General features: G+C 49.9%; 1 protein-coding gene across 2 annotated transcripts; it reads left to right on the forward strand.

The window, feature by feature from the left end:
* Positions 1–24,831: 24,831 nt before the first annotated feature.
* Positions 24,832–42,092, forward strand: TBC1D21 (TBC1 domain family member 21). Of its 2 annotated transcripts, XM_033109085.1 has the most exons (11): positions 24,832–25,061; positions 34,142–34,249; positions 34,386–34,489; positions 35,717–35,811; positions 36,303–36,413; positions 36,532–36,632; positions 37,542–37,638; positions 38,003–38,103; positions 40,842–40,958; positions 41,597–41,680; positions 42,060–42,092. In XM_033109085.1, the coding sequence occupies exons 1-11, from the start codon at positions 25,002–25,004 to the stop codon at positions 42,090–42,092; spliced, it is 1,011 nt and encodes a 336-aa protein (XP_032964976.1). In that variant the 5' UTR covers positions 24,832–25,001. The 2 variants fall into 2 exon arrangements, with proteins under 2 accessions (XP_032964976.1, XP_032964977.1); XM_033109086.1 differs by lacking the exon at positions 34,142–34,249.
* The last annotated feature ends 25,240 nt before the right edge of the window (positions 42,093–67,332 follow it).

Here is a 67,332-nt window from a genome sequence, read left to right on the forward strand (position 1 = left end):
CAAGGCCCCGAGGTATGACAGAGAAAACAAGCCTCAGTCCCTGAACGGCCACATGGAACAGCCTCTGTACACCTGGGTTGTTCATCTTGAACTGATATTTACCAGGCTGCTCTTTAAAAAGCCACTGATGTATTGCTGGGTGTTTATGTTTCCAAACCCAGCTCTACACTAATCAACACAGCTATCAACTGCTTCCCCCTCCTTAAATATATAGAAGGGAGTGAGGGGGCCCAAGACGGAAAGGACCTGTCCACGGCCACACACCATTCATGGGGCAAGCCAGAGTGAGAATCCAGGTCTCCAGCTCCCAACAGCAACCCGAGCCTCCCTGGTCGAATCTGGGTGTAACTACACCTGTTTTACTTGGTGTGGCTGGCAGAATAATCCCCCAGACCCCCAAACACATCCGTACCCTAATCCCCAGAACATGTGAATATGTTATGTTATATGGAAAAGGGGAATTAAAATTGTAGGTCGAATTAAGGTTGCTGATTAGCTGACCTTAAAATAGGGAGAGTCCGTATTACCCAGGTTGGCACACTGTGAGCACAATGGTCGGCGGGGGAGGCAGGAGTCAGATGAGCCATGTCAGAGTGATAGATTAGAAAGACATCACCAGCGTCGCTGGTCGACGATGGAGGAAGGGGCCGTGAGCCAAGGAATGCAGGCAACCTCGAGACGCTAGAAAAGGGAAGGGAAGTGATTCACCCTTAGAGCCAGCAGAAGGAACACAGCCTGCCAACGCTTTGATTTTAGCCCGGTGAGCCCTGCGCCAGACTTTGGACCTCCAGAAAAAGGTGTGTGGTTTTAAGCCACCAAATGTGTGGTGATTTCTTAGGGCCACTGGAAACCATGATGCTTGGGAACCGTTCTCCGTGTGAAGCGGAGCTGGCCTCCTGTGCCCAGAGCTCCTTGAGCGTGGGAATTTGCCTCCTCATTCTCCCCCACTGCACCCTGCTCAGGGCTGGGTCCTGAGGGAGGAAGAAGAAAGAGAAGGACATGCAGTAAAGTCACGTGGAGGGGCTGTATGGCCCTTCCTGCTTTCCAGAACCAAAGAGAAAAGCCATGTTTGTCACCCTCTAACCACTAACTCCTATAGCTAAGCCCTGACTTCGTCCAGAGATTGAACTTCATTTGGGGTCCAGCCAGAGCTTTCACCCCACTAAGCATTTCAGAGAAAAGGTTGACCCCTAGGGGCAAGACTGGAGTATGGCTGACACAAACTAGCCCTGCTCCCATAGACCAGCTTGTCCTGTTATGTCAAGGCCATTAGGGACTTAGGGAGAGTCTTTGGGGGAAGGGGGACAGAGTAAGGATGAGAGCCAGGCTCCCTCTGGAGGTCTGTGTTTAGTAGTAGATGTGGGGGCAGCTTGTGTACCTGGAAAGGGCACTGGCTCCTGAGAACGGAAGCAGCAAGCCTGACCAGGGGCTCGGGGTGTCTGGAACAGTCTGCTGACCCAGGGGTTCTGCAGTGGAAACAGCAAGTGTCTGCCAGAGGGGAAGATTGATGTGGGATCCTCACTGGCTCTCACAGGCCCCCTCCCCAAAAGGAGCCCATCTCCTGACTGACACTCCTCACAGGAGCTGGCCTGCTTCCACAGTAGATGCAAGCCTCGTCACGTGCTGTCTCCCAGGAAGGTTCCCAGCTCACCATGCTCGGAGCCCTTCAGCCTGCCTTGCTGCCTCCCCTGCCCCCTGGGTCACACTCTCGTCTGTCCTCCCTAACATGAGCTTCCTGAGGACGAAGTCCTGTTTCTTCCAGCAGACAGCACTTGTGTCCCAGCTGGAAGAACTGCAGTGGCCAAGGAGGCCACTGCAGGGTTTGCTGACAGACTATAGGGGGCAGACTGTGCATGAGCCCGGAGCCAAGAAATTAGGAGCAGAAATTAGGAGCCCTGGGATTAGACAGCCTTGCCATGCTCTCCCTGGGTGACCTGAGGCAAGTCCCTTTACCATCACCTGCCGAGGCTATTTCCTCATCTTTAAAATGGGACCATTAATCCATATATGTTCAACCATGGGGATGATTTCTAGGAAGGGCCTTAAAAGTGTCAGGAATTCTTTTCAGCCTTGAAATTAGGAATAGGCATAGGGAGTTGGAGCTGGCACAACAGGTTGAATTTCCCATCCCAGCTGGGCCAGAATGAGGGGAATTATGTCAAACAAAAAGCGTATGCACTAAACCCAATAATCCCATCCAAAAGTGGACTCCTGGGGCTAGAAGGGGATGGGAGCTTGGAGCCAAGGGGAGAGGGAACATTAGGACGTGCTGTCTATCCATCTGATCAAACAGCTCTGGAGGCAAGAACTGCATGGAATGGCCCCTCAGAGTTCGGCATTTGGGGCCAGCGGGCCAGGCAGGGTTCAGACAGGGAAGAACTTAGCCTGTCAATTACTTATACCTTAGTGTGAAACCTGTGACTGGTTTACCCCTCTCCAAGGGGTTTACCTATCAGCCTGAACTCTCCAGACAAATGCATGATTCTGTCCCAGGCATCACAGTGAAAAGAATTGCCATGGAACTCTCAGCTATAAAGTTACCACCTTCAGTGCTCTTTCAGTTTGACTCAGGCATGCCTGGATTCTAGAAATGCTAGCATGGTCTGTCTCTGCTATTCCCACCAGGGTGAGCAGTGAATGATCATGCCAGGGAAGTAGTATGAGGTCTGATGATTAAGTTCACAAACTTTTTGCAACGATGTTGCCAATCTTTTTTGATATCAGAGGGATTATTCATTATGAATTTGTACAACTGGACAAACAGTTAACCAAGTTTACTATTTGGAAGTGCTGAAAAGGCTGCATGAAAAAGTTAGATGAGCTGAACTTTTCGCCAATAATTCATGGCTCTTGCATCACAACAATGCACCAGCTCACACGGCACTGTCTGTGAGGGAGTTTTTAGCCAGTAAACAAATCACTGTATTGGAACACCCTCCCTACTCACCTGATCTGGCCCCCAATGACTTGTTTCTTTACCTGAAGATAAAGGAAATATTGAAAGGAAGACATTTTGATGACATTCAGGACATCAAGGGTAATACGACAACAGCTCTGATGGCCATTCCAGAAAAAGGTTCCAACATTGCTTTGAAGGGTGGACTAGGCGCTGGCGTCGGTGCATAGCTTCCCAAGGGGAGTACTTCGAAGGTGACCATGGTGATATTCAGCAATGAGGTACGTAGTACTTTTTCTAGGAGGAGTTTGTGAACTTAATTGTCCAACCTCATATGTCCCCCACCCCCTGGGCGGTTCAAGCCTTGGACCAGTCCCTACTTGGAGAGGACTCAGCCTTCTGAAAAGTGCAGCAATGACATGTAGTGTCCCTCATACTCCTGACAAGCTTGGGTTCCAAGATTCTGTGTGAGAGGCATGCACACAGGGCCTGTAAAGACCTATTGCCTTTTTCCCAAAGACAGGTGTCCCACAACCCCCCCTGGGTCCCCGACCTGTTTGAAGGACATCACTTTGTAGGGGACACTGACGCTGCAGGTGTACCCTCAGAGCCCACTGTCCAGGCACCCCCGAGAAAGGCCCCGAGGGGCCACCCCTCAGATGACTGTTTGGCACAGTCTTCCGCCAGCCTGCCCTGCTGCAGGCCTGAGAATGAGTCCAGGGGAAAAGGGAACCCCAGCCTGGCCATGCCTCCTTCCCGTGGCCAAACTCCCTAAACTGCAAGGGGCACATTTTTCTTCCTTTAGAACCAGAAGCCAAACTCCCTAAACTGCAAGGGGCATATTTTCCTTCGTTTAGAACCAGAATCCCATTCTGGCATTGTTTGAATGGGTATTCATGCCAGAAAGAGTTGTGGTGCAATGAAGAGAAAAATAGGAAGCAAATAACATTTAGCGTTCCTACCCTGCACTCCGAACTGAGGTGGCACTTTGCAAGCATTTGTTCATTCCTTCAGTCATTAATTCATTCACCGATTACTTCAAAAAACACATAGTGAGCATCCACCACATGTCAGGCCTAGTCCTGCCTTTGAGGAATCTGCTGAATAACAAGTGTTATGAAGTTAATTCATTGCCTCTCGCAAAGTTCTGTGATGAATATATTAATCTTCCCAGTGAATAGACAAGAAAACTGAAGATCAGAGAGGTTAAGCAACAGCTTGTATGTGGCAAAGCTGGGAACAGAACTTGGTTTTCAGTTCTGCTCGTTCTACCCCTTCCTACTGTATGTCTGCTCTCATGTGTAAAATGGGGTGCAGCTCCCTATTTTCAGAGAGATTAGATACAATGTGTGGTAAGCAGCATTGTGACGTGTTCATTCAGCAAGTGGTCCACGATGCAGCGGCTCTTGTGGCTTCAAGTCCCATTTTTTTTCACTTCCTTACGTGGTTGTTGGAGACAGGCTGCCACAGAGCTGGGCTGAGCAGGAGCTGGGGAAGGAGGTAGGCAGTTAAGGGCCTGGGAAAGCCTACGTCTAGTGGGACACAGATATTTATCAGTCTGTCACCAAGTAATAACTGAGCACCAGTTGTGTATCCACAGGATCTGAGAAGGAGATGGAAGACCCCGAAAATACAACCCTCACAGAACTCTCAGTACAGTTGGGGAGGCAAAACAGGTACATGAAACCACATAGGACAGAGGCCTGGCTATGTATTCATAGCATTAGTCCCATAGGGACCCAGATGTGGGCAGAGCTCATCAGGAAGCATCCTGGAGAAGAAAAGCCTCGAGCTGGGCCCTCAAAGGATCTAGATGGGTGAAGAAGAGGCAGCTGATAAGAGGATCTTAAAAGGTCCAGCCAACTAGGTACAATTTTGAAATAACTAGTCTTCAAGATGTTGCAAAAATAGTACAAAAAGGTACCAAGTACCCTACACCCAGCTTCCCCCAAAGGCATGGGGGAATGTGGGGATAACTATAGCAATTTCAAAACTAGGAAGTTGACACTAGCATAATACAATTAACTAGACTACAGACCTTGCTCAGCTTTTACCAGTTTTTCCATGCAGTCATTTTTTGTATGAGTATATACCAAGGTGCCAAAAAAATGTATACACATTTTAAGCGATGTTATCTATGTATTACTTTTCGAAGTTGAATTGAATTACAGTAGCAATGTGTAGTATGACGTTTGCTCAAAAGGTGGCGTTAATCAAATGAATGGTAGCGTCACCATGCGACAGGCAGGGCAGTCAATGAAAATAGTGGAAGTACGGTTGTCGTTCAAGGAGCGCAACACCACTTTGAAGGGGTACCTGAAGTTCGAGAACGTTGTAGAAGTACAACAATGGAGGCATGAGTTTGCAACAGAACCTCCAACAAGCCTAACAAGTGCACGCATTCGTGGTAAGTTTGAGACACGTGGTGCTGTGTGAAGAAATTGAAATGGCATGCACAGTGATACAAGTGGACACTTTGGTCAGCGTTGCTCAAGCAGTAGTTCGCCGTCATCAGAGGTGTCTGGACGCTGATGGTAACCACTTTGAGCACCTCCTGTAATTGCAGAAGTCAAACGTGACTTGTATTCATTTTTTGTTATTGGTATATGTTGAGTATTACAATTTTAATACAGTTTTCCTTTCTTAAAATGTGTATACATTTTTTTGGCGCCCTCTGTATATAGTTCTATAAGTTTATCACATATATAAATCTGTATTACTACCACTACAATCAAGATACAGAATGGTTCCGTTACCAAAGAGGAGCTCCCTCGAGGACACACCTGGAAATCACCCACATTACGCTTTGCCCATAGGCACCAAGGAGGTGGCAGCCCTGTGCTCTGCTCGTCAGACCGGAAAGGTCAGCTTACCCTGTTCTGCTCTGCCCAGTGAAGGCGAGCTGGGGCCTCGGTGTCCAGGGAAGGTGTCCTGGTGTTGGCTGCAGCCCCTATTTCCCAACCCTCTGTGAAGGGGCTCATGTTGCGACTTTCTTGCAGGAGAAATTGAAACTCCGCAGACCTGGTCCTCCCAACGTGAGACTTGGACAAGCACCCTGAGATTCAGCACCACGGACAGATCCAGGGTACCCGGGTTGGTGAATTGGGTTTATAATGGTAAGAGAAAGGTCTGGGTGTCTCTGTGGGTCACCACTTAATTTGGAGATCAACCAATCCTAGGTAAATGCTGACTCCTTCCCCTCACCCCCAAGGTCGTGGAGCAGGGACGTGAGAGGACACTTCAGGAGCGCAGATCCTGCTTGCCTGGCTGCACTCAATTATTCAAGGCTCATCCTGAGACTCTTCTGTTCTGAGGACCTCTCCTTGACTTTCCCACCTTGCTGGCTCCTTTCTCTGAATTCATTTAACTCCAAGAGCTGGCAGAACCACCCAAGACGGCTGGAAGCACACTGTGTGCTGCTCCTTGCCTGTTCCCGCACATGAAGCTGCATCCCCAGCCAGAATGGAATGCTTTGAGACAGGCCAACGTGTCCTTCACTTGTCTCCTGCATTCTCTCCCTATTGTCCTCCCGCCCAGTGTAGCTCCACACAGGACTAGGCACCCAGGGTTTTTCTGGAGGACATGTTATCCGGGTCTGACTCAGCTTTGACTTTCCTTCCAGGATCCCATGCTGGACACCTTTTCTGTGTGGCATTGTTGGCACAGACAGCAGAGGGGGCATATTCAAACTTCAAGTTGCCTTTTGGAACTCCTCAGCCCAGCTTCCTTCCCTTTCTCCCACAATCTGTAAGACGATTGCCCCTAGGAAATCCTCACCCATGGTCTTACTATGCCTGGATGTCTTTGTCTGTCCTGGAATTGGCCTTCCCCAGCTACCTCTCCCACTGGTATCACTGAGACTTGTCGTGGGTGCTGTGCTGTACCACCCAGAGCTCCGCCCCCCAGGACTTATTCTCCCAGCTTTGGGAGGAGGTTGTCTGACAGCTCTCATCTGTCCACGCTCTCTGAGAATTGCCTCAGCTGAAGAAAGCATCCTCGTCCAGGGTCATAACCACTTCCCTAGGCGGTCCATACCCAGTGACTGGTCAGTGACAGGGTGTCAAGGCCCAGCTCCCTCACCCCAACTCAAGACATCTCTGAAGATGTCCAGAACCCCTGTGGAATCAGCTGAAGCTTTGCTGGGACTGTACCGCAGCCCAGCTCCTCCTTCTGCCCAGTCTGTCTTGCTCCCTTCCCTCCCTGACAACCATTAGTCTTAAGACCACTCCCCAAGAAATTTTCTGCATGCTAATCCTCTCAGAGTCTGCTTCCAGAAAAACCTGACCTGTGATAGCTCTAAAGTCTTGGCCCAATTGTATCAGGCTTCCTGCTGACACACTTGTCCACCATCTGACTGCTCAAGCCCTGGCCTACCGAGGCAGAGTGGAGCTGCCCTGCAGATCACTGTCCCCCAAATCTCCTAAAAGACTGCTCACTCTACTTTCTGTGATAGTTCTTAGCTTTGCTTCTAGAAGCAGGCCTTCCCTGATGTTCCCTGGGTCAGCTGGCACAGTAAGATGGGCTTTGAAAGCAAGTAGGTCAGGGTTTGGACCCCAACTCCATCATTAACCAGCGAGGTGACCTTGGACAAGTTACCTATTCCGTTTAAGCTATTGCTCCCATATCTGGAAGCAGAAATGATAACAAAAATATCACAGGTCTGTTGTGAGCATTAAATGATGGAACATAAGGAAAAATATTTAGCACAGTGCCTGGCATGTAAATATGTGCTCAACAAATATTAATTCCCTTCCCTTCTTCTTTTGGGTCTGGTGGTACTTTCCAACTAATTACCAATTAATACTTTAAATTAACCCAGTATTGCGCACTGCAAGGACAGATGTGGTATAAGTCTATAGAAATAGTTTCGAATGTTCCCTATGAGGGAGCAGGGAGGTGAGGTGGTGATTAACTCCATCCTCCCTATATGCCAGTATTGCTTTTCATGCTGTTGGAAAACTCTTGCCATCTAACGAAATTCCTCATGGCATAAGGAATAGCAGGTGTTTTCATTCTATCCTAAGGGGACGTGGGGCCCAGCTAGACCTCCTCTTCCACCTGGCTGGAGCAGAGGCTGTGTTCCCCTAAGACACAGAACCAGTCCTTCTTAAGCAGTAGGGGAATGGGTTGGAAAGTTATTTTATTACCACTGCTTGGGCCACACAACTGGGTGTCGGCATCTGGAAGAGATGACATGAGCAGACAAATCCGCCTGCACAACTACCATCTTGGATTCCCCAAATGTCACCATCGTCCACTCCCCTCCCCCATCTCCCTGCTCCTTCCGCCCAATCTCCAGGGGAGAGGAGAGGACCTGACCTCTCCAGAACTGGCACGACCTCCTAAGAGCAGCACCCGTGGGCTGGGCCGGTGGGCTGGGCCGGATGTGCAGGGCGTGTGGGGAGCCTGGGGCAGGAAGCCACACGCCCAGTACACATTCCAGCTCCAGCTGGGCTTTTTCTGACAACCTTGGCCCAGCACATGCTGTCCTCAGTGACATCCGAGCTGGGCTCAGAGAATGCTGAATTCAGCCCCAATTAAGGGGCCATCTCAGGGCAGGCTGCCGACACCCGCGGCAGAAGCAGCAGCTATTTGGGGACTTGGTGAAGACGCCAGCTTCTCTCTTTCCTTCCCCATCTCTGTTCTGTTTTATTTTTTTCCTCTTTCTCCCTTCTCCATTTTCATTATCTCTAGGTTTTTCTCCCTGAGTATGCATGTCTTTTCATCTCTCCATAACCTTGTCTCTGTGACTATATCTCACTCTAGATCTCTCTTAGCAAACCAATTTGACAAACACACTACTGCCATTGGGCCAGGCCCTGACTGTGCTCTGTGGCAGAAGGCAAGTGCAGGTCCCTGCCTCCAGGAGGCCCAGGTATCTGCCTTTCTCTGGTTCTCCCTCCCGCTCTGCACCCTGCCCAGCCCTGCGCCCCCTGCCCTCCAAGGAGAGGGTCTCATTCCAGGCACCCTCTGACCCACATGCAGTTTCTATGCCCCCAGGTTACCAGTCCTGCCTTTAGAGATTGGCGACTTCTCCCTTTTTCCCTGAGGCTTCCAGTTCCAGCAGCAAAAGGACTGGCATTTTCCAGATGGGTCTGTGGCAGCAAAAAGGCTCCAGATGCCATGCTGACCCACCATCCTGGGCCCAGGGAGACCTTGCCCAGGGCCTGCAGTGTAGGCCACTTTGGTCTCCCGAGGTCAGGCCAGTAGGACAAGCCCCCTTATCAATCAATAGAGTCAGGATTCATAGACCAAAGTCTCTTCTCCAGAGGGCAGGGTCTCATGAAGGGTCCATGGCCAGTGCCATGCTGGGATCATGAAGTTTCCTATCCCATCTTCTCAGCCTTCCAAGTCCTTACGCTGCTCGGCCCAGCTCGCTTCTCTCCTTTCTGACCACCCAGCTCACACCGTCGTCTCCTGCCCCAGCTCCCGGGGCGCTGAGCTCTCCCCGCCCCATCCCCAACCCCTGCACCCATTTGCTGGGTTTAACCTGACCTGTGTTCTTTGACACAAGGTGTGGAATAGGGGTGCTTAATAGGACCCTCCTGTGAACCCTCCGAGGGCCTTCCCCCTCAAACCTTCCCTTGAGGATCTTCTCTGGGTCTTCCCAATATACTAGGACTGGGAGGTATGTGGTCATTTCTTTTGTACATTACTGAATTAATAATTTTTTTTAAAAAATGAACACCTACTATGTGCCAAGCACTATTAGACATTTTCAGATGTACTACCTCATTCTATTCGCAGACCAGCCTTTTGAGGTTTGTTGGCCCCATTCTAGAGTTGAAGGACCTGAAGCCCAAATTGTTTCCCAAAGTCAGATTATAGGAAACCAGGTCTCCTTATTCTGCAGTCAGGGCTTGTTCTGAACCCCAGCTCCTGTCTGTAAATAAAATAAGGAAAGAAAAGACTTCTACAGAGCGTGATTCTTCCCCAAGGAATTCTGAATTTGAGATCCGGGGGCCTCACTGCCCTCAAGAGCAAGATCCAGAGGCGGCCAGATGGCTCAGTTTGTTAGAGCGCGAGCTCTGAGCAACAGGGTTGCCGGTTCAATTCCCACATGGGATGGTGGGCGGCGTCCCCTGCAACTAAGATTGAAAACGGCGACAGGACGTGGAGCTGAGCTGCGCCCTCCACAACTAGATTGAAGGACAGTGATTTGGAGCTGATGGGCCCTGAAGAAACACAATGTTCCCCAATAAAATTTATTTTTTTAAAAAAAGAAGAAGAGCGAGATCCAGCTCTTCAGGAAATACAGGCCCGGTCGCCAGCACACTGAGCCAGACTCGGGCCTGGCGATGACCTGGGCTCTTGGCAGAGGGGAGCTCTTACTCTGGGGCAGGGTGGGCACAGCTAGTGACAGTTCTCAAAAGAAGCCCAGGGGCGAGAGGATGCCCTGGGCGAGGAGGGCCTGCTCCTTCAGCCGATGTCAACCCGAGGCTCAGGGGAGAAGGCACCAAAGGTTCCTAGGTGGCAGGTGGGACTGAGACCTCCACTCCTGGTGGGAAACAGGAGGTCGGTGGCAGGGCCATCTTTAAAGCTCCCCAGGGAAGGGACATGCGGCGTGGGGCCTCCTCAGTGATCAGTCAGTCCCCCTCAGGCCCAGGATGTGAGTGGCGTGTGTGAAGCAGGCTTTGGAACAGGCGGCAGGGGGAGTGCGGGTCTAGGAAGGCGCTTTGATGCTTCCTTTCTTTGGTGGATCCCTCCGCTCTTTGTCAGCAGTGCTGTCATGTCAGGATGTCCAGATGAAGAAGAGGCAGGTGGGGGAGTAAAAGCTGTGCCTGCCAGGCTGTTGGAGAGGAAAGAGCAGCTCTGCCCTGGTGCTGGGGGCTCAGGCTGTGTGGATTCAGGGCCCTGCAGCCTGTCTGCAGCCCGGGCCCAGCCCAGCGGTCCAGAACCCTGACCTCTGGGAACACTGGCTCCCGAGCTGCGCAGGCCCATGTGTCGCTGGCTCTAACCAGCAGACAGTCTCCCAGCATCCGCCCTGCTGACCCTTAGACCGCAGGAGACCCCCACACCCTCAGCTCCAGCCCCCGAACCCCGGACCCAACACACCTCTGCCTTGGGGGCCACATCTCACACGTCCCCCGGTCCTGCAGATTTTAGATAATTTCTCTAATCCAGTCCGTCTTCTTGGTTCCACCAGCTCTGCCCAGTTCAGACCTCCCTCATCTCCCCCTGGATGCTTGTCACATATGATCTGCCAGCCTTAGGTCTGTCCCTCCCACTCCAGGGCCTGCTTTCTAACTCCCTCATCCTTTACTCGACTCCCAAGGAGCAGTGACATGGCCCCTGTCAGCCCCGCTCCCCACCCCCCCACCACGTGCCACGCTGGGCTCAGCCCCATGTGGCCTCGGCCCTTCCTCACACACGCCCTCCACTCTCACCGCTCGCCCTTTGTGCTGCTCCCCCCGCATAGGACAGATTCTCCACGCTGCCTGACATGTGTCCACTCCTGTCCCTCCGCTCAGTTTCTAGACTCCACTCAAGCTTCACCTTCAGAAAGGCTTTCCTGGCTGCCAAGCGAGGCCAGCGCTCTCTTTGTGCCCTGTGTTCTTTGTGTCCTAGTCCCTGCCATGTTGGGTGGTCACTGCTGGCAGGGGTGTCTCCTGGAGAGGCCGGGGGACGTGTGTGACTCCCCTCCGTGCTCCGCAGCCCAGCAGGACGGGTGTGATCAGAAGCAGGCAGCCCCTCACCACTTCCCACCATCTGGTTGAGGCGCAATAGTCACACACCACACACACACACACAGAAACCCACTCACACTCACACCGACACACTCTCGCACGGTCCACCACTCACATGCACACTCACAGTTACAAACACACAGAACTACCTGAGCCTTCGCAGGACCAAGCCTTTGTGGTAAGCTGAGGGTCAAGTCAATGCGCCGGGTTCCCGTGAGCCGGCAGGATCTGAGCTAGGTGCTGGAGGCTGGCTCTGCGCCTATGGAGGGACGTGGTGTGGACCCTTGCGCCAAGGCTGGGTGGAAAATGACTGTGGTGGATGGCCTCGTGGCCCCACCGCTGCACCCCCCCTGTGTCCGTGCTGTGCATGTAAACTGTGTGCTCCCTTCCCCCACCCTGCCCCGCCCCTCACCTCAGGGCCAGCCATGTGACGTGCCTTGGCCAATGGGATGCCAGCGGTCCTGCTTCCAGCTGAGGCTTTCACATTGGAGCCTGCTTCTCGTGCTCTGCCATCTCCATGAGATGAGAACACACCGAGCTAGCCTGCTGGAAGGTGAGAGACTTGTGGAGCAGAGCCAAGCCGTCTTAGCGCCCCCAGCCAAGGCCAGCCAGTAGCAAGCACACCTCCAGAGACAGGAGCCCAACTGAGACCTAGAGAGCCACCCAGCAGAGCCCAGCCTAGATCTCTGACTCACGGAACAGTGTGTTGAATGCTTATTATTTCACATCACTAAATTTGCGGCACTTTGTTACACAGCATTATTGTGACAATACAGTGACTAAGGCCAAAGAGATTGGCCTCTGGAGAGGCAGGCTTATTCACAAGGTGCCCACAGTGGGCTGGCAAATAGGGAGTGAAAAGAGTCCCCCTTCCCATCCATTCCAGACACCTGGGGCTTTGCGAGGCCTCACACACAAACGTCCTGCGTCTTTGCACAGCCCGTCCTCCTCTGGAATGCCGGTCCTCACGTTGTCCTCTTTGAATCCTGTGCACCCTTCAAGGTCAGGTCCTACCCTAGAAACCTTCGTGGACACACAGCCTTACAGCTACCCTAAACCTTTTGGGAAGGAGGTAAGGTAAAGGAAGGAAGGAAAATTCCCTCCCTCCGTCCTTCCCCCTCTCCCCACTGCGGTCGGCCCGTAGCTTTCCTGTGGTACTTCCCCTTTCATAGTTATCAGCCCGTGTTGCTGTGGCACCTCCTGCACAGTAAGTAGATATTACCTGGCCACAGGAGGAGCAGATCTCACGTAGTCCTAGATCTCACAGCCTCAGCACAGGGCCTGGTACCAAGAAGCATCTGGGGAGTGGGCATTGAAGAGAGATGAGTCAACTTCCAGCTATGGATTTTGAAACAGTGTGACGTGATACATTGTAAAAGAGATAGGAAGGAAGGAAGGAAGGAAGGAAGGAAGGAAGGAAGGAAGGAAGGAAGGAAGGAAGGAAAAAAAGGAAGGAAGAAAGAAAGGAAGGAAAGAAGAAAGAAAGAAAGAAAGAAAGAAAGAAAGAAAGAAAGAGAGAGAGAGAGAGAGAGAGAGAGAGAAAGAAAGAAAGAAGAAAGAAAGAAAGAAAAAAGAAAGAAAGAAGAGAAAGAAAGAATAAAAAAGAAAAGCGAAAGAAAGAAAGAAAGAAAGAAAGAGAGAAAGAAAAAGAAAGAAAGAAGGAATCCAAAGATCTATTTTCAGTCTTTACCTTCCTCTGCACCACTTGGCAGAGCCCTGTGCCCCTCTGAGCCTCAGTTTCCCCCGACATATAATGACGGCTTGTGCTGACCGTGTTCCCCACTCCCTGCCAATGGATTTTGAAACAGTGTGAAACAGTGAGCATCTGTGGTTTGCCCATGTGTCCAGCCCTCTGGCTCCCAGCTCTGGCCTGTTCCTACCAACACTCCCCCTTGGCACTGATTTCATGTCAGAGCTTCCCGCCTGCCGGCAGCACTGGCCAAGCTCTTAGGTAGTGGTGGCTGCTGAGATGGCCTGGCTTCCTTTGACTGCCAATGTCCTCCACTTCCTAAACCTGCCGTGGGACTGCTGAGGCTTTGGTGTTGGGACTCATCTCTCCCGAAGACTCTGCTGGGTCCCTGCCCATGTGATAAGGGAGGGCTGGCCTGTCTTCCGGGAATTCTCCCTCTCTCTCTCTCTCTCTCTCTCTCTCTCTCTCTCTCTCTCTCACACACACACACACACACACACACACACACACACACACACACAGAGTCCTCTTCTGGCAGCTTCTGCTGAACCAGTAGGAAAGAATGCTGACTGGCTGTATTTCTCCCCCTAGAGTCAGGTGAGAAGAGGAAACAGAAGGAAAATGGGCCAGGGAAAAATTATCCAGAGAGGAGAAGGCCTTTCCACTCCAGCTTACCGAAAACAAGGATGAGAGGTTTCAGAAGGCAGAGAGCCAGCCTGGCACACGCCTAGAGCTTCCTGGATACGTGCAGGAAGGGAGGCAGGGGCCTCTGAGCTAGAGCTGGCCGGTATCACTGCTTGCTCCAACCTCACCTCCAGGTTCTGTTTTGGAGGTGGGGAAGCTCCAGAGATGCTCAGATCATGTGTCCCCACCAGGATATCAGGAAGGAGCACAGGACAGGATTTCATGGGGTGTCTATGGCCATGGCTGGGGCTGCAGGATGGAGGGCTGTCAAGCCTGCACTCACATCTGCCCTGCCTGCCAGGGCCTCCAAATCCCGTCCATCACAGGCCACGAGGGGCTTACTTGATACAGTCTTCGGCTTTGATTCTGCGCTCTGCTTCCTTCTTGTCTGCCCCCTCTCCAGCATAGAAGGCTTGAAGGAAGCGCCGAAAGGCTGTGGGTGGACGCTCACTCACTGCTCCATTCCCACCCCACCTGCATGAAAGTCAGAGACAGAGACTGAGAGGCTAGGAGTCAGAACCTCAGGTTCTACTCAGGCATTTGCCTTCGGCACCTCTGGGAAGTCCAGCTCTTCTTTTGGACATCTGAATACCTGGTTATCTCTTCTACAGGTAAAATGTAATCAAGCCCATCTGTCAAATAGCCACAGGGATGGGAAAGACCTTCTGAACCCAAGAGGCTGAAAACACAGAGCTCTTTTCATTCTGTGGCCACATAGTGTTTTGGGCCCCAGTGTGCTTTGTGCCTCATTGTGGGAGCTTCATGTCCTTCCTTTGCGGCCTCTTTGCAGCCTACACTTCGAGGGACCTGGCTCTGCCCCTTACCCCGATACCCCACTTCATGTTCTCCCAACCAGCCAGCAGTTTCAGAACGCTCTGGGCCCATCCCAGGACAGGGCGGTTAACATGGGAGGTGAGGGGTTGTGGGCCTTCCCTTCAGAAGCTCCCCACCTGGGGTGTTGACAAGGTGACAGAGCCACCCAGACAATAGTAAAAGAAAGGCCAGAGTAGGACAGACTGTGAGCTTAGACTCTCCCCTCCAGGAAGGGGGCTGGAGAAGCCCAGAGGGCTTCCTAGAGGAAGGGAGGGCTTGAGTTGACCTTAAAGGAGGCAGAAGCAGCTGCAGTGAGCACGGGCAGCCTGGAGGCAGGACAACAAAACTGAACTCCAGGGGAGCTTCTCATGCCTGTCCCAGGCCTAAGGAACAGACCCCCGTACATAGAAATCCAGCAGCCGGGGAGCCAATGGCGGCTGCAGGGGGGTTTGAGCAGAGGCAGGATGGTACTGGTGCCCCAGGATTGCCCCTTCTACTCCTGCCACAGCAGCTTTTGCTCCGAAGGAGGGAGCAGGCTGATGAATGCATGACCCAGAACACAACCCTGTGAGTGGCTACCTGCTTTTGCCCAATAGTGGAGGCCAATTACCAGCCCTCAGAAGCTCAAGACATCCAAATTCCTATCAGGGTCGAAAAGGCCAGAGAATCCTGCACTGTCGTCAGACCTCCTGGTCCGCCAGGGCAAACCCAGCTCACTCACATCCCATCTGAGCCACGGAGTCTGGTAGGGGCATAATGGGGACTGTCACACCCAATCTAGAGATGAGTAAACAGTCTGAGGGAGAAGGGGTCTGACCTAAGTGTAAAGGCCCAGAACTGGACCCTGGGCCTCCTGCTCCTCAGGTGAGTCAGGCGAGACAAGCTAACCAGATAACGCGGGCCAGGGTAGATAACTGGATTACCGGGGGCAAACAACCCATTTCGGAATGGAGCTTACACTGTGGAGATGCAAGGAAACCATGATGTGTGTAAGGCTGACCCAGGCGAGGCGTGGGGCCTGGTGGAGGCCTCAGGTCCTGCCTCTGAGGGAATTAGCTTCAGCTCCACGTCAGGAGGTAGGGTCTCTTTTATTCCCATTTTATTGATGAGGAAACTGAGTCTGAGAGAAGCAAAGTAATTTGCCAATCTGTCTCCAAACACCTGTATCGTCTACGCTCCCCACGGATTTCAGATTGAAAGAAAGACATTTTTGCAGCAGTAGGAGAGGCCTGAACGTGACATGGCTCTTGGCAGGAGGTAAACCCCCTGCCAATGAGGCATTTTTGTTCTGTGACAGGGCAAGGTTGTGTACTTAAAAATACTATGTATAGCCATATTTTTAAAATTAATATTCAATTGAGTACGGACACACATTTAAAGACATAGCTTTTCCTAAGGATTAAGTTCCACTTACCAGTCTTATTGTTCCATAAATATAATAAGAACAACACCTTCACTTTTTCTTCAATTAAAGTTTGATAAGCTCAAGTTGAAAAAACTGAACTCCCTTAAACAATAAGTGCCATTTACAACTTAATTAAATTTGCTGAAACAGTTTCAACTATACTTGAACATTTAATATATTTGATTTTCCTAAGTACCTTAAATGTCTAATTAAACAAAGACTTTGCTTCGTGTACTTGAAAATTGTTGTAAGCCTAATAAATTAAATGTATAAATATAGTGACTTTCAAATTCTCTTAAATACTGCAATATTGTTTGCAAAATTAGTCAAATTCTCCCATATCTTTCAACCTCAGATTACATGTCTGCCGGCTTCTGGTTACAGCTAAGATGGAGTAACCACACTTCACCCTGTCTCTCCCACCGATTACAAATAAAAATCTGGAAACAGACACATACAGTGCTGTCTGAAGACTCTGAAAAATAAATAATTGCAGGTGGATTGAGGAGGAAAACAAACACTCAAAGAATGATCAATAAGGCAGTGAGTTTTCTGGGTTTTTTCCTTACCATTGGACTCTAGAGGGCCTGAATCCCAGAACTGTGCAATGAGCACAAACAGAAAAAACTCCAAGAGAAACCGTCTCTCTTTGGCTAGAGGACTGGGGACAGGGTCCCTGCAGCACAGAGTGTGGCGGGGGATGGGGAAGAGAGAATCTCAGTGTTTTCCCTTTTACTCTCTAGGGTTGCTGCCGACCATGAAGCTTTACCCTGCAGTACTGGTAGCACAGGACCTATAACTCAGAGAGAAAACACTTCTCTCTGGCTGCAGGAACTGAGAAAAGGGGGGTCGTGGGGGAATGGGGAGAAATTCTGTTAATTTTCTCTCTTTTTTCTCACTGCTTCATCCTGAAGGTGGATGCAGCAGAGGAAATGAGTGATAATATGAGGAGGTGAAAAACCCAGGTTTCTAGCCCGAGGACCAGGAAAGGGGCCTCTGGGCACCAGAGTGGGAGGGCAATCATGGACAGCTGGAGAGGACTCCCTAAATCTGTGTATGAAGCCCTGGACTCACCCTTGGACTGTGAGTGGGTAGAACTGACCCAAAGCAGAAAGCAAGTTGGCACCTGTGGTCTGAAACAAATAAGGTTGATTGCATAATATTCAAACTGCCCCAAATTACTCCATATACAAAGAACCAGGAAAATCTCAACTCCTTTCTCTCTCTCTCTCTCTCTCTCTCTCTTTCTCTCTCTCTCTCTGTATGTGTGTGTGTGTGTGTGTGTGTGTGTATATATATATATATATATATATATACATATATACATATATACATATATACATATATATATATATATATATATATATATATATATATATATAGCAAATGCTGGCCTCAAGGTGATCCAGAGGATGGATTGGTCACACAAAGACATTAAAGCAGCTATTATAATTATAGCCCGTGAAATAAGGCAGACTGATCTTGATGTGAATGGAAAGACAGAAATTCTCAGGAAAGAAAGAAAACTATTAAAAACAGATGGAAATTTGGTGTCGCTGGCAATAAAAGATTTAAAAAAGCATAGAGTTTCAGGGACTTATAAGACAATATCAAAAGATCTAACATTCACGTCATCGGAGTCACAGAGCGAGAGGGGAAAAAGTTTGGTGCAGAAAAAAACAATTGAAGAAATCATGGCTGAAAACTTCCAAATTTGGTGAAAAGACATAAATGTATAGGTTCAGGAAGCTCACTAATCACCCCTCAAATAAAAAGGAGAAACTCAAAGAAAACCTGAAATACATCTTAATCAAAACCTTACTGAAAACCAAAGATAAAGAAAAACTTTTTCAAAAACAGCCAGAGGGAAACAATACATTACAGATGGGGGACAGCAGTGAAAATGACTGCAGATTTCTCATCAGGAACCATGGAGTCCAGAAGACAGTGGTGCTGAATGAAACATTGTCAACACAGAATTCTCTATCTAGGGAAAACATACTGGGGGCGCCAAAACAATGTGTACACATGACTTGTATTCATCTTTTGTTACCGGTACAAATTGAGCATTACAATTTTAATACAGTTTTTTCCTTTCTTAAAATGTGTATACATTTCTTTGGCACTCTCTGCATATTTTTAAGGCAAAAGAAAGACATTTTTAGATGAAGAAAAACAAAGAGAATTCATCGACAGTATGCCAGCTCTAAAATTAATGCTAGAGGAAGTTCTTGAGAAAGAGAAATGATACCCGAAAGAAACAGAACTTTAGGAAGAGAAGAAGAGAAACTAAGATGATACTGTCTGGATGAATATAATAGATTCTTTTCTCCCTCCGGAGCACTTTCAAATGTACATTTAAAAGCAGAGCCCCTCCCTCCTTTTCCACAGAGGTTATCGTCAGTCTTTTTGGGGTGAATTGGCAGCTCCAGAGGGAGGCACATGCCTCCTCTATCAGACCGGGGACTGTCTGGAGACAAAGCACGTGACCCCCTAAGAATGGGAGTTTCCCAAGGGTTAAGTAGCTTGTGGCTCTGGACAAGTTACTTAAGCTCTCCAGGCCTCATTTTCTCATCTGCACAATGGGGATGATATCAGTGCCCACAGACTGGGCCATGACCTTGGCCTGAGCTCCTGGAGGAAAGGCTGGCGGGGAATTGGAAGCCCTGGCTCCTGGTGGCTGCTGTGGGACCCTGGCTGGGATGGGGCGGGTCTTTCTAGTTCGTAGTAAGACTTCAGCATGAGGAGTGGGTCCTGCCTCCAGGGAGCTGGGAGGGGCAGGTTAGGGCACATAAAACATCCTTGGCAGAGACTTTGATCAGCAGCCATGGCAGGGATGGCGTCTGTTCTCTTTGAAGCAGCAGAGATCAATCCTCCTTCTTATCTCAGCCTTTCTGTGCCGTGGCATTACGTGCTGCTGCTGCTGCCGCCGCTGCTACGCTCTGAAAAGACTGGAGTAGAATGCTCACCCAGGCCTGCCCACCACCCCCACTTCCTGTTCACTCCCAGGAGGAGGACGATGAGCAGAACCCCCCACTTTCTGGCCTTCCCCTGGCTGGACCCCAGAAGGGAGGGGAAGGAAAAAGAACGCCCGTGTCCCCAAAAGTATGAGCTTCCACAGCTCACTTTCGCAAAGGTCCTCCCTCACCTAGACATTTCCCCTCTTTTCTTCAAAGCCTGGCTTTAAAACATCATTTTTTGCTGAGACTAAAGATACTGGGCCAGGAGGCATTCTGGATTCTATTTACAGGTCAGCCTTTGATTTGTTGTGTGACCTTAATCAAGTTACTGCCCCTCTCTGGAGCTTAATTTCTCCGACCTACGAAGTAGACTGGCTGTAAATGTTTTTTCAGGGCTCGATTGAAAGCTCTGCGATGAAGACCAGCCCGTGGCCAGGGTCAGGCTCCATGTGGGTTCCGGTCGTAGCATGGTCTTTCTCAGGTCCTGTCACAGACTGGCCCCCGTCACCTGCATGGCTCCGAGTTCTTGGCCATATGTCCTTCTACACAATCCTGTTAGTGGAAAGAGCTGCTTTGCCAGAGGAGCAGCGTCCTGAGGGAGTGAGCTGTGCCTATGAGGGGTAGGGAGAAACCTATGACAGCACTGTCCCCGGCTTGCTCAAGGATGGCAGAAAGCGGGGAAGCTTGCAGCGTGGCCCCGCCCCCGCCCCCGCCCCCGCCCCCACAAGGCTCGGGGAAGAGGAAAACTGGAGAGAGGAGCAGGGCTGGGGGGAGGAATGGCCTGCACCGTCGCCAAGGGGTTGCATGCTTATGACCACATAGGTTAGGGCTTCAGATTAGAGTCAGGGGCCCATTCTGACCTGGACACAGGTGCAGCCCCTGCCTGGCTGGGAAAGTGAAAGAGTTGTAGTGAAAAGAAGTAAGGTCCTCCACGCATGTCCTGTCCCCTGGGCAGGTCCCAAGGACAGAGCAGAGGCTGCAGGAGCGCTGCTCTTCCAAGCGGGACCCATGAGCTGACCCTACTTCCTTCTGAGAATCCCAGAGATGAGCTCCTGTATTTGATCTCCAGAACAATCCTGGGCCACAGCCAGCACTCTCAGCGTCTCCCAGCGTCTGGAGAACAGAATAGGTCCAGAAGAGGGAAAGAACAGGGAACCAGGTGGGAAAGAAATATTTCTGGTCTCCTGCTTCTGCCAGGTGCTGAAGTGTGTCAGGCTGGATCCAGAACTTTCTCTGTGCCGCCAGGACTGCAGTCTCCTCCTTACACCCCCCAGGCTCTGTATCAGCGTGTCCCCTCCTGTCCCTCCAGGTTGCTGGCTCTTCCTACTCTGCCCTGTGCTCATGAATTCTGCCCTGAGAAAGCCCCCAGGGACAGCCCCCACCCCTTCCTGGCCCCCTCAGCTGGGGCTCTCAGAAAGGGAAGTATCTGTGAACTGTTGCCATGACTGACGGGACCCAGAGGGGCCATCCCTGGACCCTGCCCAGGTGTTTACACCTGTGGGCGTGGACGTGTCAGTGTAGGTACGTGCGTGTACACACCTGTGTACTTTGTAGTGCACACTGCAGAGAGCCAGCTCTGTGTAGAAGTGAGGTGCTCTGAATTGATCCTCTGCTGTGTTTAGGGAAACACGTTAAGCGTACATACACTGTGGTGCATACTATATGTTGTATATGTGTTTACATGCACATTGGTGGGGCGGTGTATGCTTCTGTGGGTCTGAATCTATTGGAGAGTGAATATTAAAGCACGTGGACTTGCATTTTAGGGGTGCTGTGTGCTCCTACATTTGAGGAGTGTCATGTGTCATTTTGGAAACTTGCTGCAGGAGAATGAGTGACAGGGTGTGAGCGAGCCCACCGAGGGTTCAGCATCTGGCTACAGAGCGCTAGTCAGTGACACGTTGCCCAAGGCAGCGTGGGCTGGATGCTGTGAGCTCCTGAGTATCTTCGCACTTGGCCTTCTCCTGAAGGAGCCTCCTGCTGGCTCTGGCCTTGCTGCCTCGTCTGCATTGGAGGGCAAGCGGGGCCCTGACCAAATAGCGATGTGAGGTCAAGGGTCTCGGTGATCACAGCTTCCCAGGGGTCCTTGCTGCCTGGCCCAGAGGCCACAGCAAGCAAGAGGGGCTGCCTGACGCTGGAGGTCCCAAGACAGAGTTGTGTTGGGGTGGGGGTGGGGGTCAAGGGTAGCCTGGAGAGAATGATGATAACGCAAACAGCCGCTTGGACTGTGCCAGACGCCGTGCTAAGGCTTCTTAGGCATCATTTAAACTTCACGGCAATACCAGGAAGTAGATATGTCACCTCATTTTACAGGTAAGGAAACGGAGCCTGGGTCAAACAGCAAGTAAGTTATAAGATTGGGATCTGAACCCAGGTCTTCTACAGATCGTCCTCGAAAGAGGAGAGAAGGAGGCTCGTTTCCCCCAAAAGCCACACTTGCCAAACAGATCTCTTTGGCTTGTTGGAGACGAGACATCATTTCACAGAAGGAGCTTTACCCCCTGGATTTAAGAACCACGACTCCTTGTTGGGGAGAAAAGAGGGGAGTGATGGGGTCCTCCCAGGTACCAGCCTCTGGAGCTGTTGGAGAGAAACCTCTGGAGCTTTGCTGGGGTCGGGGGCTTGGATTTACAGGCCTCCGTCCACACTGGAGTTCCTTGAGCCCAAGCGTGCGAGGGTCCCCTGGCTTCCTCTGTGGCTTCTGTGGGACGCCTGTTCTGTGGGCGCCCTGGGAACAAGGATGCCGGGAAGCAACTCAGGTGACATGGTCAGAGGTGGCCCTGGACACACATGACCGCTCTGCTCTGGCTGTGCTGGGAGACTGCTCAGACCTTCTTTCCCTGATGCAAGTAGCAGAGAAAATGCATTATTTTTTCATTAAAAATTCATTTGGGAGCAGATAGCCTTCCAAGATGTAGTTAGCCACACGATTCCTCTCCAGTAGCAATCCCTGGAGTTTTCTGGAATGTTCTGTCCTTTTTCCTCTCCATTTCACTCTGTCTTTTTTACAAGCTAGATTGTAATGCTTCCCCACTCCCCCTCCCGACCTCCACCACACGTTCTGTTTGGGAACAGAGTAACTATTTTAAAATCTGGAGAGTTATAGCCAACTCCCTCCTCCCTGCTGGGCTGTGGGATCACAGGCTCCCGAGCCAGCAGCAAGGGGCCTGAAGACGTCCGCTTCTCCAGACAGGACACGGGAGGCAGCTCCATGTGACACAGAGGCAGCCTGGCTAGAGGCAAAGCTCAGTAGAGCTAGGAGGGTCCTGGCCCCCACTTATTGGCTGGGCGATCCCAAGCAGGTAACCTTGGAGTTCCCTGTTGCAGATTCTGTGATCTTCCGTTTCCCTTCCAGGGTGGTGAAGGTTGGCACTGACATGTGTAAAGGACTTCACCTGAGGCATATAGCAAGTGCCCTACACAAGGGCATGTCCAGGGACAAGGGGGAGCTTCTGGGGAATGCCAGTAGACATGGCAGCAGGAAAGACGCAGCCCGGGCTTAGGGAGAGTCAGAGCTACACACTTGGTGGGGCCCCAAGGCCTGGGCTGGGGGGTGGGTGTCAGGAGGGACTCTTGGGGACTTGGCCTCAGCTGCCAGGGCTGAATGGCCCTCTTTTGCTGACTATGGTGGCTTCTGCCCAGAGTTGCTCTTCTGGATTATTTCTAGTGTACGTGACAGCTGGATGGAAGGTGACAGAGGTGTCATCTTCAACTGACTGAGGGGAAGTATGGCGCAGGTAAGGGCTCCCCAAGACGACGGATGCAAATTCTAGGTCCCTCCAACCTTTGCCCACAATCCAATGCCAGGAATAATGTTCTGAAATCTGGGATTCTTATGCCCTGAAGAATCCCCATGTACAGAAATTGAAAGCAGAAAACTAGGCTCTCATCAGGGAGGGGGAAATGCACAAAAGAAAGGTAATACGGGAGAATCTAAAGAATTTGGTCAATGTTATAAATAAAAGGACATGGCAAGGACCATTCGGCCCTAGAGAAAATGAGATGGACGTGTGTAAGCCCCTTGTAAGGATCAGATAAAGGAGAAAGGGGATCAGAAACCCCTCTTGCTTCAGCGCAGTACCTGCAATCCTGTTTGAATGCTAAGCCTCCACGTAGTTGCTATGAGGCTTCTGTAATGTGACCTAACTGTGCCGGGTAATTTGGGGCAGGGTTCTTATCTGCAATTTGCAGGGAAGGAGCCAGAGGTGAAAGGCAGTCCGGGAGATGATGTATGCCTAGCGTGTTCATTTTAGAAGCTCCATCCGGGTTAGCACTCAGACTTTCCACCTCCCTGCCAGATCCTCAGCTTCTCAGGGAAAAACTGCAGTGGGTTCTCCGTTGTTGACATCATTAATGTCGGGGAACAGGAGGCATGGATAATCCCAAACGGTGAGTAAGGCCCGCGCCACGCCTCCTGCTCTGGACATTTGCTTCTGAAGCTGCCTGCAGACCTTAGAAGGAAGGACGCTGTGTGGGAGGCCATCCTCCGTTTGCCTCCTCCCGCCTCAATGCCCGCCACCTCCTGCTCCGTGGAGACCTGGGGCAGCAGGTTAAGGGGAAGAGACTATGAAGCTTTCCTGGGTTGGGCTGGAGCAGTGCAAGGAGGCGGAGAATAGGGCCTTTTGATTTAAAGGGTCTCCTGCAGGGCTGCAAACTAGCAGGACGGTGACAGTAAATGAGACAATGAATTGTGTCCACTGAACACTTCCATACGGTCGCTGATTCATTATGTTAATAAGAATGTGAAAGCCAGCGGCTGACCATATTCTGACTTCATGGCTGGGGACTCATGGCTCAGACAGGGGGACCATCCAAATTTGAGGTCAGAGTCCGGATTCCAACCCCAAGCTCCTGATTCCAATTTGGTCGGTATAATTACTGTCATCTCCTAATGAGTAAAGAGGCTTTAGAGCCAGATGGCTTTCATGGTCGGGACCTGAGGAGAGATGCAAGCTATGCTTAAGATAGACAACTGGGGGGGTTGGTGCCAACTCCTCAGGTTCATTCAACAAATACTGAGCACCTACCAAGTGCCAGGTGGTGGGCTGGCACCTGGGAGGGGAAAGTACAAAAGAATCAGACGTTGACTGTGGTCTGAAGGAACTCGGGGTAGGAGGGGAGGTGGGGCAAGTATAGAAATCTCTAAGGAAAGTGACATGAAATCTAGGAGCTTCATTTATTTTCTGCATTCAGTTAAATCATGTATTCGGTGGCTCAGGCACTCTCTTAAGTGCTCTGAATATAAAGATAAATGAAACTGGTCTCTACCTCCTGAAGCTACCGTTCACATACTGAATCAGAGTCACCCAGGGCGCTTTTCAAAATACCGTTCCCCAGGTCCCTAGCCCAGACATTCTGATTCTGAATGTCTGGAAGTGGTGCCGAAGAAATCTGAAGCTCCAATTCTAGGTGCTCTCCAGATTTGGGTCCTGGTCTTGTGGGGTAACAAGTGAAGGGAGCCGGAGACAGGGAGAAAGGCTTCCTGGCCCACCTCCACCAGGAAGCCCTCCCTAGCCAGCCTGATACGGGTCTGCATGTCCTGGCCCCAACCTCTATTGAATATCCCGTATGTACTGCAGGTTTTCTAGATGACTGGTAGGGTTAGTCCCCTTGGCTCCTGGGTATGTCTTACCTCTGAAGCTGAGTACTCCCATGTTCCAAGGTCATTGTGACGAGGGTTCCAGGAGCCTTGTGACACACAGCTGGCTGGCTCTGCTCAAGAGTGAGAGGTCAGGAGAGGCCCAGTTCCCCCTGGGAATCAACTCATCTTCCTAAAGGAAGATCACCTTCCCTGCTAATTAAACATCACTTAGAGCTCCAAGTGACCTCTAGTCAGAGGCTGCTTTGAAGACAACCCGCAGAGACCATGACTACCCTGTCTCCAGAAAACAGCCTCTCTGCCAGGCTGTCAGCCTCCTTTATCCTGGTGAGTGTTCTCCATCAGCTCCAAGTCCCTGCCTCCCCAACCTCTGGTTTGTATTAGGTCATATGCCCCCTGCTGGGTGGGAAGGACTGCCACCGAGCTGGCCTAAAGAGGGAGCAGGTTAGATTGTGCCTTGGTCTCACTGTCAGCGCCAACAACAAGTCGGAGAAACACGGGTCCCCTTTCTCTCTTCTCTCGAAGCCAGTGTTACCTTTTCTCCATATGTGACATTCTAACTAAGGAGTTTTAGGTTTGCAAGTTCAGTTTTGAAAATGCTGATTAATTTTCCTTGGTGCTTTTGCCAACAATTTTGGTATGCTGCCACCAGGTGGCAGTAATGTTTTTGTTAGCCGGTGGTTACAAGCCTAGTTAATAAGATACATTTATTCATTAGAAGTCAGCCTCAGTCATAAAAATTTTCCACACAGTATATTTTTCAAAATCACAATAACTAATTATAATGACCTTAACCAATCTCAAGTCTCATTAATCACAATGATTCAGAGAGTGATACATAAAGCAGAAATACAAAATGGGCACCTCTCTCCCTGAATTTTAAATGTTGCTGCTTTATTGCAGATTATCACCAGGCCTTGATTTGAATTTTCTTTATATCTTTCTTCATTTCTCTGAACTTAGAGAAGGATAATAATAAAACAACAAATTGTCACACAGCGTTTATTATGCACGATGACTATTCTAAATGCTTGATTTATAGTCACTTATTCTCATCATAACCCTATGAGATGGATGATGCTATTACCTTCATTTTATAAGTGAGAAAGTTGAGGCACAGAGACTAAGTCACTTGCCGATCGTCACAAAGCCACTAAGTGGCAGAGCTGGTATTTAGACCCAGTCAGGTGGGCTGTGGAGTCCATCTTCTGAATCAGTGATTCTCAAAGTGTGGTACCCAAACATGCAGCATCAGCACCAACTGGGAACTTGTAAGAAATGCAGATCTTGGGCCCCAGATCTTCTGAACCAGAAACTCTGGGGACAGAAGCAGCGTTGTGTTTTAACAAATCCTGTAGGTGATTCTGATGTGCAGCTAACTTTGAGGAACATTCTTTTGATCCCTGTGCTATACTGACGAAACACCCTCCACGCCTGGGTCGTGACCAGTCATCCAGGTAACTATGGCTCTCTTCCCAATTTGAATGTGCCTGCCCTGCTTGGGCCTCCCCTCCTGAGTGAGAATCACTGACGGGGTGAGCCACTGTTACTTTGGGGAGTGTGTCTTGTCCCTCAAGGTGAACTGGAGTGGAAAAGAGGTTGGGGACCTGAAGCAGAGCCAATGACCCTTCCCAGGCTTTACCAGGGACTCTGTTATTGTGAGTCTTCAAAGTAGCATGGCATCAAAGCCTTCATAGAAAGTTTTCCTCATCCTCCAGTAGGTTTCTTATTTTGCTAAAAACATTAGAAATTTTTTAATCCAGTGATGCCGAGAGGGAAGAGGGGATGGGGAGATGTACACCTGTAGCCAAGGCCCCTGGGAGCAGGAAGCTAGTAGGGGACTGAACCACATAGGGTTCCCACTGCAGGCCCTTTTCTCCAGGGAAGCATGGCCTCCAGGTTTTCCCCAGGTTACCTGCTTAGGCACACCTTGAAGGGGGAAGATTTCTACAGCTGCTCTACCTAGCAATACTCTTCCCAAGAGACTAGGAAAGCAGCTACTGCATTGCTGAAGGGTGGCCAGCACCTCATGGATCATGTAATTCCCCCTCCCTGGGGACCAGGTCACTGTACCCACATGGCTGTGCAGGATGTTCGTAGGTTGGTGGAACAAGGAACAGGGAAACATGGGAGAATGAAGATGATTTCAGAGGCCATTGAGTTGACAATCGCAATTACTGTGAAGGACCCTGGATGCAGGTTGTATGATTTCTAGCACAGACAGATACTGTGGATGGACTGGGAGAAGAGAAGGAGGGGGCTTTCATGTGGAAATTTTCACCTTGGGCCCTCTGCATGTCAACACGCTTCTTATGCTTGTCCTTGGTTTGCTGGAAAATGCCTTAGATGGTATGGTGGGTGGCCTATTTGTTTGCTTTAGGTTTGGGGAGATACAAGAAAGTAGGGGGCATAGAGAAATGATGTTTCCTGTAAGGAGAAGGCAGTGAGTTTTTATGAACACATCCAGCCATGGCAAAGTCGGCAGATGGCCCACTGCTGCAGGTGGAGGTTTAGTAATGCAAATTCTTGGAGCACTCAGCAGATGACTTCTTGTGATGTTTCTAATTATCTCTCTTTATTGTGTTGATGCCACATTTTTTATTTTGGTGTGCTATGCACATTACTTTGATTACTTTGCCACACTTTCCCTTTTATTGTGTTTGACCCTTTCTTCATATATTTGTTCATTTTTAATCTTTCAGTGGCATTTTATTTTAAGGTATATGGTGTACTAACAGCTGTGTAGATGTATATTTTTTATTCAAACTGAAATAATTGCCTCTTACCCTTGCTGGTGGCATAACATTGGGGTTCAAGCCCCTGTCTCTTGCGCCAAACAGGTCTGGGTTCAAATCTCAGCCTTGAGACTTGCTGTGTAATTCAGATGTGCTGCTTAGTCCTCTTACAGCTTCCGTTCCCTGATCTGTAGAACAGTGAAATAATTACATCTACCTCATAGGTCGCTGTAAAGATCAAACGAGTTGGTTTATATAGTGTATAGAACAGGGCCTGACATATCATTGATGCTTTTAAATGTTTACAACTAATAAGAGAATTTAATGCATTTGTTTTCATAATTTCTTTGAATTTCTATTATTTTTATGCTTTATGCTTTTATTAATTTCCTGTTGCTTTTTGTATTATTTACTTGTATTTTTTAAAGTGAGTTAGAAGGAAAATGTCTGGTTCCTAGAAATCTCTATTTTTTTTTTTTAAATTTATTGGGGTGACAATTGTTAGTAAAATTACATAGATTTCAGGTGTGCAATTCTGTATCACATCATCTATAAATTACATTGTGTGTTCACCACCCAGAGTCAGTTCTCCTTCCATCACCATATATTTGATCCCCCTTACCCTCATCTCCCACCCCCCAACCCCCTTACCCTCTGGTAACCACTAAATTACGTTCCCCAGATTAATTTTCAAACCCCGTGGCCATCCTGTGGTCACCGACCGCCCTCCAATCCCCTCACCCTCCCCCCCACCCCCACCCCCCCCGAAATCTCTAATTTTTGAAGTCAAAAATAAAACAATTTCTTCTGACTCCATCCTCCAATCTAATAAAGAAATTAAATTTGCAGTTAAAAATCTTCCCACAAACAAAAAGTCCAGGCCTAAATGGCTTTGCTGGTAAGTAGTACCAAACATTGAAGGACAAAACGGTAGCAATTTTACAAAAACTCTTCAAAAAATTGAAAAGCATGCATGAGGTCTGACAATTGAGTTTGCAAACTTGTTGCAATGATGTTGCTAACATTTTTTGATATCAGAGGGATTATTCATTATGAATTTGTACCAACTGGACAGTTAACCAAGTTTACTATTTGGAAGTGCTGAAAAGTCTGTGTGAAAAAGTTAGATGACCTGAACTGTTTGCCAACAATTCATGGATCTTGCATCACGACAATGCACCAGTTCACACAGCACTGTCTGGCTTCAAGGCAAGGAATGGAGAGGCAGCTTTCTCCTGGACAGAAGAATTGGCAGAAGCCGTGTTTCTTCGCTGAGCACGCCCCGCTCCCAGCGTGCAGACGCAGGTGGCCACCATATCTGAGTCTCCATCAAACTGAGCAACTCCATTCACCCCACACTGGTGATTCCCTACCCAACTTGTGGGCCCATCCAAGCTGCTTCCATGGCCTTTCCAGACAAACAGCCTGGCTCATGCTGCGGACTTTCCCAAAATCTCTCAAAGATTTACAAACCCCAAACAAGCAACATCTATACAGGTGTGCCCTGTACCTCTTAAGCAGCCCCAAGTCTGTCACTAACAGTAGCCAGCCTCAACTCCCAGCTGAGCTTCTCCCAGGCGCCTCCAAACCCAGCATGGTGGAAGACATCTGTGGATCACTTCGCGGTTCATGCCAGGCGGCCCCGGGCCGGGAACAGGAGGAGGCTGAATGTAGCCTATGGCAATGTCCTTCACAGGAGGCCCTGGGGCCAGCACGCCTAGTGGCTAGCTTCAGACCTCCCCAGAGTACCACCTGGCTGCCACCTCAGACCACACACCCAAAGGGCAACCAAAGGGCAGTCACCAGAGCCCTGCTAAAGAGAATCCAGCTTTGCAGGTTCAGCCCCTGCACGACAGCTTCTCCACTGTGATCGTGGCCAGTCCTTACAACCAATCAGCCTGAGGGCTAACTGCTCCCACTGATGTGCAAACGGCAACCAAGGCTCAACTACAACAGGAGGGGGCACCAGGGACACAACTGCAGCACCTTGGTCAGGTGACCAGGAAGACTAAGCCACTGAGCCCAACAGGACACCTACTACATAAGGCCACTCTTCTAAGACCAGGAGACACCGTTTAATAGCTCTACCTAATACATAGAAACAAATACAGGGAGGCAGCCAAAGTGGGAAGACAAAGAAATATGTCCCAAATGAAAGAACAGAGCAAAGCTCCAGAAAAAGAACAAAAAGGAAACAATCTACCAGATGCAGAGTTCAAAACACTTATGAGGATGCTTAATGATCTCAGGGAGAACATCAAAAAAGAGATAGGAAACATAAAAATGGAGATAGAAGACATAAAAAGGAACCAGTCAGAAATGAAGAATGCACTATCGGGAATCAACAGTAGATTAGATGAAGCAGAGGTTCGAACCATCAATTTGGAAGATAAGGTAGCAGAAAACATCAATCAGAACAGCAAAAACAAAAAGGAATCCAAAAGAATGAGGAGAGTTTAAGGGGCCTCTGGGACACATGAAGCATACCAGCATTCACATCATAGGGGTACCAGAAGGAGAAGAGAGAGAGCAAGAAATTGAAATACTATTCGAAGAAATAATGACGGAAAACTTCCCTAACTTGGCGAAGGAAATTGACATGCAAGCCCAGGAAGTGTAGAGTCCCAAACAAGATGAACCCAAAGAGGCCCACACCAAGACACATCATAATTAAAATGCCAAAGGTTAAAGACAAAGAATCTTAAAAGCAGCAAGAGAAAACCAGTTAGTTACCTACAAGGAGCTCCCATAAAACTGTAAACTAATTTCTCAACAGGAACTTTGCAGGCCAGAAGGGATTGGCAGGAAATATTCAAAGTGATCAAAAGTATGAACTTATAACCAAGATTATTCTGCCCAGCAAAGCTATCGTTTAAAATTGAAGGAGAAACAAAGAGCTTCCTAGACAAGAAAAAGCTGAAGGAGTTCATCACTACCAAACCAGTATTACAAGAACTTTTAAAGGGACTTTTTCAAGAAGAAGAGAGATAAAAAATAGTTTAATAAAATGGCAATGACTACATATCTACCAACATTACATTAAATGTAAATAGATTAAATGCTCTAATCAAAAGACATAGGGTAGCTGAATGGATAAGAAAACAAAATCCTTACATATGAGTATGCTGCTACAAGAGACTCACTTCAGATCAAAAGACAAACACAAATTGAAAGCAAAGGGATAGAAAAAGATAGGTCGTGAAAATGGGAATGAAAAAAAGGTTAGTGTAGCAATACTTATACCAGACAAAATAGACTTTAAAGAAAAAGTTATAACAAGGAACAAAGAAGGAACCAGTAATCTCACTTCTGGGTATTTATCCAAAGAAACCCAAAACACTACTTTGAAGGGACCTGTGTATCCATATGTTCATTGCAGCATTGTTTACAATATCCAGTATATGGAGGCAGCCTGGATGTCTATAAATGGATGAATGGATAAAGAAGAGGTGGTACTTATATACAGTGGAGTATTACTCAGCCATAAAAATGTATGAAATCTTGCCAACTGCAACAACATGAATGGACCAACAAGGTATTGTGCTGAATGAAGTAAGTCAGACAGAGAAAGACAAATGCCATATGACTTCACTTATATGTGGAATGCAAAGAATAACATAAACAAACAAACAAAACAGAAACAAACTCATAGATACAGAAATAATTTTGATGGTTACCAGCTGGGAGGGCAGTTGGGAGAGTGAGTGAAAAGGGGGAAGGGATTATGAAGTACAAATTAGTAGTTACAAAGTAGTCATGGGGATATAGAATATAGCATACGGAATATAGTCAATAATATTGTAATAACTATGTATAGTGTCAGATGGTATTTATCAGGGTGATCACTTCTTAAGTGTCTAATCACTATGTTGTATACCTGAAACTAATATAATATTGTATGTCAACTATAACTGAAAAATAAAGATATATATTAAAAAATGTAAAAAGAAAACAATTTCCCATATTAACAAACTAAAAAAAAATTATAGAGGCAAAATATCATTTGAAAAAATTTAACATTCATTCCTGATGAATTCCAGCAAACTAGGAAAAGAAGGGAATTCCTCAACCTGATAAAGGGCAGCTACAAAAAGCCTGCAGTTAACCTCATGCTGAATCACGAAAACCTAAATGCTTTTACTCTAAGATTGGGAACAAAGCAAAGAGGCCTGCTGTCATCACTTTTATTCAACATTGAACTTGAGAGTCTAGCCAGTGCATAAAACAAGAAAAAGAAATAAAAGACATCCAGCCTGGAAAGGAAGAAGTTAAACTGCTTTCATTGACAGACATGATCATCTATGTCAGGGATGGCAAACTTGATCTGTCAAGGTCAAGATAGTAAGTATTTTAGTCTTTGGGAGTCATTTCTGTTGCAACCACTTAACTGTGCTATGGTGGCACGAAAGTAGCCATAGACAATACATGAATAAACGCGCATGGCTCTATGCCAGTAAAACTTTATCCTAAAATAGGTTGGAGGCAGATTTGGCCCATGGATGATAGTTTCTGATCCTTGGCCTGTATAGTAAGTCCCATGGAATCCACCAAAAAAGCTACTAGAACTATTAAATAAGATTAACTAGGTTTCAGCATACATGATCAATACATAAAATTCTATTGTATTTCTACATACTAGCAATGACCAACTGGAAGTTGAAATTTTTAAAATAACACCTTTTACAATAGTTTCCCCCCCAAAAAAGAAATATTTAAGGATAATCTAATGAAACATATGAAAACCTATACACTGAAAACTACAAAACATTGCTGAAAGAAGAAATTCAAGAAGACCCAAACAAAAGGAGAAACATACCCTGTTTGTGGGTCAGAAGACTTACTGGTGCTATCAATTCCCCCCAAGTTGAGCTATAGATTCAACAAAAGCCCCATCAAAATCACAGCTGTCTTCATTACAAAAATTGACCAACTGACTACAATTCATATGGAAGTGTATTCCTGAAATTCACGCATTTCCTTTTATAACTGGGGATCTGAGGACACAGCTTGACTTTGTTGCCCCTGCCACAGGGCAGGCTGAGTTGTAGTGTCTGGCTGAGTACAGGTTATAAGAACACGACAGTTCTCAGAGGGGCAGGAGCCTGGCTCTGACTGGCTCAGATGACAGTGTCTGTGCCACGGGGGCATGGCACCAGGGCACATCCTGCTTCCCAAGGTGCAGCTAACGCCGCGATTTTTTGTACCTTCTTGGGCCCATATGTCCTAGTTTGGTTCAGAAGACAGAGAATGTATGCTTTATTAAAGTGTAGTGCTCAATCCATCCCTATCAAACATGGACTTAGTGGAAATTATCCCAAATTTGGGCCTGTGGGCTCTTATTTTTAATTTCCAGTGCTGTTTTTACCACCTAATGCCTTGCTACCGTGTTTCCCCGAAAATAAGACCTAGCCAGACAATCAGCTGTAATGCGTCTTTTGGAGCAAAAATTAACATAAGACACGGTATTATATTACATTATATTATATTATATTATATTATATTATATTATATTATATTATATTACCCGGTCTTATATTATAGTAAAATAAGACCCGGTCTTATATTAATTTTTGCTCCAAAAGAAGCATTAGAGCTGATTGTCCAGTCAGGTCTTATTTTCGGGGAAACACGGTACTCTTGTGGACCAGCAATGTCAGCCAGCCCCTGGGAGCTTATTAGAAATGCGGCATCTTGGGCCCCACCTCAGACCTTCTGAGTCATAATCTGCATTTTAAGAAGATTCTCAGATGACTGGTGTGCAAATTTAAATTTGAGTCACACATGTGCATATTCAGGTGTACATAAATGGGAGGTCATTTCAATAAGAATTCGAACTCCTCGTTATTGTTTTACGAGCATTTTTTATTGCTTTGTATGCAGTGCGCTCACCTCCCCCGGACACACACACACACACACACACACACACACACACACACCCCTTATATAAACTAGAAAACATTCCTCTCGATAAACTGCTTTACTCTACCAGGAAAGGTAAAATGGAGCTCATGAATGTGTTTAATTAGTGCTTATTTTATATTTTTCCATTAATAAAGCAGCATACATCATTGCAGAGAAGTTTGAAAATGCAAGAAACAGGAAAAAATTACTTATAATCCTATCATTTAAAAATAATCACTGTTGTTTTAGGTGGGTTTTGGGGTACTTTGTTAGTCTTCCTTCTAACAGAATTTTTATAGTGGTTAATTCACTATGTATTAGGATATACGTGGTATAGTTTTTATAATATATAACAGACATACATGGAGTATAGTACATAGAGATTCTGAACATGCAATTTTGGGTTCTGCATTTTTCTGATAACATTTGTATTTTTCCAGATTATTATTCATTCCCTGTAAGCATCATTTTATATGCTTCATAATATTCCATTGAGTATATAAACCATGATTTACTTAACATTTTCTTATTGCATAACATTTAGAGTGCTTGCATTTTCCATTTTGGTAAGTAGCATGCAATGAAAATTATTGTGCATACAGCATTTTTCTATATATTTTCAGTAATTTCCTCAGGATAAATTTTCGGAAGTGAGTCAGAGGATGTGAGCTTAGATTCACATTACAAAATCTAGAGTATATCATTTAAAAATCACACTTAAAAGAAAAGCCAGAGGTCCGTGACCGAGAGCTGAAGTATTGTCCTTGCCAGGTAAAGAGAAAACCACCCATTGACAAGACAGAATGGGACGGCTTCTTTGACGAGAATGGTCAGTTGGCCAAGTCACGAGACTTCGTTTGTGTTAGCATCCTGGAAAGGGTACGGTCCCCAAGTTACCCTTGGCCTTGGCCTGGATCTGGGGGGCATGGGTGGGCTAGGGGCGGGCATGGCGTCAGGAGGGACCCTCTGGCAGGTATCTGGAGAACCCACGACTTCTCACATCCCCCCGCCCCAGGGTCTGCACCCCTCTGTGAGGACAGAAGCCTGGAAGTTCCTCACAGGATACTACTCATGGCAGAGTTCGCAGGATGAGAGGCTCACCGTGGACAGCACAAGGAGGTAGAACATTCCAGATCCTGTCAGGGGAGGGAGGGTGGCTGTGTGGGGGGGAGGGTTGGGGGGTGCTCACCCCAGCCTGGCAGTCTCCGTCTTCTTCCTTCCAATGTACTTCTCATTCTGAGCAACAAAATCCCCATGGCACTCCTGACCTAGGCCCCCCACACAGGAGGCGCCCCCCAGTTCCGTTGACCAGCGCACAGACTGCCGACATGGGCTTGACCCCAGCGACTGCTCTTATCCCACCCCCACTCCCATCCCATCCCATCCTTTCCTGGGGCCTCTGTCTCCTTCGTAAGGTGGAGAAGATTGACACGCAGGGCCAGCCAGAGAAGAATCCAAGGCAAGAGGGGACCTGAGGGCTAGCTGGCCAGGCCAGAGTCTGCCGAGAGCCTGCACGTGTCTGTTGCTGTAACACAGCAACAACCAGATATCTTGCCACAGCAGGAATGCACGTGCTCAGTTCTGGAGGCCAGAGCCCAAAAGAAAGGTGCTGGCAGGGCCGTGCTCCCTCTGACGGCTGCAGGGGAGGGTCCTTCCTTGGCTCTTGGAGGTTCTGGTGGCTCCTGGCGTCCCTTAGCGAGTGGCTGCATCACTGCATTCTCTGCCTCCCTGGTACAGGGCCTTCTCCTCTTTTCCCTGTGTCTGTCCTCTGTGCATCACTCACAAGGACACTTGACGTTGGATTTAGCGCCCACTCGGATAAACCAGAATGTTCTCATCTTGAGACCCTTAACTTAATTGCATCTGCAAAGACCATTTTTCCAAATAAGGTCACAGTCACATGTTCTAGGGGTTAGGGAATGGACATATCCTTTGGGGGTCCCCATTCAACCTACTATACCACCTAAGCTCGTTCAAATGATGAGCACAAAACACTGCCTCATGTAGTCCTTCTGATTCTGAGGCATGGGTGCTAGTGTTATCCCACTCTACAGATGAAGAAACTGAGGCTCAGAGAGAAAGTGAGTTTGCCAAGCCTTGACCCTAGTTGCAGACACCTCGTTATTAAGTTGTAGAGCCAGGATTCAGGTGTGGGCGTCGGACTGCGGAACCACGAGGTTAAACCCATGCCCATCTGCACTCCAGCATACAGCACATAGCAGAGGGTGGTTAGGGCTGGCACAGGCAGAGGGCAGGGGGGCGTCCCAGGCAGCAGGCATGGTCCAGGGTCCCCCGACTTGACAGGAGGCAAGGCTGCCTCATTCAGCCTCAGTCCTGTTCTCACAGGAAGAATTATGACGCCTTATGGCAGATGTACGAGAAGATTCAGCCCCTTCTGGAAAACCTGCACCGGAACTTCACAGAGACTCAGAATAACATCAGTAAGCAGAGGGTGGGCAGGGCTGCACAGGCAGGACTGCTGGACGCCATCCTTGCCCCTCTGCTGTCTTGTCCAGCGCAGTGGGGCCCTGGTGCCCAGGAGCTGCCTTGACATGTGCCTGGAATTTCGCCAGCTAACCCTTGGTTAATCCATCCACCCATCTCTCCTGGGTGCCCCTAGATGCCCAGCACCATGTTTCCATGGGTACATGCTGTTCCTGCTGGTTTGTCTTCATCTCTTCCACATTTGGCTTTCAAGTAGGCTGGATTTGAATCGAACGGAAGGGGTACATTTCCAGCAGAGGGTACAGCCTGGTCAGAGATTTGGAAGTGAGAAGAAACCCAGGCAGCTCAGGGTGTGGTGAGGGATAGAGCCTGGTGGCTGTTCACAGCCCCCTCCCCAGGATGCCCTGGGTTGGTTGAAGGGAATAAACTCACCCATGGACCCGGGGTGCTGTAGGGTCCACCAACCGGTCCCTTGCTCCCAACCCAGCATGTGATATCCAGAGACTCTATGACAAAGACCCCCTGGGCAATGTTCTTATCGACAAGAAGAGATTGGAGAAGATTCTGCTCCTGAGCTATGTCTGCAACACCCGAGCAGGTACGTCAGAGCGCTGGGCCTCCTCTCGGCCTCCTCTCCTCAGTTCCTTCCTGGAATCCCTGCCCTACTCTACCCAAGCCCAGGCTCCGCCCCTCCTCACTGCCTCCCTCCACCCCAGAGTACCAGCAGGGCTTCCACGAGATGGTGATGCTTTTCCAGTTGATGTTGGAACATGACCACGAGACCTTCTGGCTTTTCCAGTTCTTCCTGCAGAAAACGGTAAGGGCTGGACCTGAGCTCAGGGACCACCCCCTCCCCCTCCCAAGTCTCCAAACAGCCCCTTGAGGTTAGGCAGGCATTGGCAGCCCCAGCTATTTCCTCTAGCCCTTTGGGTCCCAGAGGAGCCTGGGAGGGCAACGCCAACCCCAGTGGGGTGTATTCTAGGGTGGGGTGGCAAGCATTGGAGTTGAGGAGGGGGCTAGCTGGTTCCAGCTCTCATCCAACCTTGAGAGAGTATAGCTGACCAGGCCCAGTGACGGTACTCTCTCCTGGCATTCCTCTCCCAAACACACTCTGCTCCCACGAATCCTCCACGGCTCCCCACGGCCTTCAGAATAAAATCCAATAACCTCAGCCAGCCATTCAAGTCCTCCGTCACCGGTCTGCTCTGTCACTGCCTCCCTCACATGACCGGAATTCCAGGCACTCGATATTGCCCGTCGGCACACAGCACTGTCCAGGTTGAGGGCTTTTGAAGTTGTTGCTTCCTGGGAAGACTTTCCTCATGATCTGTGAGAGGCTGCCCAGAACCCACTGTCACCCCTATCTTCCTTCCTGCAACAATGTGCTCACCGCTCTTTGCCCTGATTGGTTCTGACCCGCAGCATGAGGGAGGGAGGAATAACTGGGCTCACAGTGTTGTGAGCCACACCTGAAACATCTCTGCATTCCCACCCCCCCACACACACACACACGGACACACTTGCACACACAGATGACCTGACACAGATATGACGTGTGCATGTGTGCGCACACACAGATACCCAGACTCGTACAGACACATGGGTCCTGCCGGGGTCAGGCACACAGGGGGTCTCGGAATTGGGAAGTTGGTGAAGCACGCCTGGTTTTCTGGTGCCCTCAAGCCCAGAGGACTCAGTTTCCCTCCCTCCCACCCATCTTTCGCAGGAGCACAGCTGTGTCATCAACATCGGGGTGGGTAAGAACCTGGACATGCTCAACAACCTCATCAACTTCCTGGACCCTGTGTTTGCTGAGCACCTCAGTGAGTGACCCTCTCCAGCCAGCATACACTCCCCACAACCAAGGGCAGCATGGAAGGGGGCCAGGACCCAGCCCCCAGCCCAGGCAGCGGTGCCCGACCCTGGGGGAAGGGAGCAGGGTCATTTGGTCTTCTCACCAGGCCCAGGGAGAAGGGGTCATCTCACTGGGGCTAGACTCTGAACAGTTGCAAATCCGCCCCAAACAGTCTCCACGCACAGCTGGGAAGGTGATAGCCAGGCGTTCGCATCTCCCAAGCATGTTTACATGTCCTGTTGTTTGGTCCGTCTGTCTTGCCCTGACATGTGTGCCATCCAGTTTTCTCTGATCATGGCCTCCGGGCTGGCACCCCGCTTGTCTCCCCACAGAGGGAAAGGGTGCGGGCGCTGTGCAGTCCCTCTTCCCCTGGTTCTGCCTCTGCTTTCAGCGTGCCTTCAAGTCCTTCGAGGACGTCTGGAGGCTCTGGGAGGTGAGGTGCTCTGCTGGGGAAGGAGGTACAGGCCCCACCCCTCGGGCAGGCCGCAGGGAGCCCTGTGACTTGCAGCCCTTTACTGCTGGATTTGGATGGAGTCCAACAGCTTGGGGTTTGTTGGGCCGACGACCCTGCTCCCGCCTTGTGGGAGGAGGCTAGAGCATCCGTTCATCCACCTGTTCATGCAGTCCCATGGCTGCACCTTCTCAGGGCAGTCAGGGCGAAGGGGAAGCCTGTGAGCTGTCCATGGACACTTGGCCTGCACTTCAGCTTCCCTGAGCCCTGCCCCAGTGGCTTCCCATTTCCTCAGCTCCCTCTTTTTTTTTTTTTTTTTTTAAATTGTTTCACATAAAGATTTTATTGGGGAAGGGGAACAGGACTTTATTGGGGAACAGTGTGTACTTCCAGGACTTTTTTCCAAGTCAAGTTGTTGTCCTTTCAGTCTTAGTTGTGGAGGGCGCAGCTCAGCTCCAGGTCCAGTTGCCGTTGCTAGTTGCAAGGGGCGCAGCCTACCATCCCTTGCGGGAGTTGAGGAATTGAACTGGCAGCCTTGTGGTTGAGAGCCCACTGGCCCATGTGGGAATCGAACCGGAAGTCTTCAGAGTTAGGAGCACGGAGCTCCAACCGCCTGAGCCTCCGGTTCAGCCCCTCAGCTCCCTCTTCCTCGCCCTTCCCCTCCACCTGGGTGCTGGCGCCTTGTTGAGCCCTCACTCCTAGAAAAGGTGGGGCCCCCAAAGACAGGTCACACCTGCAGCCCTTTGATCCCAGTGCCCAGGGCCGTCACAGACGAACCTCCCTGGGGTCCTGACCACCACCTGTCACCGCTCAACATTCAGTCTGGCATTCAGTGCCCCACAAGTCAACTCCCACCTGCCTCACCCCTCCTTCCTGACCTGCTGGTCTCTTTCCCGAGTCCATGACCACCCCCAGGCCTCTGGTGACACCCCAGGATTGTTGACTTCCCATCAACCACTGCTTTGTCAAAGCTCCACTCAAATGTTACAGATAGTTACCCAGTTATTCTCTCAACCTCTTCCTTCCTCCCTCTCTTTTCTCTCCTTCTTTTCCTCCCTGCTCTCTCCCTTCCTCCTCCCCTCCTCTCTTTCCTTTTCTCTCTTCCTCCTCCCTCCCTCTATCTAATGAATTGACTGATTTCAGGGAATTTAGGCTTTTTCTCTGATTCTCCCAGTAACCAGCACAATGCCCCAGAGGTAGCTATGACCACGTGCCTGAGTGAATGAGTGAATGAGTGAGTGAGTGAGTGAGTGAGTGAATAAGTGAGTGAATGAGTGAGTGAGTAAGTGAATGAGTGAGTAAGTGAATGAGTGAGTGAGTGAATGAGTGAGTGAGTGAATGGGTGAGTGAGTGAATGAGTGAGTGAATGAGTGAATGAGGGGTGAGTGAGTGAATGAGTGAGTGAGTGAGTGAATGAGTGAGTGAGTGAGTGAGTGAGTGAGTGAATGAGTGAGTGAGTGAGTGAATGAGTGAGTGAGTGAGTGAGTGAGTGAATGAGTGAGTGAGTGAGTGAATGAGTGAGTGAGAGTGAATGAGTGAGTGAGTGAGTGAATGAGTGAGTGAGAGTGAATGAGTGAGTGAGTGAGTGAATGAGTGAGTGAGAGTGAATGAGTGAGTGAGTGAGTAAGTGAATGAGTGAGTAAGTGAATGAGTGAGTGAGTGAATGAGTGAGTGAGTGAATGGGTGAGTGAGTGAATGAGTGAGTGAATGAGTGAATGAGGGGTGAGTGAGTGAATGAGTGAGTGAGTGAGTGAATGAGTGAGTGAGTGAGTGAGTGAGTGAGTGAATGAGTGAGTGAGTGAGTGAATGAGTGAGTGAGTGAGTGAGTGAGTGAGTGAATGAGTGAGTGAGTGAGTGAATGAGTGAGTGAGAGTGAATGAGTGAGTGAGTGAGAGTGAATGAGTGAGTGAGTGAATGAATGAGTGAGTGAATGCATGAGTGAGTGAATGAGTGAGTGAGTGAATGGGTGAGTGAGTGAATGAGTGAGTAAGTGAATGAGTGAGTGAATGAGTGAATGAGTGAGTGAATGAGTGAGTGAGTGAGTGAATTAGTGAGAGAATGAGTGAATGAGTGAGTGAGAGTGAATGAGTGAGTGAGTGAATGAGTGAATGAGTGAGTGAGTGAATGAGTGAGTGATTGAATGAGTGAGTGAGTGAATGAGTGAATGAGTGAGTGAGTGAATGAGTGAGTGAGTGAATGAGTGAGTGATTGAATGAGTGAGTGAGTGAATGAGTGAGTGAGTGAATGAGTGAGTGAGTGAATGAGTGAGTGAGTGAGTGAGTGAAAGAGTGAGTGAGTGAGTGAATGAGTGAATGAGTGAGTGAGTGAATGAATGAGTGAGTGAATCAGTGAGTGAATCAGTGAGTGAGAGTGAATGAGTGAGTGAGTGAATGAGTGAATGAGTGAATGAGTGAGTGATTGAATGAGTGAGTGATTGAATGAGTGAGTGAGTGAATGAGTGAATGAGTGAGTGAATGAGTGAGTGAATGAGTGAGTGAGTGAATGAATGAATGAGTGAGTGAGTGAATGAGTGAGTGAGTGAATGAATGAATGAGTGAGTGAGTGAGTGAGGAAGTGAGGGAGTGAGTGAATGAGCAAGTCAGCAGCGAGGCCCAGGAATGGCTGACCCCCTGCCCAAGGTTGGTGGGCACCTCAGCCTTTTACAGGTGTGTGCAGTCGCAGGCCACAGGGTGCAGGCCGAGACTCACCTGCCCCTGCAGGTTCTGCTGACAGGGAAGCCCTGCAGAAACTTCCAGGTGCCAGTGGCCTACAGCCTGCTGCAGTTGGTGCGCGAGCAGGTCCTGCAGGAGAGCATGGCGGGCGACGACATCCTCCTGGTGAGAGCACCGTCTGGCCAAGCCTGCCCCACGGCTGGCTGGAGGCCCAGGCCCGGGGGTGCTGGGCTGCGGTGCCCCCTTGAGCCCTGAGCGGGAATTGTGATGGGAGCTGACACACGTCCTGAGCTCTGCACCAAGTGCTTTGTAGATGAGCTCGGTTAAGCTTCACAACAAGCCCAACCCAGGGCGATGTCCATCATCATCCTCACCCCTCCTAGCCTGGGAGGAAACAGGCCTGGCTCTGAGCGTGGCTCTTAGCCACCAGGAGTGACTGCCTCACAGTTAACCCTTGGCCCTAGCGTCCTCCTGTGGCAAAAGACCTAGGGTTTGCCAACATTCCTAAAAAGCAGCTGAAGTCTCTGTTTGGAAAAGTCTTAGGTGCCACCCCTAATTGTTTTATAACAATTCCTCTTTGGAAGCCCCTGAGACCCTCGGTGGAACCCCGGGGCTTTCTGGAGCCCAGTATGAAAATGACATTTACTACCTCCCCAAAACAGGAAGTTCCCGTGGTGGAATTGCAGGCCCTGTGCCAGGCGGGTTGGGGAAAGGTTAGGGGCCCGAGGGACTGCCGTGAGCGTGGCTTTGCTCTCTCAGCCTGTGCCCAGGGAGACATGCTTCCCCCACTTCTCCTGGCACAGGCCTGCAACAGACTGGTTGACCTTGATGCCGATGAGCTGGTGTCCGCGGCCTGCTTGGTTTACGCGGAGCTCATCCAGAAGGATGTAAGTTGCCCGGTGATTTTTCCTTTTCTTCTTCCTCACCCAAGAAGCCTTTCCTGATCTCCCAAGCCCAGCCCATGGCAGGCATATGCAGCTTCAGAGACAGGCATACCACGTTCTCTGCCACCACCCCCCGGGGGTGCTGGGGTGCTCTGCATAGTGTTCTTGCTCTTTGCATGTGTGACTCCTGCCTCCTGGAACAGACTGTGCTTCCCGAGGCCACAGCCCTCACCCCTCGTTCCCTGTGTCCATGCCAGTGGATCTGGGCACACAGCTGGGCACCCAGGGTCTCGGGAGAATGTCACCGGATGAACAAGCTGAAGAATGAGGGCAACAGACCAATGCCCATCCCCCTCAGTCTGCCAGACCCTCCTCTTCCCAGGTTCCTCAGCCACTGAAGGATTTCTTTCTGTGAGGACACTCACAATGGACAGATGCCCTCAGTGGACAGCCGTGAGGTCAGGATCAAGTCTGCTGGGGCGTGACGGTGAGGGCGTAGGGAATACAGCTGCAAAACCAGCAGCCTCTGGAGTCGCTGTTTGTGGTGGGCAGTGTGTCTCCTGGGGGTGCTGGGGGCAGACATAGGACTGTATAATATGAAGAGAGTCCTGGTGGGTAAAGAGAAATGCAAGGGCTAGAGAGAGGGTACCCGCTGGGAGAAGATTGTGGAGGAGATTGTGTGGTCCGCAACTCTTCTGTGACACGGCTATCCAAGGCTGTGGTGGCTCTGCACCGGGAAGCAAATGGTTAAGGGTATAACCGACTGGGGAGCTCTCCTGCCTCCAGTGGAAGAAGCTGAACATGTCTCCCAGGCTTGCTCATTGGATTCAGTCCTGAGAGGAGGGTCTGACCCCAGGGCTTTGCTCCCCCTTCCTCCCCTGGGTCCCAACACTCCAGTAACACATTATATTGTTTCTCCAGGGCTCCCAGCAGTCTGTGGAAACACGCAGCCCAAATCTCTGGCTAGCAGGCCATTCCCCTTCTGGTTTCAAAGCTTCCCTCACAATTGCAGCTTCATCTCTCAGCCTGAAAATGTCTCCTCAAACTTAACTACCTCTTCCAACCTCACTCAGTCTCTCCAAAGAGTGCCATCTTTTTCCTGGCCGGGCACTTTAGTCTCTCCCTGGCAGAGGCTCAGGCCGCCTGCCCAGTCTGCCCATGTTCTTCAGGGATACCTGAGGGCAGACACAAAGATTGGCCAGAAGAGGCTGGGGCTGGCCATGTGCCCCCATAGCTGCTCGGCAAGTGTGTTCACCTGCGTACACACACACACACACAGAGCCCTGCCCAGTGGCTATAACTGTTCAGAGGGGGCTGATAGATGAGCATGAGGGATCCATTGGTTTTGCTGTGGGCCCTAGACCTTGGAGGTGAGGCATAACTGCTCCGCCCTTTTGCTTAAAAGGCCCCATGTCACCAATTATGTCTGGTCTCCTTCCCCTCAGATGACCATCTCCCATCCATGGCTGGCTCTGGGTCTCTTGGATGCTGTGTCTCCTCCATAGGGGGGTGTTGCTAGAAAGTGGGGCCTGTTCCCCCCACCAGGGTCTTTTCTGCCTGGCTAAGGAGGCAGCGTCCACTGGGCAGGAAGACACATGGGGAAATTCACATACTTCGCTTCTCCTCAGGTTTATGTTCCCAAGACAGTTTATTTAAATAAGGGTTCTTGCATGGAATACAGTGCTCCAAGAACAAAACTGTTTTTATTCTACCAAAGAACCAGAGTAAAAGACATCTTGGTGAGCTAACGTGGCCTTGGGAAGAAAAGAAAATCAGACATGCATTTCCTAATGCTGCTTTTGGCGTAGTGGGTTTTGGTTGGGACATATACACAATGGTAAACATCGATTCCAAAACTAAAAAACTCAAGCACTCGCCTTCTAGGCCAACAGTTTTCAAACTGTTTTACAATGACTGACGCCCCATTGTAAGCCTTTCCCAGGAGCCCAGTGGTTGAGGTGTGGGTGGGGAGCCCAGAGCCCGCCTCTCTGTGATCCCGCAGACCCCTTCTGAAATCTCACGTCATTCCCTGTGGTGCCTCACGGAGCCTCTGGTCTGCTGGGAACACGTTTGAAAACCTGCCGGTCTTACAGATGAACTGGATTAAGTCTTGACACTGAATTGATGCAGGTTCAGATAAATTCCAGGTGATGTAGTGAGGGATGTAAAAGTCTTAGGAGAGCCAGGCTTCTCTGAGCTGGTTTGCAGCACTCCCAGCCCTGGGTAACCTTCCCCACACCGCTGTGCAGGTCATGGGCCCGCATAGGCTTCTCTTCATTTAGCTTATCATTTCTATTGCCCAGTGCTGTTTTTTTCTAGGCCCAGTCTGGAGTTAGAACTATGGGAAGCATTGAAATCCAACAGCCTAAGTTCCCTTTGGTGTAGGGACTGTGCTGGTCTAAATAATATGTTAATTCAGTGCACAGTTATTAAGTCCTTACTGTGAGCTGCCCGGTGTCCAGGCACTGAAAATTCAACAGTGGGGGAAAACAGAGTCATAATCCGTTTCCACACTTAGGGTCGAGTGAGGACCAGATAATCACATTAAAGAATGCGTAATTGCAAATTTCCTTTTGTGCTCTTAAGGACAGAAACATGACTCTAGGAGAGAAGATGACAATTGGTGGTGGCGGTAATGTCAATGATGATGGTTGTGGTGATGATGATGTCAGCGATGATGGTGGTGATGTCAGCGATGATGGTGGTGATGTCACTGATGACGGCGGTGATGTCAGCGGTGACGGCGGTGATGTCAGTGGTGACGGCGGTGATGTCAGTGATGACGGCGGTGATGTCAGTGGTGACGGCGGTGATGTCACTGATGATGGTGATGTCAGCGATGATGGTGGTGGTGATGATGATGTCAGCGATGATGGTGGTGATGTCAGCGATGATGGTGGTGATGTCAGCGATGATGGTGGTGATGTCACTGATGACGGCGGTGATGTCAGCGGTGACGGCGGTGATGTCAGTGGTGACGGCGGTGATGTCACTGATGATGGTGATGTCAGTGATGATGGTGGTGGTGATGATGATGTCAGCGATGATGGTGGTGATGTCACTGATGACGGCGGTGATGTCAGCGGTGACGGCGGTGATGTCAGTGGTGACGGCGGTGATGTCAGTGATGACGGCGGTGATGTCACTGATGATGGTGATGTCACTGATGATGGTGATGTCAGTGATGATGGTGGTGGTGATGATGGTGGGTGGGATGAGTTATGAAGTCAGTAATGATGGCAGTGAATGATTGTGTTAGTGATGTCAACTGAGGACAATAGTGGCACTGTCAATGATGGTAGCTGTAATGGTGATGTCGGCAATGGTATAGGATTGGTGGCAGAGGTGGAAATGTAAGTTTTGATATTGATAATGGGGATGTCAGTGATATTATCAGTGATATTAATGTCAATGGTGTCATGGCTTAGTGACAGAGGTGTGACGTGGAGTGACGGTGGTGGAAGTAACTAGGATGTCAGTGATCATGGTGGCTATTGGTGGTGTCGTCAATGGTGTCGTAGGGTTGGTGGCAGAAGCGTGATATCACTGTTGACGGTGGTGGTTGTGGTGATGTCAGTGGCAGCGTTAATGGCAGAGGTGTGACACCAAGTCTGGCAATGTTGGAGATGGAGATGGTGGTGGTGGTAGTGCTTCCATTCAGTCAACAAAAAACTGACTGAGTGTCTACAGTGGCCATGTCTGTATTCATATTGGTGGTGATGTTGGTCGTGATGGTAGTCATGGTGAAGATGAAACAGTGATAAATTCACTCTGGAAAAACTAGTGCCTAGCACTCTTCCAACATGATATTTTTAAATGAGCCATAGTGGCCATGAGTGTAGAGATCAAGAAAATGGAAGCCCCTACGCTCTATCCACGCTTTCCAAAACTTGATCCTCAGCCTGATATGAAAGTCTGGATAGGCTGTGACCTCAGCCCACCTCTCCCCCGCTTTCCTCTTGTTCCAAGCCTCTTCCCTGGGGATCGTTTATTCCCACTTCTCTAGCCACCTAAAATGACCTCACTCCCATTCTTTGTTCTTAGAACCAGGATAATTGCTCTCCACCCACTAATAGATTCACAAGGCAGCATGTAGAAAGATATGAGTTCTCTGGGCCCTAGTGTCTGTGTTTTAGACTCAGAGGGAGAAAAGAGGTGGGCTCTGTACCCACCCTCAGGCTGACCAGACCTTTCTCCAGCGAGGGGGGAAGACCCCTCCTATCTTTAGGGGGAGGACATAGCCAGTGGGCGGGGACTCCACTGCCCAGGACCCAACCCCATTGATGTGACCAGATTTGAGGTTGGAGCACTGGCCTCTCAAAAGGACAAGGGAGAAAGGAAGAGGGTGGTAAGGGAGTGAAGAATGTAAAGTTTTAGAAAATTCAGGAAGGTAGTTAAATAGGAGGGAATGTGAGCTTTCTTCCTCAACTAATTAAGATCGTCAGTCATGCTAGGGACCGTCACCAGTGCTGGCTGAACATGGCAAAGTGACGAATGATACTCGTGCACTGATCCTCAAGGCCGAAGCGTTTCACTGACGAGTTTCCCAGACCATTCCCCGTCCCAACCCAACACACACGCATGCGCACATACACACGCCGTACACTCACCCTGCAGCCTGGGCATCCTTGATGGGTTTGTTACACTGATAAGATGTAACTATGTTAGAAACATCTTTTTCTCCATCTTTCAGAAAAGTCAAGATGTTCAGATCCATTTATACCAAAGGAACTATCGACTCCTCCCCATTACTGCATCACACACACACACACACACACACACACACACACTTGAATCTGTCACCAAGTCCTGCCAGTTCTACCACTACATAGACCATTTGCTCAGTCCTGCAACTGTTGGGGGAAGGAAGGTGGCTTGACCACGCCCTCTGACCCCTTTGCCTCCGGTGGACACAGGTGAGGCTCTGCAAGTCCAGAGCTCCTTAGTGCTGGGGCCTGAGCTGCCTCCTTAGTGCAATAGCCGGGAGGGGCTACCCCAGCTCTGGTGCTCCTGCTACCATCACCACCAACCCCCCTGAGACGACTCATGACCCAGAATCTGGAGCTGCATCCCCCACCCCAAAGGGTAAGTCTTCCCCAATCCCACACTCTCACTGGCCCCTTAGGGGTCTGAGCCCCCAGGGGGAGGGCACTGTGACAACAAGGAGTGGGCTGGAGGTCAGGAATGAGGGCTCTGTGGCCTGACCCTCATGGTAATCATAGCTGCATTTGCTGAGCAACTACCATGTCCCAAGCCCTGTGCTAAGCTCTTCATAGGCTTTCTCTCCCATAATCCTCAAATTCAGAAGACAGCAATGGCAGTCAGAATCTGAATGTAACAGGTGAGGCCAGAGTCCGCACTCTTAGCACTGCAGTATTAGCTCTGGGGCAGCTCCCCTGTGCACCTCATTGCCTGCTCACAGCCTCACTCAGGGTCTGCCATCTCACCTCCCCCATGGCGCACAGCCAAGTCTCCTATCTGGTGCTCTGCAGCGAAGACCCCCCTCTCACAGGCCCCCCTGCCTTTGGCAACTGAGGACCCACAGGTGGGCGGAGATGTTTCAGGGCTGCCCCGCTGGGGTCGTGCAGGAAGCTTCCGTCCCATTTCCCTATCTTACCCTATGCGTGTTACAACCTCAGTAAGTTTGGGGAATGTCAAATTACAATCAAGTGTACTACATCTTATTTTGAAACAAAGTTCAGGCTGCTCTGGAAATTCTTTCTCCAGGATGGGGGCTGGGCTGGGGCTCTGCAGTTACAAGGAAATCAATGTGCAGGGGTGAGAGTAAGGAACCGAGCGGGGCTGCCACATCTTTCTGTCAGGCATGGAAAGAGCAGCCAAATCTGGGAGGCTGGAATGGGAGAGGAAGGGTGGAGGAGGGCTGCACAGAAATAGCCCCCCGCCCCATCCCTGCTCCCGCAGACCCCTCTCTGGACCAGCCCCAGCCAGGGAGACAGAATGGAGCCAGACCAAGGCAGAGACAGGAAAATTCCCCATCAGTGTCAAGTGCTGTCCTGCCACACATGGGCCACCCGCCACACGGGCCAGGAGGGGAAAGGATCTTTTTCTGAGACCTCACCAACAGCACTAGCATCCAAACTGTTCTGCCAGCCCTGGAGCTAGGTGAGCCTACAGTGCAGAGAAGATTAGCAGCACCTGGAAATGAGGGAGGTGGGTCACGGGCAGGGCCGCAGCAGCGTGGGAGGGGAGAGCCACAAGCAGTAGCTTTTTAATCTCAGCTGCACATTAGAATCACCAGGGAGCTTTTTAAAAATAACCGAGGCCCAGGGCCCACCAATGAAATCAGAATCTCGGGGGGTGGGCCAGGGCACTGGTTCTTTTAAAAGCTGCCATGTGATTCCAATGTGCAGTCAGTGATGAGGACCCCTGTGCTTAGAACAGGCAGCTGATGGAGGGGGTTAGTGGTTCAACACCCACCTGCACAGGATGGGCAGGGACTTGCCCAAGGTCACACAGCAAAAGGACTGCGGCCTGGAGAGGGCGGGAGTGGCAGTGCAGGGCACTATTCTGAATTGATACTGAGGAGTAGAGCTCATCTCTGCAGCCAACCCCCAACATCTCTCCGCCCTGGGCCACAGCAAAGCTCCAGGCTGCCCTCTCCCCACGGGCTCCTAACCACACCTCCCTACTCCCCACCTTGGAGCCTTCAGCTGAATGAGTCTAGAATTAAGCATTCCACGTTCTTTTCTAAACCAGCACACGAAAGAATCTCTTTAGGGAATTAATAAGTGCCCACGTCTCCAAGGCCTGACCCTCACCTGCAGCGATATGCAAATGGCCCCTGAACACCCACGGTGCAGCACTCAGCAGCTGGGAGCAAATGTCTGCAATCATTATGCAAACAAGGGCAGCCCCAGGTTAAGGGTGGTCTTCAACCAGACAGCTGCTGTCTCTCTAGGCACAGGCCTGGCTTACAGGGAAGGCTGAGCTGCCTCCTGACAGAAGCATTTTGAGGAAGGGTGGAGAGCATGGGTTGTTCTGACACCTGGCTTCTGATGGTCTCCTCTGAGAAACCTAGACGGGGCGTCTGGCAGGCAGAAGAATGTTCTCTGACGGGGCTCCTTTCCCAAGTCCCAGGTAATGGCAGGTGCTGAGCTCTGGGGAAGAGGGTGGTGGTGACAGGGACGGTGGGGGTGGTGGAGGTACTGGGAGAGATCATGTGGAGATGACAGGGTTGGAAATGGCTGGGAAGGTGGCAGAGGTGGAGACGAGGGTGGGGAGTCCCTGGTGACGGTGGTGATGACAGGTGAAAATGGGCTTGGAGAAAAGGGTAGCATGGCGGTGGAGAGGTAAACATAATGGAGGTCATGGCAGTGGTGGCAGTGGTGGCATGTAACGGCGGAAGTGACATCAGTGACATCGGAGGTGAAGCTGTGGGTGAAGTGGTGATGACAGGGCAATGCTAGCAACAGTCATGGTGGGGAAGCTGACAACGAAGTGGCGAGGCTGGCGGAAGGGAGGAGGAGGAGGAGAACAAAGCACAGCCCTGGCAGGTGATGGCAGTGATAAGTGGACATGATATGGTGGTGCTGGTGCCGTCACAGAGGGAGCAGCAGAGCGATGGGGACAGCGGTCACCGCAATGACCGATAAGAGACGAGGGTGATGCAGAATGACAAAGAAAGTGAAGATGAGGAGGGGAGTTGCTAAAGAAGATGGGCTCTCAGGACCCTTGAGCTCACGAGAGGAGGGTGTGAGAGAACCCGTCAGAACAGCGGCAGGGAGGAGGGCAGAAGGCACCTGGGGAGGAGACACCAGGTTGCTGTGTTGGGGAAAAGGAGGATGAGGCCCCCTCCCTCCCACAGACCTAAAGGAAGCTCCGAGACAACTCCTAGCTTCTCTCCTCAGAATGTCTCAGCTGCACACCCCAGTTCCACTCAGTGAGGGTGGCAGGCTTGAGGTCTGCAAGTGACCAGTGGGGTGACCTGGGGTTGGAGAAATCATAGCCAGTGGGCCTCAGTTTCTCCCTCTATGAAATGGAGGAAGTGTGAAAACAAGGGAATGGGTGAGTTCCCTCCTCCTGGGCGGCAGGGCCCCTGTGGGTGACCAGCTATGCCTTGCAGTGGCATGAAGCTGCCTCGTTGAGGGCAGGGAAGGGAGGGCTGGGTGTCAGAAAATGGAGAGCACATGGCAACCGGAGCTTGGGGGACACTGACAAATGTCTTCTCGGGAGAACTCGACACTCCTGTCACTCCTCCTCTGTGGCCCAGTTCCTCTCCACTTCTCTGTCACCCTCACCTCACGGTCACTACAGTGACGGCCACCAGAGCGATCCGCCTAACACTATCCTCAGCTCCATTTGCCTCCTGGGAGGCCACACCCTAAACAGGCTGCAGGTGAACGGCTTCGCCCACGGCATCTGGAGTCAGACTCCAAGTAATAGTTGTGTGACCCTGGACAATATGCAGGAAAGGAATAAATAAAGGAAAGGAATAAATAAAGGAATTACCTATAAAAGGAATAAAAATATCTACTATATACAGGCTGTAGAACAGGTATCTATAACCTGTTTAGCACAGCAAACTTCAGCTCAAAGAACTGACAGCTGGCAGGCAGACACTGCAGGAGTCAGGTGCACCATGATCGTTTATTCTTTAACCCAAGAAGCAGTAGCTACAGGAGAGAGGGCCTCTCCAGGTCCGGTGACTCCCCACAGCTGCAAGGTACAGCCTCTAGAGTGAACCACCCTGTCCTTCCCGTGGAACCTACACTTGCACGCAACGTCCTGCAGGGGGCGCACGTCTTCCACAAGCCAGGACTCCGCGGAAGGCCAGGCTGCCCCAGGGAGGAAACACCCTGCGCAGGTTGTGAGAGGCACTCAGCAATCCCAGTGCTCCGGCTGGGGGGACGGAGGAGGGGAGAAAGACTAGCTCCCTGGCCAGAGCTGCTTGTGGGGCTTCAGGAGGGGCAGGGAGATGGAATCTGTTGTTGTTTGTGTCGCTTAGAGGTCCTAAGCCTTCCGCTCTGGCTGCAGATTTGCTAGGCAGCGGCCATTAGCTTAGACGGAGGAGCCCTCCGGGTCCCCCCGGAAGCCTCTCTGGACAATACCAGAGCAGTGAGCACCATGCCCTCCTCCACGCTCCCTTTGTGGATTTGGAATCCCTCCCCACCTCCACGACCACATACACACCTTGGCCCAGCGTGATTCACTCTGAGTGGTGACAATCCGCTGACTGGCCCAGCTGATGACCTGAGAAGAGGGAACCCCGCTGAGCCGTCTCTCAGAATGGTAATGAGGGCCCACTAGACAGGATCCCTCGGTTGGCCTCCGCCCTAGGCCCACAGATCGTCCCCTGCACACACCAGGCGCGGGCACACCCGGGCTGCCGCCGGTCCCATCAGCAGAGGCTCTGCCCGGGTCACGTGGGCACAGGGGCAGCTGGACCAGCCTTGCCTCCTGCCACAGGGCCAGCATGGGGCCAGCGCTCCGAGCTGTGTGTGGGGCTGGAGCCCCAGGCCGCCTCCCTTTCCTCTAGCCAATAGAAATACACGGTGAGCCACAAATGTAGTTTTTAATATTTTAATAGCCACATTTAAAATGGAACAGGTGAAAAGATTTATTTAACCAATATATCCATAATATTGTTTCAACATGTAATCAACATAAAAGATTGAGGTTTTTACATTCTTTTTTTGTACTGTCTTGAAAATCCGGGGTGTATTTTACACTTTCAGCACATCATACCTGGGACAAGCCACATTCAGGTGCTGAGTAGGCACATGTAGCTTGTGGCTTGTGTATGGGACAGTGCACGTTAGACAGTCAGTCACTTGTTACCTTCTGGTTCCCAATCTCAATAAGTCTGTGTTGACTGTCTGGCTTGCAGGCCCACAGTCTCCTGGAAATCCTGCAGCAGCAGTCGCTGAGGGGTCTAAAGACTTTCAGGGTCTCTCCCTGTGTTCCCAACAAGGGAGACTTGGGAGCGTCCTGGGAACCTGGAACTTGCTCGCAGATGGATGGGCCATCAATTGCCTCATCACAGGAGGCTGCCGTCTGAGGCCTGGCCCACAGGGCACATCAGGAGCCTCCTTCAAACCCAGTCCTCAGGGCACACAAGGCACCCAGCTGCACCCCCGGAGCTCCTTGGTCTGGCCCACAGCCCCACCTCTGCCCTGCAGGAGCGGAGGGACTTTGTGCAGCCCTAAGGGATGTTAATAGTATTTATGGAGTGGAAAGGAGAGGGTAAGGAAAGAGGCCCAGGAAGCAACAGTCTGGGCAAAGGTCTGCTGGTAGAATCTGGGGGACAGGAGATGACAGGGAGCCAAAGGGAAATTAGGGGAGACAGAGAAAGGAGTACTGTTGGCCTTGAGGTACGTGTGTGTGTGCGTGCGTGCATGCCCGTGCGTGTATGTGTGATGCTAAATGCCAGTCTGGACCAGGTGGAACCATGGAAGCTTCTGAGCCAGGGAGGGAATGCAGTGAAGTGTGGGTTGGAGCCCATAGAAAAAGGGCCAAGAAAGAAGAGTTGAGTAAGGAAGTTGCCACTCTGGGGTGGGAATAAAGAGAACTTGTGACCTTCTGTGGCTGGTTCCGGAGAGCTCAGCCGGGATGGGGTCCACAGAGAGAAGTGGGCTGAAGGCTTTGACGTGAGAAGCCCAAGAGTCCCTGGGTGCGCCTACCAAGGGATTCCAGCGGCTTCTGGAACTGCGACTCTGAGTTGGGTGAGGTTTTGCTTCTCACTCCCCTTCTAAACTGTGGTCTCCAGGGTCTGAGGGCTGTGCTGTGAGCCCTGGGTTCCTGCAAAGCCAACAAATTCCCAGCCCACTGGACCAATGCAGGGCTTCTATGAGAATTTTAAAAGGCTGTCCCTCTGGAAACAAGCAGTCCCTTGGCAGATGGTGCCTTGTGCCAAAATGTGCCGAGTGTGGGCTGGATTTCACCCCTACCTTGCCCTTGGCCAACATGCAGCACACAAACCGTATGACCACACGCAGCAGTCCTGCGTGATTCCCAGCATTGAGGGAAACTGTACAAAGGTGACAAGTCGCACTTGAAAACCACAATGAGTCCTTCCCCCTCATCCCCCAGATCGGGTCTCAGAGCTGGGAGGGGACTGGACAGTAGGGAGGCACAGGTGGGGAGAACTTGCTGGGCCCAGGGAGTCAGAGGCTGACAGGCCCAGCTACAAAGCCTGCTATGTCTTGTCCCTCCTTTGAGTCCTAGGAGGGAGGCAGGACAGAGTCTAGAGTCCTATTACAACAAAACAAAATGAAACGACCCAGTGAGGAAACCTGCTCAACAAGGCACAGCTAATAACCAAGTGGGGGTGATGAGGCACCAGGCAGATGTAGGGAGTGTCCTGGCCCTGACCTGGGGCATTCATTTCACCTTTCTGAGTCTCCATTTGCTCACCTGTCACGTGGAGATAACTAGAGCTCTTCCTAGGATTTAAGACAGCAATGCCGGGAAAGCGCTTAGTGACAGTTCTAGAAACTGGGGTGAAGGCCCCAGTTTCTTGCTCAGGGAGAGATGTGGACATACTGTGGAGCTCCACAAAAGATGAGGAAGTCCAGGATGTCAGAAAATTGCCGAAGTACCAAGCCTGCCGACCAAAGGAAGAAGGCTCCGCCACAGCTGTGGGAGGCTGAACTGCGCCCCAGGCCCCTTCAGGACCAGGGTGAGCTGGCCTGCTGAGGGCTCGCGCAGTCCCTCCCCAGGAGCTGCTCCATACAAGGCCAAGTTCCTGCCCAGGGTGGCCCCTTGCAGTGACTCAGTGTGGATCATGGTCCAGGATCTCTCACCTCACCTGGGGTGGCCCTGGAGAGGCGTGAGGGGTCACGTGTGCCCGCAGCTGTGCAGCCAGCCCTCTGCCCACCTTTGCATCTTTCACTCCCCACAGGTGAGGGGGCAGCCCCCCACTTGAATCCCTGTGTGTAAACCTTCATCCTTGAGTCTGCTTCCCCTGTATATGCATTTCCTCTGGCTGCTATAACAAATCCACCAACTTCGTGGCTTAAAACTACACCCATTTATTGTCTTACAGTTCTAGAGGCCGGAAGTCCGAAATTAGCCTCAGTGGGCTGCAGTCAGGGTGGCAGCAGAGCAGGGTTTGCTCCTTCTGGAGCCTCTGCTTCCTTGCCTTTTCTAGCTTCTGGGCTCCTGCATTCCTGGACTCCTGGCCCCTTTCTTTTTTCCCCCCAAAGAACATTTTTTTAAAACTTTTAAGTGTGTTTTTCCAGGACCTATCAGTTCCAAGTCAAGTAGTTGTTTTGGTCTAGCTGTGGAGGGCGCAGCTCACAGTGGCCCGTGTGGGATTGAACCGGCGACCTTGTTGTTGAGAGCACCTGCTCTAGCTGAGCTCACCGGCCGCCCCTCGTGGCCCCTTTCCTGCCTCACTTCCACTTCTGCTCCCGTTGTCATAGCTCCTACTTCATCCTCTGACATTCTCGCCTCCCTCCCACGAGGACCCTTGTGGGTACATTCAGGCCTCACCCAAATGATCCAGGATAATCTCTCCATCTCGAGATCCTGACTTAATCACATCTGCAAAGTCCCTTTTGCCACATAAGGTAGCATTCCCAGGTTCTGGGAATTAGAATGTGGACATTTGGGATGGGGTGGGGGGCTGCTATTTTACGATACCAAGGAACCAAACCTAAAAAAGTGGCCGTCTCCCTTAAGCGAGAGGCCCAGGGGGACATCCTCGTTTCCTTCCAAACATCTTCTTTTTGACACTCCCCATCAAGGGCAGACTGACTCCAACAAAGAACAGTGGGAGGGATCTGGCTATGGAAGTTCTGCCTCTGGAGGCAGTGAGTCCTAGGGTGTGTGATGACACCCAGCTACCAGGAAGGCTTAAGCAGGGGGGGAAGTCTTTGAGTTGCAGGAAAACGCCCTCTTTTCTCTCCGCCTCTGCTCCTCAGTTTTGAAGGTTCAGCTGTCTGTCTCTGGCCTCCACCACGCTCCCTGGTGCCTCCCCTGCTGCACACTCCCAGCCTGCTGTACGCAGCGGCCATTGCACGTCCACAACTTCCCCAGACTGTAAGGATGGGTCTTTCTCATTTTCTCACTCCCTTTGATGCCCATCCTGGGGTCTGCGGCTCTGGAGAGCAGAGGTCTCATCTGCTCCCAATCAATCAAATAAATGCTTGCCGCTTGTGGTCATGCTGAGCGAATCCATGACGCCAGGAGAAAGACGAAAGACAGAAGGGCAAGGTGTCAGCTCAGTGCCCTGGCTGTTCTGTCTGAGGGGTGCAGGCTGGGATGCTCTAGGGGCTCCACCCACACTTCCATCGGTCTAGGTCTGGCAAGTGGTGAGGTGCATGCTGCTGCTCCTGCAAACCCACCTGCCGCCTCTCCCTGGCTCTGAGCAACTCCCCAGTCTGCTCGCACCAACCCTTCCCCAGCCCCAGGTGCCTTCCAACAGCTCTCCCTTTTTCCATATTCTTCAGAGTAGTTTATACCCTCTGCATTATGTCTCATTCTCCCATAAGTCAGTCCTCTCTGGCTTCTGCCCCTTGCTCTCATGACACCGCCCTTCCCCGAGTCACCAACCACCTCGGTGCTGCCCCGTCCAAAGGCTCTGACCAAAGCCCATGTCTCTGCTGCTCCCCTGTCCCCCACTCCCATCCCACACCTTAGGCTTCTTGGTCTCTCTCCATAAGGGCATTCTCTGGCCCTGGCCTGAATGTGGACCCCATGTGGGTCAGACTGGAATGCCAGGGGCGTGAACATCCCAGGAGCAACCCTGCTGGTGCCTATGCACCCTGCTCCCTTGCCCCTCATGGGACAGTTCTGAGGTGTGTTCTGTGCCTCCGAGGGGCCCCACTGGCACTGGACCCCAGCCGCCCCCAGCCGTGGCCTGCTCTTTAACAGCCCCTTTATCGACTGCCTCTCCATCCTGCCTCACGTCCCTGCTCCCTCAGCGGCTGCTTGTCCCAAACAGTGACTTCACCCAAATCCTTGTCAAAATGCCTGTTTCGGGGGAAACCAAACTGAGACAACAGGTCACGTTACTCTCCTCACTGCTGACCAGGAAAGATCAGGCTCCTTCATTCACTCTGTCGTCCAGGCCCTTAACGGTACTGGCGGGGTCAGCCTCCTCTACACGCCTCCCCCCTTCTCCAGCCTTGTGGGCACCGGCACCACACAGCAGCTGTGTCCCCCCCACGCACTTTGGCTCCTGACCTTGGCCTGGAACCCCCTTCCACCCCCCTCTTGTACCTCTGCTTTATGCTCCGCCAGGCGTTTGGTCTTGGCAGCCTTCCTTTGGGACCGTGGAGGGCAATCCTTTGGCTCCCTGCCCACTCTAAGGGGAGCATACTGTGAAGTCAGCTACGAGGACGAAGTAGCCAACGTGGAGTGGGGGATTGGCCGGGAGTAGCCCCCACCAGGCCAGTGAGACCTTGTGCCGGGGAGGCCACAGTGAGCCGCTCTATGGCCAGCCCTGTCGGCAGCCCCTACCCCTCCAATGCCCTGAGGCAGGAAAGAAGCCCCTTCCCCTTGTCCAGTGATGTGCTGACGTCAGCTTGCCCTGTGTTAACCTAAAAAATAAAAAGACCTTTCAAAGTGAGAGGCAAACAAGCGTTTATATGAGATCAATAAAAACAGCTATTCCGAGATGCACTGATTCAGGCAATAGCCCAAAAAGTTCTGGTTAGGAGACCAAGGTAATGGGCATTTGTGAGAAGGGGACAATTACATCAATAAAAGGACAGCATTTCTATTGGATCAGATCACGTAACAGTGATGGTAATTCTAAACAAAGGGTTTAATTCTCGGTCTAGTAGTCATCCGTCCAGTAGTCATAACTGTTTCTCATCTTTGCAAACAGATTTTTTTTTTTGATGCAGTATTGCCCTAGGCCCAGTCAAAAGGTTATTTTGCCCTGTTTTTCAAATCCAAGGTTTGAGGTATAAGATGTGTAAGGCAATTCCTTTGCGTGGCAGCTCCAGCTCCACTTTAACGCAGCTCCGTTTATATTATCGTTTACAACTGGCTGGAAAGAACCAAACGTGCATCTCTTCCCAATTCTTCATTCACTGACATCATGTTGGTAGCTTGAAATCAGCCACAGGGAGAGTATTTACACCACGGAAATTGGCAAATGCTGCAAATGAAGGGTTTAGTTTCCTTCAGAGAGCCACCACTACCTTTGTGATGAAAGGTACCACTCTCACGCCCCACAAGTGGCTCCCATGTGTGATGAAATGCTGACTGTTTGTGTGTTTCTAGCACAGGTCCAGGCTCTGAGCTTCCCTGGAGAGGCAGGGCAGAATCGGCTTAGAGGAGGGGTCTCAACTGGGCAGCACAATGCCAGGGTGGAGGTGAAGGCCGTGTGTGTGTGTGTGTGTGTGTGTGTGTGTGTGTGTGTGTGTGTAAAAGAGACAGACAGCAAGGGAGAGACAAAGAGACAAGACAAAGATAGAAAGACACGAAGAGACAAAGCAAACACAGACCAAACAAACAAAAAGCACAGAGGGAGGGAAGAAGACAGAGTGAGACACAGCAAATGGGGACAGAGGCAGAAACAAAGAGAACGAGAAATGGAGAAAGCCACGGGCAGAAACAGAAGGACCCAGTGAGTGCAAATTGGGGAGTGATGAGCAAAGCCGGTTAGTAGTCTGAGCCGGCCCAGGAGGGTGGCCAGGCCCTACTTGTGCAGCGGTCAGGCTCCTGGGACATGGGGGCAGCTGGCAAGAGAGGCCTGAGAACAGCCACCAGCCACAGTGTGATACCTCCTTAGGTGTCAATCAACTACTAGATTCAAAGATGCAAATGTTTGATTGCTTCTTCAATTTAGGCACTAAATCCCTAAGTAATTCAATAATGCATTGCCCAATTACTCACAAGACGAGCTATTTTAAATTAGGTAAAAAATATTTAGGCAATTAAATTGCTAAGTGATGGGATTGTTTCTGAGAGAAATTCCCTCACAATGCTCCCCTGAGTTTGATATTCCCTCTTCCTAGGGAGGGATATGCAGATTTAGAGGTCTGCTTCGTGGCTCTCCCAGCTGAATTCAGCTCGTCCTTGAGGTTACAGGCTACTGGGTTCACACCCTTCCGCTTGCCTGGAGATGTAAGACTGGTGGGAAAAGAACAAATGTGCCTATCTTTTTCCAGTTCTACATTAAGTGGCATCATGTTGGTAGCTTCAAACGGGTCATGGGGATAGTATTTACACCATGGAAATTGGCAACTGCTATAAACCATGGCTTTTTTCCCTCTTCAGGTGAGTGCCTTCCCTCACGTCGCCCAGCACCCCCAATCTGTGGCTCCCAGGTGTGCAGACTCCTGAACATGTTTGTGAGCTTAACAGCATTGGCTGCAGGTCCCAGCTGGGAGCCTCCCTCAGGGGGCAGAGCAGAATCCATGGGGGGGCGGGGGGGGGGGGGGATCAAGTGCCTAGATGGACCTGCTGAGGCCGTCCCTGGCCTCTGTCCCCCAGGTCCTTGTGCCTGGCCTCAGGCAGTGTGATTTGGAAGGAAGGGCATAAACATTGGACAAGGCGTCACCAGCAGTGCGAACAGGACGCAGGTCTCCTGGGCCCCAGCCCGGTGGCCTATCTGCCAGCCTCGGCTGCTCAGACTCAGTCCCAGAAAGTTTGTTGTGCTACTTCCACATACAGAGAGGTTTGGTTGTCATTTCTAACTGTCCAATGCCTTCTCAGGAAGCGGACTCCTTGTGCCTGGTGGCTCTTTGTGCTACCCAGCTTGAAGGGTTTGGGGAAGCAAATTGTGGGGGTGGGAGACCTAAGTGGGGAGAAGGTGGAGACAGGCTGGGGAGAAATGCCAAAAAAGCATTTCACGTGTTGCTGTGGGCGTCCTCCTGTGCAAGGGAAGGCAGGCGCTCACCTCTGCTCCTCTTCGGTGGGTGGCTGGGGCAAACCAAGGCCAAGGCACACCCAGAGCAAGGGTTCCCATTTCCCCTCAGGAGGAAGAAGAGGGAAGTCCTGGCGCACCGTGAGGGGCAACTGAGGTCAAGTAAATCAGAGGGAGACCGAGCCCCTGACCCCATCCAGGATGTGTCGCTGAGGGACTGTCCTTGGATCTGAGCTGTACTAAGTACTGGTCAGCAAGGGCTCAGCACCCCCAGGCTGGAATGACTCATGGACCATCGTCATGTATGTGGAGAGGACACACTCAGGCCTGGATGATTCTCCATCCCCCCAGCCTGCTGATATGGACCCCAACCAGCCACGGTTCCATGCAAAGCAGGTGACAGAGACCCAACTCTGAGGGCAAGGGCCCTGGCCAGGCAGCTGGGCACCTCATATTCTCTGTCTCTATCTCTCTGTCTCTCTGTCTCTCTCTCTGTCTCTCTCTCTGTCTCTCTCTCTCTCTCTCACTCACTTTCTCCCTCCATCCCCCCAAAAACTCCGGGCCCTCACTCCCATCAGCTAACTAGCCCACAGCAAACAGCTAAATATAGCCCCGTATTCCTTGACGCCTACCAGCCAGCCACAAACTGTCCATCCAGTTTCATGTCTTAGCTGTGCTGTTCTAGCCGTCAGCCATCTGCTGCTCCTGGAACCTCACTGGGCTGTTTTCCAGCCCAGATTTGGTGGGGTCTGCACTGAGGAAAACACAGTTTGAGAGGACCAGTTTAGAAGATGTGAAACCAGCATAGACTTTGGAATCAGAGAGACTAGGGTTCAAATCTTAGCTTCACCACTTCCTAGCTGTGTGACTTCAGGCAAGTTACTTAACCTCCCTGAGCCTCACCGTCCTCATCTGCACAGTAGGGCTAATGTTGCCTGGCTCATAGGACTGCTGGATGGTCCACTAGGAAATCAGGTGTGAGCTTCTAGGCAAGACCTGGCACAGAGAGAGCTAGATAACTGTCCATCCCTTCCCGTCTGTCCCACAGTCATTCTTTGCCTCTCCCGCAGTAGAACAGGAGTTATAAAATTATAATCCCTGCCCAGAAAATGGTTTTACTGAGAACTGTAAAAGCAGTGGCTTGTTATGAACAGAGGATCTGTCCCTATGCCCTGACCCTGAACTTCCTCTTTCACACTGTGGGGCTGTCAGATGTGTTCCCTGGGGGAACCAGACACAGACGCACACACACAGAGGGCATGTGCACACCTGTCAGCTTAGGGTGCAGGTGCCCAGGCCACAGGCTGCCTGGGGCAGGAGGGACCTGCCAAGAGTGTGCAGTCCCTGGGAGCCAGCTGCCTCTCTGCTCTGTCCTCCTGGGCAAGGCCTGGGCCCTGGGTGTGTGAAGAGGCTTTGGCGCCCTCTACTGACAACGGCTCTGCCTCCAGCCCACATCAGACTTGTCAGAGCCTGTGTAGCAAGCCTTCGGTGCCTGGGGGACTCCCTTCCTTCTAGTGTGGGAAGAGGGAAAACCAGGAGGGACGAAGAGAAAGGAGATGGCGAGTCAAAGGGCTACTTCTGTCCTCAAAGCCACCAGGACAGAAGACCCAGCTGTGCAGCCGCTCCACTGAGCACAACAGCTGCTCAGAGCAGAATCACCACCGCCTTAGGTGCTCCTACGGACCTTTTGGAGACCTCACAGTAGCACACCCAGGCCCCAGGGGGTTCCCAGGCTCTGGCTGAGGTGTCTATAAGTCCACACGACAGAATAATACCCTGGGCCCGGAAGATTTTTCTACCTTCTCTGTAAATGGAGATGGAGGTAGGAGAACTTGACAGTAAAAAAAGTGGACTTAGGAGCCAGACAGAGGGGGGCAGAGTGCCAGTACCACCCCTCAGTAGCCGTGTGATTTTGGGTACCTAACCTCTCCAAGCCTCTGCATCTGCATCCTCAGGATGGATGGAAATAATACAGTTGCTGTGATGATTACATGAAAATTCACACAGAGCACAACCCAGGGCCTGGTACACAGCAGGCATCCAAGAAATGCAGCTATTATTATTCCCGCTGTTGTCTCTCTTGCCACGGGCTTCATGAGGGCTGAAGGGCGCAGTGGCATCAGAATCTCTGCAGCTTGCATGGCTCCCTGGCAGGTGGAGGGACGGTGGGGTGGTCAGAGTCCCATTTGTGCAGAAGGCCACAGTGTCAGTCAGTCACTGATTGTGACTCCCTGCCAGGCATCAACCTTCTTTCTCCTGGGATGTTCCTTCCCTGCTCCCTGCAGAGCTGCCCTCCTGGGCCAGGCTGACTGTGCAGGGTGTGTCTCTGGTGTGGCATGGCCAGTGACGCCCTTCTCAGGGATATTTAGACTTGGACCTACCGGGAGCCAGTTCTGTCTCATGGCAGAACTTCCACATTACAGCACTTGGAAGCCATCAGTGGCCATATTTTCTGTCTTGTGGACAAAACCAGTCTTCAGTGAGAGGAAAGAATGAGGCTGACCTGCAGCAGGAATGGAAAACGAGGGCTTGGAGAGGTTTTATGGCTCCAGATGTCACTCAGGGCCACCTGTGTCACCATCCCTCCTCCCGCTCGACTACTGGACTCATAAGATTCTGTGATGTGCTCCAGGATTCTTACAGTAAACTCCACTTTGCTGAAGTTGGTATGAGTCGGGCTTGTGACACTTAAAAGCAAAGGGACAAGGACATGCTCCTCAACTCCTCGGTCCCCTACCTCCTCTTCGTCTTCACTCACAGATGTTCCCATCCCACACTTGTGTACATTCTCTACCCCTAAAAAGTTCCAAAGCTGTTCTTTTTTCCCTTTTGCTTTTAATAAAGTGTTTTTCAAGGAACATGTTTGTTGTAGTCTCATATTGTTGAGGTATAAACGTGAAATTGTTTTCTAACAGCTACTCCTCTGACCCATCTAGGTGGCAGGGCTCTTCATGACATCATGGCTGCACCTTAAAAGTCCGCTGCCATCTTCATCTGCTGGAACAGTCTCATGTCAGCAATCAACACTCGCTCCTGCTCATCTCCTGCAGGCATCCCCACCTCTGCTCCAACAGAGTCTGAGAGAGGGGGCCATCCTCCCCCTCTCTTCCGGGGACCTCAGGGAACAAGACCAGGGGAGGGATTGGAAACTCGTGAGACTGCCCTCTCCTGAGTGGATTATCACAGTTTCTCTGGCTACTCTGACTATCCTCTGTTCAAAAGCTGACTCCCTCTGGAGGGCCTGTGTGTTCTTTGAAGCCCTGGAGTGAGGCCCTCCTGGGCAGACACCAGCATGACAGCCGAGCCCAGCTACCTCACGCAGTGCTCTCTCCACCCCACCATCTGTCTCTTATTTGCCTTTTCCCCCACTCAGGCAGCTCAAGGTACATCATAGAGTCCACAAGTGAAGCAGACACCCACCTGGGGGATGACATGTTTATCTCGCCTTACAAGAAATTCCCTGTGGCTTTGGGGAGGCAAAGCACCCCCTTTTGCCCCCAAAAAGGAGAGAGAGTAGCCTCTGCCACAAACACTGCACCCCCCACGTGGCAAATGACTCCCCCATCCCTGCTCCTTTTACACTCACTGCCGGGCGTGGGGGGTGAGGGTGTGGAGGGTTAGGGTGGGGGTGCTGAGAAAAGAACCAGTGTCTCCCTCCTGCAAACCCTATGGAAGGGAGATGGTAAGAGTCTTCGGATGTAGGGACACAGGGACCCTGGTGTCTTTCCTACTCAATTTTGGGTCTTAACTGCATTGCAGGACAGGAGGAAAAGTGCCGTGCAACATTCCGTTATGCTGGCGCATGGCTCTCCTCCCTCCCAGAGCCCAGATGGACTGATCAAAAGACTATGAAAGAAGAGAAGGCGCATTCCCACACCAGGCATGCTGGGGGCTCTGTGGGAAATGTGCAAGATCCAGATCTAAGGGAGACCCCCAGGGTAGACTCACAATGCATACCAGGAATAGCAAGCAGAGGACATCCTGGCAGCATCTGTCTACTGCCCCCAAGTTTGGAGGGCAAGGGGTGTGGCACGGGTTTGCAAAGAATATGCTGGTGCAGCGGATGGACAGTGTAGAAGCAGCTCAGGGGCACGTGATCAGTAGGCCGAGTAGATCACTGCCGGGAGCGCTCCCTCAATCAGTTTCTCTGACACTGTGTTTCTTCTATCCGACAGGGTGGGCACAAGCCTTGTCATGGTGACATGGGTCACCAAGAGGAGCAGCCTGCCATATAACTGGCCCCTGGTCCAGAGGCAAGGTTCCCCACTCTGCCTGCCCCCAGCCAACTCCCACCCCTTCCCCCCAACGAGGTCCCCAAGCTGGTCAGGGCCCGGAAAGATTCTATTTGAGTGGAAAAAGAACAGGACACACACACCCTGCAACCAGCTAGACCCACAAGTCAACTCTGGAGATGGTGGGGGGCGTATGTCACAGATAATTTGTGTTCACAGTCAACTGGTGACACGAGTTTGCATTAACCAGTCCTTCTGCCTAAAATATGACAAGACAATTGGAAAGACATCCAATTGTCTTGGTGGATGGTGAGCTAAAGAGAATCTACTTGGGGAAAATAATAAGACACTAGAAACCCTCATTTCTTAAGCAGAAGTAAAAGAAAACACATACCGGCACGCGCACACATACACTTGCAAACACACATGGTCTTTCAAAAGACTCTGTATCATGAAAGGAGAATGTGTCCCTGAAAGGGCAGAGAGAAAGAATCCCTTTGAAAAAGATTTCTCACAGCAACCCAAATAACTTTCAGACCACATCTGCTTTGTACCCACTTCATTTAATTAAAATGTGAACTCTATGAAAGGAGAGTTGAAAAACAAGATGGAAAAAATGAAATGAGAAGGTTATTGGCTGAGAGGTAGGAAAGCAAAACATATAAGAGAAAGGCTGTGAGGAAACTAAAAATGCAGCTGCAAATTTAAAATTGCATTATGATGGTAAAGAACAGAATGCAAACTTCAGAAAATTCAATCTGTAAATGTGGAGGACATATAAGTTCTCTGAGAATGCAGAAGGAAAGCCCAAAGGGATAAAAACTAAGAGACAGAACATAGCAGACACCAAAGCGCAAGGAAGAAACTAAACAAAGGAAACAAAAACAAGAATCAAAGAAGAAAGGAGACAATACTTCAGAGCTGATGAAAACTCTGAGCCTATAAAGTTAAAAGGTTCCTTTTTATCTTAGTCAAATTAATGAAAAGAAACAAATACTTAAAAATACCATGCAGGATTTTGTCCATTTTAAGAGTGAAGAAATAATCCTATAAGTACGCATGCAGAGGGGAAAATCTACATTTTTGAAAACGTGTAATTGGAAGAGAGATTCCATAGAATCTTGGGAAGTGCTTATATTCGAGAGGGGAACAAAATCTCCTGTCATAAAAAGAATAAAATAAAATAAAAATAAAAAAACTTGGAAAATACCGAATGAAGAGAAAAAAAAAAGACAAAATCTTATACTGAGGCTTTTTCGTGGGTTTAAAATGTGCATGCACATTGTTAAATGAATGATGTTAGCAAGCATAGTTTCCCGAATGCGCTCGATGATGAACCCCTTTTCCATGGACTGTATGGGAAGAGGGGTGCTAGCTGGAATGCAATTTCAAAGCCACTCTTGTACAGAATTTTGAGAGATCACAATTGTGACCTAAAATTTCCACACTCTGCCAGGGGCATTCAGGCATGAAGATGGTGGAAAGGTCTTTCCTACATGCCAGACTTAGGATACGTGCCATGTGTGGCTCTGCCTTTCATGGGGGAGATGCTCAGAGATGCACTCTTGGCAAGCAGGAAAGACTCAAAATAAGCGATATCATAGTAAACAAACAAATCAGAATGGGGAAGTTGTTGTTAAAAGACCTGGAAGTGCAGGTTAAAACCTTGTTAGACACATGACTTGGAATGTATCCGTCAGGATCCAGGCACAAGACAGAAGCCACACCAGAAACCACATCCTTTCTCCCTTGTCCCTGCCCCAGGAGGCTGCACCCCAACAGACTGACTCATCCCGCAGGCTTTCTGTGGGGGGGGGGGGGTGTAGGCAGGAGACTGAAGGCTGGGTGGAGGGAAAGGTTTGCATATCCTTCCTGCTCTCTCCCTACTTTGGTGTCCTCGCTCTGGCAGTGGCAGTGTCCCCAACCTTCACTCTCAAAGTTTCCAACTGTCTCTGGGCTCCAGTCACACTGGTTCCTCCATTCTCTGCAATTCTGGGGATGGTAATGGCTCCCGGTTTTTGCTAGTCCCTGCTACCTCACCATCGCCCTTCACCTTTTCCACACTTCTATAGACCCTAATTAAAGTCTCTATTTAAACCATCTTGGGTGAGTGTTTCTTGCCAGGACCTTGACTCACACACTTCTCAATTCTTACTGTAAAGCCAGAATAAATCTGATACTAAAACTGGACCAATGGCACAGAGAAGGACAGAATGAATGAACGAGTCATTCACTAGTCTCTTCTCTATATAGTAAATGTAAAGTCCTAATACAAATATAATCAGATCGAGTCCAACAAATTAAAAGAACACACCATGAGCAAACATTCCTGGAACGCATGGATGATACTGTGTCAGAACTGGAGCAAACTGATTACCACAGCAAGAGGTCAAAGGAGAAAGAGCATTTTGCATGCTGAATCAATGTTTGGTAAATGTCAACAACCATTCCTGATTTTCTTTTAAAAAGCTCTAGTGAACTGGAAATAGAAGTATACCTATTTCACATGATTAAAAAATATTAGCTCAAACCCACAGCCAATATCAAAGAGTGAAATGCAAGCATTCCCATTAAATACGGGAACAAGACAAAGATTTCTACTATTTTGTTATTCAACATTGTTCTAAAGATCCTAGCTAATGAAATTAGACAGAACAAATATAAAAAGAGTAAAACAAATTATAATTATTTGCAAATATAACTGTCTTCTTAGAAAAACTAGGAAAAGAAATACAAAATTATCAGAATAGAAGATTTTAGTAAAGTGGCCAGTTATAAAATGACTGCAGAAAAATTAGTCTTTTCCACTTTCTAATAGCATGATGAGAAAACATGATGAAAAAAATGGTGATGCATTAGTTTTCCATGGCTGCAAAACAAATTACCCCAAAAGTTTGGTGGTTTAAACAGTTATTATCTAACCGTTTCTGTGGGTCAGGGATCTGGGTGTGGCCTAGTCAGGTTCTCTGTCTCAGGGTCTCGCACAAGGTGCAATCAAGTTGTTAGCCAAGGCTGTGGTCTCCTCTGAAGGTTCAAGTGGGAAGCCCACTCATGTGGTTGTTGGCAGAATTCCACTCCCTGCAGTTGTTGAGCTGAGGGTCTCAGTTCCTTGCCAGTTGTTGGCCAGAAGCCCCCCCTGTTCCTTGCCACAGGGGAGTCCCGTAAGGCAGCTCACAACAAGGCAGCTGGTTTCCTCAGAGCAGGCAGGTGAGGGCGCTCCAGCAAGACAGAAGTCAGCCTCCGAGCCGCTAATCTCAGAAGTAACACCCCATCACTTGTTGCCACATTCTATTCATGAGAAGTGAGTCACGAGGTCCAGCCTACACATGGGGAGAGGATTGCACAAGGCAGTGTAATCCAGGGATCATTGGGAGCCATTTCAGAGGCCGCCTCCCACAGATGCCATTGCTCTATCTTATGAAAAGAAGCACCACACACATATACTCAACTATGAACTAAAACCGCACTGAAGAACAACGATGAAAAAGGCCTTAAAAATAGAAAGATATGCTATGTTCCCAGATGGAAACACTCAATGTTGCAAAGTTGATTATCACATTAAGCTATAAATTTAATCCAAGTCCAATTCCTAGAGGGATCTTTTGCTTTGTTTTTGTTTGATTTGGAAAAAAAAACAATCTAGAGTTTATCTAAATGATAAACTCTAAAAAGAGTAATTTTTAAAAAATAAAGGGGACTTGTAACAATTATTAAAATAGAGTAATATCAGTGTAAGATTAGCTGATAGGCCAATGGAACAGCATAGAAAGCCCAGTCAAACACACAAAAATGTTCAGTACATGATAAAATGGTCTTTCAGATCACTGGGACATAATGAATTCCTTTATGATTCATGTTGGAATAGCTGCTTAATTTATTTTACAGTTATGCTTTTACCTCTCCCCATAGATGGAAACAAAGAGTTAAATTAAAAAATGAAATAAAATCATAAAATCATGGAAGAAATTATAATCAAAAATGTATATATTCTTGGTGAAGGCAAAGGTCACACAACAATAAAGTCTGAGATCATAAAGGAAAAATTAACAAGTTGACAGCTTAAAAATAAAGTACTTTGAGAGGTGACCGGTTAGCTCAGTTGGTTAGAGCATGGTGCTGATAACACCAAGGTTGCCAGTTCGATCCCCACATGGGCCACTGAGCTGTGCCCTCCTTAAAAAAAAGATAAATAAATAAATAAATAAATAAATAAATAAATAAATAAATAAAGCACTTTGGTACATCAGAAAAGTATTAAAAATATTGATGTAAATAATAAATTTTAACAATTAATTGCACAATATGTGACAAAGTGTGATACATGAAAAGATGCTACCAAGTATATTATACCTTATAAATCAATACTAAACAGATGAACATTACAATAGAAAAATCATTGAAGAATACGAACAGAAAGTTCACCATTCATTCGTTTATTAGACAGATATCTACTGAGTGCCTTTGAAATGCCAGACAATTCTAGGTACTGGGACACAGCAGTGAACAAGACAAGAGGGTGTCTCCCCTGGACTCTACATTCCAGTGGGGACAGACAGACAATAAACAAATCAGTAAATTATGGAGTATTTTATAAGGTGGTAAGTACTACTGGTCAAAGAAAAATAAGAGTAACTCAGGTG

This window comes from Rhinolophus ferrumequinum, chromosome 6, assembly GCF_004115265.2.
Source record: "Rhinolophus ferrumequinum isolate MPI-CBG mRhiFer1 chromosome 6, mRhiFer1_v1.p, whole genome shotgun sequence".
NCBI classification, from domain to species: Eukaryota; Metazoa; Chordata; class Mammalia; order Chiroptera; family Rhinolophidae; genus Rhinolophus; species Rhinolophus ferrumequinum.

Excerpts from the sequence above, each read along its gene's own strand:
- TBC1D21 (XM_033109085.1), top strand. The coding sequence starts at position 25,002 with ATGACTACCCTGTCTCCAGAAAACAGCCTCTCTGCCAGGCTGTCAGCC. Across the intron at positions 25,062-34,141 it reads TGTCAGCCTCCTTTATCCTG|GTAAAGAGAAAACCACCCAT; the intron begins GTGAGTGTTCTC and ends TGTCCTTGCCAG. Across the intron at positions 38,104-40,841 it reads ACGTCTGGAGGCTCTGGGAG|GTTCTGCTGACAGGGAAGCC; the intron begins GTGAGGTGCTCT and ends CTGCCCCTGCAG.